Here is a 72,089-nt window from a genome sequence, read left to right as displayed (position 1 = left end):
TCGTAACAAATGAATTTATAATAATAGTAAGACGAGGAATGTTTAGAATAATGAGAATTGTAAGTACTGGTAAAATAAGGTATTTTCTAAATAAAACTAAGCTTACACTGTTACTTCCCTGTGCTAAGGTTGACTAAGTATTAGGATTCGATGATTTTAGCATATAATTATAGTTAGAATTAGGAGCTTGAGTTGAATTAGAGTGTGAGTTGGAATAGTCGAAATCAGTTTGAATTAGAGTTTAGAATTGAGAGAGGTCCGCTCGATTGGAGCGGTTGACTCGAACTTGGTTTGAATTAAAATTGAGGGAGGTCCGCACGCTTGGAGTCGATGACACGAACTGCACTTTCAGCTCGCGGACCCGCGACCTCCTCGGATCGCGTGGCGCGCGGGGCGCCAGAGTGGGGGCGGATGCTCGGCCCGTGGAGTGGGATGGATGGTCGTGGAGGGGCGCGGGCGTCCGGCGTGAGCCACGAGCGTCGGGCGCTCGATTGTGCGCTTTGCTTCTTTCCTATTTCGCTTAAATACGCTCTTAAAATTAGGATTACATTTGAGATCCCTTATGCCAGCTTGTGTGTGCTGTGTTATGTATGTACATCGAGTGCAGTGTGCTTAACTTCGAGGATTTGCTTAATTTTAATTACAACAATATGTGAAATACGGATACGGGTGCGTAACGACGGGCGACTCTTCATAGTACGTCCAATGGTCCTCGTGCAGAGGCTATAACTCGCTCGTGCTCCAGCTATCTGTCAAGTACGCGTCGTGATGCGATCGAGTGGTCCAACTCCACTTGAGCGATGGTGGCTGGTTTAGCTCGGCGATCGGCCTATGTCACCGTGTGTCGGTATGCTCGTCTCTGCAATGGCGGCCGGCGGTGTGTGCCCCTTTGCCGAGGGATGTAAGAGGTACCGTAAGTTTCGGCGGACGTCACAGCAATATCAATGCAACGCGATATGTATATCTTGTCAACACGGGTTCCAGAACCTGGGAGTCCAGGAAGTACCCATCCCCACCTCCTCGTGGTGGAACCTGGGCGCCGGGCTTGCCCGGTGGCTAACGGGGCTCTGGGGCTACCATACCCAAATCGAATTCGTTTAAGACTCGGAGGTTTGGTGCATCAACGATTGCCCAAAATAGTCCGAATCCTTTTCGTAGAGCAAACATGAATTGACTGAGCAGGCAGTCTGGAGCATCTATAAATTTGGCCAAACTGATGCTTAATATTCAAAAAGGATCGGAGTGAGCGTGCACGCGTACACGTAGTGAGTTCGCCTCCCCAAGGTTCCCCGTGGGTACTCCGGCGGTTGGGATTCGTCCCCTCCGACGGTGAAGCTGAAGGACTCACCAACGGGAAGCTGCCGCGGCACATCTGGATTTTTCCATCACCCGTTTCAGTGAGGTGGGTGTAACTGGGAGGTAGTTGGTAGATTCCGTTTGCGTATACCCGTCCGGGTGGGGAAGTAAGCCTGATCACCGTCCTGGTGTAGGGCAGACAATATCTTGTCAATACTTGAAAAGAATGTAAAGCCTACACTTCGTTGCTACGGAATAGCGTCTTAGAAGTGCACATGTCGAAGCAATAGAATTCTAATGCATCATAAAATGCGATATCGCATCTCATTTCTAAGTCTCATGATCAGAAGTAATATTCAATGCAACGCGTTATGTATATTTCGTCATAACTTCAAAATAATGTAAATCCGACACTTCCTTGGGACGGAGTAGCGTTTCCAGATCTCTATGTATCGAAGTTATAGAGTTCTCATGCTACATAAAACGCGATATCGCATCTCATTTCTATGTTTCATGATAAAATGTAATTCAATGCAACACGTTATATATATCTCGTCTACACTTCAATAGAGTGTAAATGCCACACTTGCTTACTACGGAACAACGTTTCTAGATGTCTACATATCGAAGCAATAGAGTTCTATAGCTGCATAAAACGCGATATTGCACCTCATTTAAATGTTTCAAGATAACATGTTATTCATTTCAACGCGTTAATTATATCTCGACTACACATCAAAAGAATGTAAATCCCACACGTACTTGCTGCGTAATAATCTTTCTACTTTTCTACATATCGATGCAATAGCGTTCCAACGCTTTATAAAATGCGATATCGCAACTCATTTCTATGCTACATGATAAGATGTAATACAATGCAACGCGTAAATCTTATATCGTCAACAGTTCAATGGAATGTAAATCCCACACTTCCTTGCGGCGGAATCACATTTCTAGATGTCTACAGATCGATGCACTAGAGATCTAATTCTTGATAAAACGCGATATCGCATCTCATTCCAATGTTTCATGATAAGATGTAATTCACTGCAACGCGTAAATTATATCACGTCATCACTTCAAAACAATGTAAATTCCACACTTCCTTGCAACGGAATAGCGTGTCTAGATGTCTACATATCGAAGCAATAATGTTCTAATGCATCCTGAATCGCGATATCGCATCTAATTTCTATGACTCATGATAAGATGTAATATTCATTGCAACGCGATATGTATACCTCGTATGAACTTCAAAGGAATGTAAATGCCACACTTCTTTGCTACGGAATAGCGCCTCTGGATAACTAGGTATCGAAGCAATAGTGCTCTATTGCTTCATAAAATGCGATATCGGATCTTATTTCTATGTTTCATGATTAAATGTAATAATCAATGCAACGCGTCATGTATACCACGTCAACACTTCTAAATAAGATAAGTCCCACACATCCTTGCTGGAGAATAGCGTCTCTAGATGTCTACGTATCGAAGCAATACAGTCTTTCAAACACATCTTATCACTAAACATAGAAATGAGATGCGATATCGCGTATTATGAACCATTTGAACTCTGTTGCTAGGATATGAAGATATCCAGAAACGTTATTCCGTAGCATGGAAGTGTGGGCTTTACATTCTGTTGTTGTGTAGACGAGATATACATAACGCGTTGCATTGGATATTACGCCTTATCGTGAGACATAGAAATAAGATGCGATACCGCGCTTTAAGATATTTTAGAACTCTATTGCTTCGATACATAGACATCTTGAAACGCTGTTCCGTCGCAAAGAATTGTAGCATATACATTCTTTTGAAGTGTAGCCGCGATATTCATAATGCATTAAATTGAATGTTACATCTTATCATGAGACATAGAAATGAGATGCGATATCGCGCTTTAAGAAGCATTAGAACTATATTGCAACGATACGTAGGCATCTCGAAACGCATTTCCTAGCAAGAAAGTGTGGCATTTACATTCTTTTGATGTGCAGACGAGGTATCCATAACACTTCGCAATGAATATTATATCTTATCATGAAGCATAGAACTGCGATGCGATATCGCGTTATAAGAAGCATTAGAACTCTACTGCTTCGATGCGTAGACATCTCGAAACGCATTTCCTACCAAACAAGTGTGGGATTTACATTCTTTTGAAGTGTAGACGACGCATACGAAACACTTTGCAATGAATATTATATCTTATCGTGAAACATAGAACTGAGATGCGATATCGCGTTTTAAGAAGCATTAGAATTCTATTGCTACGAAACGTAGACATCTGCGAAAGCTATTTCCTAGCAAGGAAGTATCGCATTTGCATTCATTTGAAGTGAATACGGTGTACACATGACACTTCGCATTGAATGTTTAATCTTAACACGGAGCACAGAAAAGAGATGCGATATCCCGTTTTAAGGAGCATTAGAACTCTATTACTACGATACGTAGATATCTGGAGTCGCCATTTCCTAGCAAGGAAGTGTCGCATTTACATGCTTTTGAAGTGAATACGAGGTATACATGACACTTCGCAATGAATATTATACCTTATCATGAAACATAGATACGAGATGCGACATCTCGTTTTAAGAAGCATTAGAACTCTATTGTTTCGATACGGAGACATCTGCAAACGCTATTTCCTAGCAAGGAAGTGTCGCATTTGCATTCTTTTGAAGTGAATTGGAGGTATACATGGCACTTCGCAATGAATATTATACCTTGTCATGAAACATAGAAGCGAGAAGCGATATCGCGTATTAAGAGGCATTAGAACTCTATTGCTACGATACGTAGACATCTGCAAACGCTATTTCCTAGCAACGAAGTGTCGCATTCGCATTGTTTTGAAGTGAATACTAGGTATACATATCACACCACAATGAATATTAAATCTTATCATGAAACATAGAATTGTGATGCGTTATCTCTTTTTAAGAAGCATTAGAACTCTGTTGCTTCGATATTTAGACATCCGCAAACGCTATTTCCTAGGAGGGAAGTGTCGCATTTACACTCTTTTGTAGTGAATACGAGGTGTACATGACACTTCGCAATGAATATTATATTTTATCATGAAGCAGAGAAATGAGATGCCTTATCCCGATTTAAGAAGCATTAGAACTCTATTGTTTCGATACGTAGACATCTGGAAACGCTATTTCCTAGGAAGGAAGTGTCGCATTTACATTCATTTGAAGTGTAGACGAGGAATACATAACACTTCGCAATGAAGTTTATATCTTACCATGTAACATAGAAGTGAGATTCGATATCTCGTTCTAAGAAGCATTAGAACCCTATTACTTCGATTCGTAGACATCTGCAAACGCTATTTCCTAGCAAGGAATTGTCACATTTACAATCTTTTGAAGTGAATACGAGGTATACATAGCACTTCACAATGAATATTATAACTTATCATGAAACATAGGAATGAGATGCGATGTGGCGATTTATGAAGCATTAGAACCCTATTGCTTCGATACGTAGACATCTGCCAACGCTATTTCCTAGCAAGGAAGTGTCGCATTTACATTCATTTGAAGTGTATGCGAGGTATACAAGACATTTCGCAATGAATATAACATCTTACCATGAAACATAGAAATGAGATGCAATATCCCGCTTTGAGAAGCATTAGAACTCTAATGCTACGATACGTAGAGATCTGCGAACGCTATTTCCCAGCAAGGAAGTGTCGCATTTACATTCTTTTGAAGTGAATACGAGGTATGCATGTCACTTCGCAATGAATATTATATCTTATCATGAAACATATAAATGAGATGCGATATCTTGGTTTAAGATGCATTAGAACTCTATTGCTTCGACACGTAAACATCTGCAAACGCTTTATCCTAGCAAGGAAGTGTCGCATTTACATTCATTTGAAGTGTATGCGAGATATAAGTGACACTTCGCAATGAGTATAATATCTTATCATGAAACATAGAAATGAGATGCTATATCGCGTAGTGAGGCATTAGAACTCTATTGCTTCGATACAGAGACATCTGCAAACGCCATTTCCTAGTTAAGATGTGTCGCATTTACATTCTTTTGAAGTGAATACGAGGTATACATGACACTTCGCAATGAATATTATATCTTATCATGAAGCATAGAAATGAGGTGCAATATCTCGATTTAAGGAGCATTAGAAATCTATTGCTACAATACGTAGACATCTGCAAACGCTACATCCTAGTAAGGATGTGCAGCATTTACAATCTTTTGAAGTGACTACGATGTATACATGACACTTCGCAATGAATATTATATCTTATGATGAAACATAGAAATGAAATGCGACATCTCATTTTAAGAAGCAATAGTACTCTATTGCTTCGATACGTAGACATCTGGAAACGCTATTTCCTAGGAAAGAAGTGTGGCATTTACATTCATTTGAAGTGTATGCGTGGTATAAGTGACACTTCGCAATGAATATTATATCTTATCATGTAACATAGAAATAAGATTCGATATCGCGTTTCAAGAACTATTAGAATTCTATTGCTACGATTCGTAGACATCTGCAAACGCTATTTCCTAGGCCGGTAGTGTCGCATTTACATTCATTTGAAGTATATGCAAGGTATAAGTGACTCTCCGCAATGAAAATTACATCTCATCATGACTCATAGAAATGAGATGCGGTATCCCGTTTTAAGAAGCATTAGAACTCTATTGCTACGATACATAGACATCTGTAATCGCTATTTCCTAGCAAGGAAGTGTCGCATTTACATTCTTTTGAAGTGAATACGAGGTATACATGACACTTAGCAATGAATATTATATCTTATCATGAAACATAGAAATGAGATGCGACGTCTCGTTTCAAGAAGTGTTATAACTCTATTGCTTCGATACGTAGACATCTGCAGACGCTATTTCCTAGCAAGGAAGTGTCGCATTTACATTCTTTTGTAGTGTAGACGAGATATACATATCACTGCACAATGAATATTATATCTTATCATGCAACATAGAAATGAGATGCGATATCGCGTTTTAAGAAGAATTAGAACTCTATTGCTACGATACATAGACATCTGCAAACGCTATTTCCTAGCAAGGAAGTGACGCTTTATCATTCTTTTGAAGTGAATACGAGGTATACATAACACTGTACAATGAATATTATATCTTATCATGAAACATAGAAATGAGATGCGATATCGCGATTTAAGCAGCATTAGAACTCTATTGCTTCGATACCTAGACATCTCCAAACGCTATTTCCTAACAGGGAAGTGCCGCATTTACATTCGCTTGAAGTGTAGACGAGATAAACATGACACTGCACAATGAATATTATATGTTATCATGAAATATAGAAATGAGATGCGATATCGCGACATAAGGGACAATAGAACTCTACTTCTTCGATACGTAGACATGTGCAAACGCTACTTCCTAGCAAGGAAGTGTCGCATTTACATTCACTTGAAGTGTATGCGAGGCATAAGTGGCACTTCGCAATGAATATTACATCCTAACATGAAACATAGAAATGTGATGCGATATCGCGTTTTAAGATGCACTTGAACTCTATTGCTTCGATACGTAGATATCTGCAAACGCTATTTCCTAGCAAGGAAGTGTCGCATATTACATTCATTTGACGTGTATGCGAGGAATACATAACAATTCGCAATGAATATTATATCTTATCATGAAAGATAGGAATGAGATACGATATAGCGATTTAAAAAGCATTAGAACTCTATTGCTTCGATACGTAGACATCTGCAAACGCTACTTCCTAGCAAGGAAGTGTCGCATTTACATTCTTTTGAGGTGAATACGAGGTATTCATATTGCTTCCCAATGAATATTATATCTCATCATGAAACATAGAAATGAGATGCGATATCGCGTTTTGAGAAGCATTGGAGCACTGATGCTAGGATACGTAGACATCTGCAAGCGCTATTTCCCAGCATGGAATTGTCGCATGTACATTCATCTGAAGTGTATGCGAGGTATACATAACACTGCACAATGAATATTATATCTTATCATGAAACGTGGAAGTGAGGTGCGATAGCGCGATTTAAGAAGCATTAGAAATCTATTGTTTCAATACGTAGACGTCTGCAAACGCTACTTGCTAGCAAGGAAGTGTCCCATTTATATTCATTTGAAGTGTAGACGAGATATACATAACACTGCACAATGAATATTATATCTTACCATGAAACGTAGAAGTGAAATGCGATATTGCGATTTAAGAAGCATTAAAACTCTACTTCTACGATACGTAGATATCCGCAGACGCTATTTCCTAGGAAGGAAGTGTCGTATTTACATTCCTTTGAAGTGAATACGAGGTATGCATGTCACTTCACAATGAATATTATATCTTATCATGAAACACAGAAAGGAGATGCGATATCGCGATTTAAGAAGCATTAGAACTCTATGGCTTCGATACGTAGAAATCTGCAAACGCTATTTCCTAGCAAGGAGGTGCCGCATTTACATTCATTTGAAGTGTAGACGTGAAATACATAACACTTCGTAATGAATATTATATCTTATCATGAAACATAGAAATGAGTGGCGATATCGCGTTTTATGAAGCATTAGAACTCTATTGCTTCGATACGTAGATATCTGGTAACGTAATTTTCTAGAAAGAAGTGTCGCATTTACATTCATTTGAAGTGTGTGCCAGGTATACATGACACTTCGCAATGAATATTATATCTTATCATGAAACATGGAAATGATATGCGATATCGCGATTTAAGAAGCTTTAGTACTCTATTGCTTCGATACGTAGACATCTGCAAACGCTACTTCCTAGCAGGGAAGTGTCGCATTTACGTTCCTTTGAAGTGAATACGAGTTACACATGACACTCCGCAATGAATATTATATCTTATCATAAATCATAGAAATGAGATGCCATATGGCGTTTTAAGAAGCATTAGAACTCCATTGCTTCGATACGTAGATATCTACAGACGCTATTTCCTAGCAAGGAAGTGTCGCATTTAGATTCCTTTGAAGTGAATACGAGGTATATATAACACTCCACAATGGATATTATATCTTATCTCGAAACATAGGAATGAGATGCGATATCGCGATTTAAGAAGCATTAGTACTCTATTGCTTCGATATGTAGACATCTGAAAACGTAATTTCCAAGAAAGGAAGTGTCGCATTTACATTCATTTGAAGTGTAGAAGAGGAATATATAACACTTCGTAATGGATATTATAACTTATCATGAGACATAGAAATGAGATGCGATATCGCGTTTTAAGAAGTTTTAGAACTCTATAGCTTCGATACGTAGACATCTGGAAACGTAATTTCCTAGGAAGGAAGTAACGCATTTACATTCATTTGACGTGTGGAAGAGGAATACATAACGCTTCGCAATGAATATTATATCTTATCATAAATCATAGAAATGAGATGCGATACGGCGCTTTAAGAAGCATTGGAACTCTATTGCTTCGATACGTAGACATCTGCAAACGCTACTACCTAGCAAGGAAGTATCGCATTTACGTTCCTTTGAATTGAATACGAGTTACACATGACACTCCGCGATGAATATTATATCTGATCATGAAACATAGAAATGAGATGCGATATCGCGTTTTGGGAAGCATTAGAACTCTTTTGCTTCGACTCGTAGACATCTGCCAACGCTATTTCCTAGCAAGGAAGTGTCGCATTACATTCATTTGAAGTGAATACGAGGTGTACATGTAATTTCGCAATGACTATTATCTCTTATCATGAAACATAGAAGTGAGATGCGATATCACGTTTTAAGAAGCATTAGAACTCTATTGCTTCGATACGGAGACATCTGCAAACGCTATTTCCTGGCAAGGAAGTGTCGCATTTACATTCTTTTGAGGTGAATACGAGGTATTCATATTGCTTCCCAATGAATATTATATCTTATCATGAAACATAGAAATGAGATGCGATATCGCGTATTGGGAAGCATTAGAACTCTGTTGCTTCGACACGTAGACATCTGCCAACGCTATTTCCTAGCATGGAGGTGTAGCATTACATTCTTTGAAAGTGAATACGAGGTATACATGACACTTCGCAATGAATATTATATCTTATCATGAAACATAGAAATGAGATGCGATATCGCGTTTTAAGAAGCATTAGAACTCTATTGCTTCGATACGGAGACATCTGCAAACGCTATTTCCTGGCAAGGAAGTGTCGCATTTACATTCTTTTGAGGTGAATACGAGGTACACATGTTACTTCGCAATGAATATTATATCTTATCATGAAACATTGAAATGAGATGCGATATCGCGTTTTGGGAAGCATTAGAACTCTATTGCTTCGACACGTAGACATCTGCCAACGCTATTTCCTAGCATGGAGGTGTAGCATTACATTTTTGGAAGTGAATACGAGGTATACATGACACTTCGCAATGAATATTATATCTTATCATGAAACATAGAAATGAGATGCGATATCATATTTTAAGAAGCATTAGAACTCTATTGCTACGAAACATAGACATCTGCAAACTCTATTTCCTAGCAAGGAAGTGTCGCATTTACATTCTTTTGAAGTGAATACGAGGTTAACATGACACTTCGCAATGAATATTATATCTTGTCATGAAACATACTAGTGAGATGCGATGTCGCATTTTTTGAAACATTAGAACTCTTTTGCTTCGATACGTAGACATCTGCAAACGCTATTTAATAGCAAGGAAGTGACGCATTTATATTCTTTTGAAGTGAATACGGGGTATACATAACACTCCACAATGAATATTATACCTTATCACGAAACATAGAAATGAGATGCGATATCTCGTTTTAAGAAGCATTACAACACGCTTGCTACGATATGTAGACACCATCAAACGCTATTTCCTAGCAAGGAAGTGCCGCATTTACATTCATTTGAAGTGAAGACGAGGAATACATGACACTTCGCAATGCATATTATATCTTATCATGAAACATAGAAATGTGATGCGATATCGCGTTTCGAGAAGCATTAGAACTCTATTGCTACGATACGTAGACATCTGCAAACGCTACTTCCTAGCAAGAAAGTGTCGCATTTACATTCATTTGAAGTGAATGCGAGGTATACATAGCATTGCAAAATGAATATTATATATTATCATGAAACATAGAAATGAGATGCGAAATCGCGGTATAAGATGCATTAGAACTTTATTGCTTCGATACGTAGACATGTGCAAACGCTACTTCCTAGCAAGGAAGTGTTGCATTTACATTCTTTTGAGGTGAATACGAGGTATACATAACACTCCACAATGAGTATTATATCTTATCACGAAACATAGGAATGAAATGCGATATCGAGTTTTAACAAGCATTAGATCTCCATTGCTTCAATACGTAGACAACTGGAATCGCTATTTCCTAGCAAGGCAGTGTCGCATTACATTCTTTTGAAGTGAATATGAGGTATTCATGACACTTCGCAATGAATATTATATCTTATCATGAAAAACAGAAATGAAATGCGATATCCCGTTTTGAGAAGCACTAGGACTCTAATTCTACGATACGTAGACATCTGCAAACGCTATTTCCTGGAAAGGAAGTGACGCATTTACATTCTTTTGAAGTGAATACGAGGAATACATAACACTGCACATTGAATATTATATCTTATCATGAAACATATAAATGAGATGCGATATCGCGATATATAATGCATTAGTACCCTATTGCTACTATACGTAGACATCTGCAAAAACTATTTCCTAACAAGGAAGTGACGCATTTACATACTTTTGAAGTGAATAAGAGGTATACATGACACTTCGCAATGAACATCATATCTTATCATGAAACATAGGAATAAGAAGCGATATCGCGTTTTAAGGTGCATTAGAACTCCATTGCTACGGTACGAAGACATCTAAAAACGCTATTTTCTAGCATGGAAGTGTCCCATTAACTTTCTTTTGTGGTGAATGCGAGGTATACATATCACTCCAAAATGAATAATATATCTTATCATGAAACATAGAAATGAGATGAGATTGCGCGATTTAAGAAGCATTAGAACTCTATTCCTTCAATACGTAGACGTTTGCAAACGCTATCTCCTAGCAAGGAAGTGTCGCATTTACATTCATTTGAAGTGACTACGAGATATACATAACACTGCACAATGAATATTATTTCTTATCATGAAACGTAGAAGTGAGATGCGATATCGCGATTTAAGAAGAACTAGAACACTATTGCTTCGATACGTAGACATCTGCCATCGCTATGTCCCACTAAGGAAGTGTCGCATTTACATTCATTTGAATTGTAAGCGAGGTATACATGACACGTCGCAATGAATATTATATCTTATCATGAAACATAGAAATGAGATGCGATATCGCGGTTTAAGAATCATTAGAACTTTAATGCTTCGATACGTAGACATCTGGAAACGTAATGTCCTAGAAAGGAAGTGTCTTACTTACATTCATTTGAAGTGTAGACGAGGTATACATAACACTCCACAATGAATATTATATCTTATCATGAAACATAGGATTGAGGATTGATTCGCGTTTTAAGAAGCATTAGAAATCTATTGCTACCATACGTAGACATCTGCAGACGCTATTTCCTACCAAGGAAGTGTCGCATTTACATTCTTTTGAAGTGAATACGAGGTATACACAACAATCCACAATGAATATTATATCTTATCATGAACCATAGAAATGAGATTCGAAATGGCGATTTAAGAAGCATTAGAACTCTGTTGCTTCGATACGTAGACATCTGCCATCGCTATTTCCTAGCAAGGAAGTGTCGCATTTACATTCAATTGAAGCGTAAGCGAGGAGTACATAACACTCCATAATGAATATTATATCTTATCACGAAACATAGAAATGAGATGCGATATCGCGTCTTAAGAAGCATTAGAACTCTATTGCTTCGATGCCTAGACATCTGGGAACGCTATTTCCTAGAACGGAAGTGTCGCAGTTACGTTCATTTGAAGTCAATACGAGGTATACATAACACTTCGCAATGAATCTTATATCTTATCATGAAACATAGAAATGAGAAGCGATATCGCGTTTTAAGAAGCATCCGAACTCTATTGCTACGATACGTAGACAACTGAAAACGGTATTTCCTAGATCGGAAGTGTCGCAATTACGTTCCTTTGAAGTGAATACGAGGTATACATAACACTCCCCAATGAATATTATATCTTATCATGATACATAGAATTGAGATGCGATATCGCGTTTTAAGAAGCAATAGAAATCAATTCCTTCTATACAGAGATATCTGGGAACGTAATTTCCTAGAAAGCAAGTCTCGCAATTACATTCATTTGAAGTGTAGACGAGTAACACATAGCACTTCGGAATGAATATTATATCTTATCGTGAGACATAGAAATGAGGTGGGATATCGGGATTTAAGAAGCATAAAACTCTATTTCCTCGATACGTAGACATCTGCAAACGCTATTTCCTAGCAAGGAAGTCTCGCATTTACGTTCCTTTGAAGTGAATACGAGTTACACACGGCACTCCGCAATGAATATTATATCTTATCATAAATCATAGAAATGAGATGCCATATGGCGTTTTAAGAAGCATTAGAACTCTATTGCTTCCATACGTAGATATCTACAGACGCTACTACCTAGCAAGGAAGTATCGCATTTACGTTCCTTTGAATTGAATACGAGTTACACATGACACTCCGCAATGAATATTATATCTGATCATGAAACATAGAAATGAGATGCGATATCGCGTTTTAAGAAGCATTAGAACTCTATTGCTTCGATACGGAGACATCTGCAAACGCCATTTCCTGGCAAGGAAGTGTCGCATTTACATTCTTTTGAGGTGAATACGAGGTATTCATATTGCTTCCCAATGAATATTATATCTTATCATGAAACATAGAAATGAGATGCGATATCGCGTATTGGGAAGCATTAGAACTCTGTCGCTTCGACACGTAGACATCTGCCAACGCTATTTCCTAGCATGGAGGTGTAGCATTACATTCTTTGAAAGTGAATACGAGGTATACATGACACTTCGCAATGAATATTATATCTTATCATGAAACATAGAAATGAGATGCGATATCGCGTTTTAAGAAGCATTAGAGCACTCTTTCTGCGATACGTAGACATCTGCAAACGCTATTTCCTAGCAAGGAAGTGTCGCATTTACATTCTATTGAAGTGAATACGAGGTATACCTATCACTCCACAATGAATATTGTATCTTATCATGAAACATAGAAACGAGATGCGCTATGGCGTTTTAAGAAGCATTTGAAATCTATTGCTACGATACGTAGATAACTGCAAACGCTATTTCCTAGCAAGGAAGTGTCGCATTTACATTACCTTGAATTGAATACGAGGTATACATAACACACCACAATGAATATTATATCTTATCATGAAACATAGAAATGAGATGCGATACCGCGATATAAAAAGCATTAGACCTCTCTTGCTACGATACGTAGACATCTGCAAACGATATTTCCTAGCGAGGAAGTGTCGCAGTTACGTTCTGTTGAAGTGTGGATGAGGAATATATAACACTTCGCAATGAATATTATATCTTTTCATGAAACGTTGAAATGAGATGCGATACATCGATTTAAGAAGCACTAGAAGTCTATTCCTTCGATACGGAGACATCTGCAAACGCTATTTCCTAGCAAGGAAGTGTAGCATTTACATTCCTTTGAAGTGAATACGGGGTATACATAACGCTCAACAGTGAATATTATACCTTATCATGAATCATAGAAATGAGATGCGATATCGCGTTTTAGAAAGCGTTAGAACTCTATTGCTACGATACGTAGACATCTGCAAACGCTATTTCTTAGCAAGGAAGTGTCGCATTTACATTTCTCTGAAGTGAATACGGGGTATACATAACACTCCACAGTGAATATTATAACTTATCACGAATCATAGAAATGAGATGCGATATCCCGTTTTAGGAAGCGTTAGAACTCTATTGCTACGATACGTAGACATCTGCAAACGCTATTTCCTAGCAAAGAAGTGTTGCATTTACATTCTTTTGAAGTGAATACGAGGTATACATAATACTCTACAATGAATATTATATCTTGTCATGAAACATAGAAATGAGATGCGATATCGCGATTTAAAGGGCATTAGAAAACTATTGGACCGATACGTAGACATCTGCAAACGCTGTTTAGTAGCAAGGAAGTGTCGCAATTACAGTCTTTTGAAGTGAATACGACGTAAACATGACACCTCGCAATGAATATTATATATTATCATGAAACAAAGAAATGCGATGCGATATCCCATTTCGAGAAGCATTAGAACTCGAATGCTACGATACGCAGACATGTGCAATCGCTATTTCCTAGCAAGGAACTGTCGCATTTACATTCATTTGAAGTCTATGCGAGGTATAAGTGACACTTCGCAATGATTATTTTATCTTACAATGAAACATAGAAATGAAATGCGATATTGCGTTTTACGAAACATTAGAACACTACTGCTACGATACGTAGGATTCTGTAAGCGCTATTTCCTAGCCAGGTTGGTGTCGCATTTACATTCTTTTGATGTGAAGACGAGGTATACATGACACTTCGCAATGAATATTATACCTTATCATGAAACAAAGAAATGAGATGCGATATCGCGATTTAAAGGTCATTAAAACTCTATTGCTTCGATACGTGGATATCTGCAAACACTAATTCCTAGCAAGGAAGTGTCGCATCTACATTCTTTTGAGGTAAATACGAGGTATACATGACACTTCGCAATGAATATTATATCTTGTCATGAGACATAGAAATGAGATGCGATATGGCGTTTTAAGATGCATTAGAACTCTATTGCTTCGATACGTAGACATCTGCAAACGCTATTTCCTAGCAAGCAAATGTCGCATTTACATTCATTTGAAGTGAATACGAGGTATACATGACACTTCGCAATGAATACCATATCTCATCATGAAACATAGAACTGAGATGCGAAGTCTCGTTTTAAGAAGCATTAGAACCCTATTGTTTCTATACGTAGACATCTGGAAACGCTATTTCCTAGCAAGGAACTGTTGCATTTACATTCTTTTGAAGTGAATACAAGTTATACATGACACTTCGCAACAAATATTATATCTCATCATGACACATAGAAATGAGATGCGATATCGCGTTTTAGGATGCGTTAGAACCCTATTGCTACGATAAGTAGACATCTGCAAACTCTATTTCCTAGCAAGGAAGTGTCGCATTTACATTATTTTGAAGCGAATACGAGGTATACATAACTCTGCACAATGAATATTATATCTTATCATGAAACATAGAAATGAGATGCGATATCGCGATTTAAGAAGCATCAGAACACTACATCTGCGATACGTAGACATCTGCAAACGCTATTTCCTAGCAAGGAAGTATCGCATTTACATTGGTCTGAAGTGTATGCGAGGTATACATGACACTCCACAATGAATATTATATATTATCATGAAACATAGAAATGTGATGCGATATCGCCTTTTAAGAAGCATTAGAACGCTATTGCTTCGATACGTAAACATCTGTCAACGCTATTTCCCAGCAAAGAAGTGCCGCATTTGCATTCACTTGAAGCGTATGCGAGGTATACATGACACTACACATTGAATATTATATCTTATCATGTAACATAGAAATGAGATGCAAGCATTCCGTTTTAAGAAGCATTAGAAATTTATTGTTTCGATACGTAGAAATCTGCCAACGCTATTTCCTAGCAAGGAATTGTCGCATTTACATTCTTTTGAAGTGAATACGAGGTATACATGACTCTTGGCATTGAATATTATATCATATCGTGAAACATAGAAATGAGATGCGATATCCCGTCTTAAGAAGCATCAGAACTCTGTTGCTTCGATACGTAGACATCAGCAAACGCTATTTCCCAGCAAGGAAGAGTGGCATTTACATGCTTTTGATGTGAATACGAGGTATACATGACACCTCGCAATGAATATTACATCTTATCATGAAACATAGGAATGAGATGCGATATCTCGTATTAAGAAGCATTAGAAACCTATTGCTACGATACGTAGACATCTGCAAACGCTATTTCCTAGCAAGGAAGTATCGCATTTACATTCTTTTGAGGTGAATACGGAGCATACATGACGCTCCGCAGTGAATATTATATCTTATCATAAAATATTGAAATGAGATGCGATATCGCGTTCTAAGAAGGATTAGAACTCTATTGCTACAATACGTAGATATCAGCAGACGCTATTTCCTCGCAAGGAAGTGTCGTATTTACATTCTTTTGAAGTGAATGCGAGGTGTACATAACACCGCACAATGAATATTATATCTTATAATGATACATAGAAATGACATACGATATCGCGATTTAAGAAGCATTAGAACTCTATTGCTACGATACGTAGATATTTGAAAACGCTATTACCTAGCAAGCAAGTCTCGCATTTACATTCTTTTGAAGTGAATACGAGGTGTATATGACACTTCGCAATGAATATTATATCTTATCACGAAACATCGAAATGGGATGCGATATCGCGTTTTGAGGAGCATTAGAACCCTATTGCTACGATACGTAGACATCTGCAAACGCTATTTCCTAGCAAGGAAGTTTCGCATTTACATTCTTTTGATGTCAATGCGAGGTATGCATGACACTTCGCAAAGCATATTAAATCTTATCACGAAACATAGAATTGATATGCAATATCGCGTTTAGAGAAGCATTAGATCTCCATTGCTACCATACGTAGACATCTGCAAATGCTGTTTAATAGCAGGGAAGTGTCCCATTTACATTCTTTTGAAGTGAATAGGAGGTATACATGACACTTTGCAGTGAATATTATATCTTATCATGAAACATAGAAATGAGGTGCGATATCGCGGTCTAAGTAGCATTAGAACTCTATAGCTTCAATACGTAGACATCTGCAAACGCCAATAACTAGCAAGGAAGTGTCGCATTTACATTCATTTGAAGTGTATGCGAGGTATACATAACACATCGCAATGAATATTATATCTTATCATGAAACATGGAAATGAGATGCGATATCCCGTTTTAAGAAGCATTAGAACCCTATTGCTTCGATACGTAGACATCTGCAGACGCTATTACCTAGCAAGGAAGTGTCGCATTCATATACTTTTGAAGTGAATACGAGGTATAAATAACGCTCCACAATGAATATAACATCTTATCATGAAACATAGAAATGAGATGCGATATTGCGTTTTGAGAAGCAATAGAAACCTATTGCTACGATACGTAGACTTCTGCAAACGCTATTTCCTAGCATGGATGTGTCGCATTTACATTCTTTTGATGTCAATACGAGGTATGCATGACACTTCGCAAAGCATATTAAATCTTATCATGAAACATAGAATTGATATGCAATATCGCGTTTAGAGAAGCATTAGATCTCCATTGCTACCATACGTAGACATATGGAGACCCTATTTCCTAGCAAGGAAGTGTCCCATTTACATTCTTCTGAACTGATTACGAGGTATACTTAACACTCCACAATGAATATTATATCTTATCATGAAGCCAAGAACTGAGGATCGATTCCGCGTTTTAAGAAGCATTAGAACTCCTTTGCTACGATACGTAGACATCTGCAAAAGCAATTTCCTAGCAAGGAAGTGTCGCATTTACAATCTTTTGAAGTGAATACGAGGTATACATAACACTCCACAATGAATACTATATCTTATCATGAAACACAGAAATGAGATGCGATATGGCGATTTAAGAAGCATTAGAACTCTATTGCTTCGATACGTAGACATCTGCAAAGGCTATTTCCTAGCAAGGAAGTGTCGCATATATATTCATCTGAAGTGAATACGAGGTATACATAACACTCCACAATGAATATTATATCTTATCATGAAACATAGGAATGAGATGCGATATGACAATATAAAAAGCATTAGAACTCCTTTGCTTCGACACGTAGACATCTGCAAACGCCTTTTCCAAGCAAGGAAGTGTCGCACTTACATTCTTAGGAAGTGCAGACGAGGTATACATAACACTCCACAATGAATATTGTATCTTACCATGAAACATATAATTGAGTATCGATTCGCGTTTTAAGAAGCATTAGAACTCTATTGCTACTATACGTAGACATCCGCAGACGCTATTTCCTAGCAAGGAAGTGTCGCATTTACATTCCTTTGCAGTGAATACGAGGTATACATAACACTCCATAATGAATATTATATCTTATCATGAACCATGGAAATGTGGAGCGATCTCGCATCTTAAGAAGCATTAGAAACCTATTGCTTCGATACGTAGACATCTGCAGACGCTATTACCTAGCAAGGAAGTGCCACATTTACTATCTTTTGAAGTGAATACGAGGTACACATAACAATCCACAATGAAAATTAAATCTTATCATGAAGCATATAAATGAGGAGCGATTTCGCGTTTTAAGAAGCATTAGAACTCTATTGCTACGATACGTAGAAATCTGCAGACGCTATTTCCTAGCGAGGAAGTGTCGTATTTACATTCCTTTTATGCGAATACGGGGTCTACATAACACTGCACAATGAATATTATATCTCATCATGAAACATAGGAATGAGATGCGATATGACGATTTAAGAAACATTAGAACTCTATTGCTTCGATACGTAGACATCTGCAAACGCTATTTCCTAGCAATGAAGTGTCGCCTTTTAATTCGTTTGAAGTGTATGCGTGGTATACAAGACACTTCGCAATGAATATTATATCTTACCATGAAACATAGAAAAGAATGCGGTATCGCGTTTTGAGATGATTTAGAGCTCTAATGCTACGATACGTATACATCTGCAAACGCTATTTCCTAGCAAGGAAGTATCGCATTTACATTCATTTGAAGTGTATGGCAGGTATACATGACAATTCGCAATGAATATCATATCTTATAATGAAACATAGAAATGAGATGCGATGTGACGATTTAAGAAGCATTATATATGTATATACTGCTTGCTAATAATACATTATATATGTATTATACTGCTTCGATACGTAGACATCTGCAGACGCTATTTCCTAGCAAGAATGTGTCGCATTTACATTCTTTTGATAGGAATACGAGGTATGCATGACACTTGGCAATGAATATTTTTCATATCATGAAGCATAGAAATGAGATGCTATATCGCGTTTTGATAAAGCATTAGATCTCTAATGGTATGATACGTAGACATCTGCAAACGCTACTTCCTAGCAAGGAAGTGTCGCATTTACATTCTTTTGAAGTGGTTACGAGGTATACATAACGCTTCGCAATGAATATTATATCTTATCATGAAACGTTGAAATGAGGTGCGATATCTCGATTTAAGAAGCATTAGAAATCTATTGCTTCGATAGGCAGACATCCACAAACGCTATCTCCTAGCAAGGAAGTGTCGCATTTACATTCATTTGAAGTGTTTGCAAGGTACACATGACACTTCGCAATGAATATTATATCTTATCATGAAACATAGAAATGAAATGCGTTATCGCGTTTTGAGAAGCATTCGAACTCTATTGCTACGATACGTAGACATCTGCAAACGCGACTTCCTAGCAAGGAAGTGTCGCATTTACATTCTTTTGATAGGAATACGAGGTATGCATGACACTTGGCAATGAATATTATATCATATCATGAAGCATAGAAATGAGATGCTATATCGCTTTTTGATAAAGCATTTGATCTCTAATGCTATGATACGTAGACATCTGCAAACGCTAATTCCTAGCAAGGAAGTGTCGCATCTACATTCTTTTGAGGTAAATTCAAGGTATACATGACACTTCGCAATGAATATTATATCTTGTCATGAGACATAGAAATGAGATGCGATATGGCGTTTTAAGATGCATTAGAACACTATTGCTACGATACGTAGACATCTGCAAACGCTGTTTCCTAGGAAGGAAGTGTCGGATTTACATTCTTTTGAAGTGAATACGAGGTATACATGACACTTTGCAATGAATATTATATCTTATCATGAAACAAAGAAATGAGATGCAATATCGCGATTTAAGGAGCATTAAAACTCTATTGCTTCGATACGTAGAAATCTGCAAACGCTATTTCCTAGCAAGCAAGCGTCGCATTTACATTCACTTGAAGTGAATACGAGGTATACATGACACTTCGCAATGAATATTATATCATCACGAAACATAGAAATGAGATGCGATATCGCGATTTAAGAAGCACTAGTACTCTATTGCTACGATACGTAGATATCTGCAAACGCTATTTCCTAGCAAGCAAGTGTCGCATTTAAATTCATTTGAAGTGAATTCGAGGTATACATGACACTTCGCAACGAATATTATATCTCATCATGAAACATAGGAATGAGATGCTATATCGCATTTTAAGAAGCGTTAGAACTCTATTGCTACGATACTTTGACATCTGCAAACTCTATTTCCTATCAAGGAAGTGTCGCATTTACATTCTTTTGAAGCGAATAGGGGGTATACATGACACATCGCAATGAATATTATATCATCATGAAACATAGAAGGGAGGTGCGGTATTGCGTTTTAAGATGCATTAGAACTCTATTGCTACGATAAGTAGATATCTGCAAACGCTATTTCCTTGCAAGGACGTGTCGCATTTACATTATTTTGAAGTGAATATGATGTATACATGACACTTCGCAATGAATATTATATCTTATCACGAAACATCGAAATGGGATGCGATATCGCGTTTTGAGGAGCATTAGAACCCTATTGCTACGATACGTAGACATCTGCAGACGCTATTACCTAGCAAGGAAGTGCCACATTTACTATCTTTTGAAGTGAATACGAGGTACACATAACAATCCACAATGAAAATTAAATCTTATCATGAAGCATATAAATGAGGAGCGATTTCGCGTTTTAAGAAGCATTAGAACTCTATTGCTACGATACGTAGAAATCTGCAGACGCTATTTCCTAGCGAGGAAGTGTCGTATTTACATTCCTTTTATGCGAATACGGGGTCTACATAACACTGCACAATGAATATTATATCTCATCATGAAACATAGGAATGAGATGCGATATGACGATTTAAGAAACATTAGAACTCTATTGCTTCGATACGTAGACATCTGCAAACGCTATTTCCTAGCAATGAAGTGTCGCCTTTTAATTTGTTTGAAGTGTATGCGTGGTATACAAGACACTTCGCAATGAATATTATATCTTACCATGAAACATAGAAAAGAATGCGGTATCGCGTTTTGAGATGATTTAGAGCTCTAATGCTACGATACGTATACATCTGCAAACGCTATTTCCTAGCAAGGAAGTATCGCATTTACATTCATTTGAAGTGTATGGCAGGTATACATGACAATTCGCAATGAATATCATATCTTATAATGAAACATAGAAATGAGATGCGATGTGACGATTTAAGAAGCATTATATATGTATATACTGCTTGCTAATAATACATTATATATGTATTATACTGCTTCGATACGTAGACATCTGCAGACGCTATTTCCTAGCAAGAATGTGTCGCATTTACATTCTTTTGATAGGAATACGAGGTATGCATGACACTTGGCAATGAATATTTTTCATATCATGAAGCATAGAAATGAGATGCTATATCGCGTTTTGATAAAGCATTAGATCTATAATGGTATGATACGTAGACATCTGCAAACGCTACTTCCTAGCAAGGAAGTGTCGCATTTACATTCTTTTGAAGTGGTTACGAGGTATACATAACGCTTCGCAATGAATATTATATCTTATCATGAAACGTTGAAATGAGGTGCGATATCTCGATTTAAGAAGCATTAGAAATCTATTGCTTCGATAGGCAGACATCCACAAACGCTATCTCCTAGCAAGGAAGTGTCGCATTTACATTCATTTGAAGTGTTTGCAAGGTACACATGACACTTCGCAATGAATATTATATCTTATCATGAAACATAGAAATGAAATGCGTTATCGCGTTTTGAGAAGCATTCGAACTCTATTGCTACGATACGTAGACATCTGCAAACGCGACTTCCTAGCAAGGAAGTGTCGCATTTACATTCTTTTGATAGGAATACGAGGTATGCATGACACTTGGCAATGAATATTATATCATATCATGAAGCATAGAAATGAGATGCTATATCGCTTTTTGATAAAGCATTTGATCTCTAATGCTATGATACGTAGACATCTGCAAACGCTAATTCCTAGCAAGGAAGTGTCGCATCTACATTCTTTTGAGGTAAATTCAAGGTATACATGACACTTCGCAATGAATATTATATCTTGTCATGAGACATAGAAATGAGATGCGATATGGCGTTTTAAGATGCATTAGAACACTATTGCTACGATACGTAGACATCTGCAAACGCTGTTTCCTAGGAAGGAAGTGTCGGATTTACATTCTTTTGAAGTGAATACGAGGTATACATGACACTTTGCAATGAATATTATATCTTATCATGAAACAAAGAAATGAGATGCAATATCGCGATTTAAGGAGCATTAAAACTCTATTGCTTCGATACGTAGAAATCTGCAAACGCTATTTCCTAGCAAGCAAGCGTCGCATTTACATTCACTTGAAGTGAATACGAGGTATACATGACACTTCGCAATGAATATTATATCATCACGAAACATAGAAATGAGATGCGATATCGCGATTTAAGAAGCACTAGTACTCTATTGCTACGATACGTAGATATCTGCAAACGCTATTTCCTAGCAAGCAAGTGTCGCATTTAAATTCATTTGAAGTGAATTCGAGGTATACATGACACTTCGCAACGAATATTATATCTCATCATGAAACATAGGAATGAGATGCTATATCGCATTTTAAGAAGCGTTAGAACTCTATTGCTACGATACTTTGACATCTGCAAACTCTATTTCCTATCAAGGAAGTGTCGCATTTACATTCTTTTGAAGCGAATAGGGGGTATACATGACACATCGCAATGAATATTATATCATCATGAAACATAGAAGGGAGGTGCGGTATTGCGTTTTAAGATGCATTAGAACTCTATTGCTACGATAAGTAGATATCTGCAAACGCTATTTCCTTGCAAGGACGTGTCGCATTTACATTATTTTGAAGTGAATATGATGTATACATGACACTTCGCAATGAATATTATATATTATCATGAAACAAAGAAATGAGATGCGATATCGCGATTTAAGGAGCATTAAAACTCTATTGCTTCGATTCGTGGACATCTGCAAACACTAATTCCTAGCAAGGAAGTGTCGCATTTACATTCCTTTAACGGAATAAGAGGTATACATGACACTTCGCAATGAATATTATATCTCATCATGACACATAGAAATGAGATGCGATATCGCGCTTTAAGAAGCATTAGAACTCTATTGCTACGACAAGTAGACATCTGCAAACTCTATTTCCTAGCAAGGAATTGTCGCATTTACATTCATTTGAAGTGCAGACGAGGGATACATAACACTTCGCAATGAATTTTATATCTTATCATGAAACATAGAAATGCGGTACAATATCGCGATTTAAGAAGCATTAGAACCCTATTGGTTCGATACGTAGACAACAGCAAACACTACTTCCTAGCAAGGAAGTCTCGCACTTTCATTCATTTGAAGTTTATACGAGGTATGCGTAACACTTCGCAATGAGTATTATATCTTATCAAGAGACGTAGAAATGAGGTGCAATACCGCGTTATAAGAAGCATTAGACCTCAATTGCTACGGTACGTAGACATCTGCAAACGCTATTTCCTAGGAAGGAAGTGTCGCATTTACATTCATATGAAGTGTATGCGAGGTATACATAACACTGCACAATGAATATTATATCTTATCATGAAACATAGAAATGAGATGCGATATCGCGATATAAGAAGCATTAGAACACTATTGCTTCGATACGTAGACATCTGCAAACGCTACTTCCTAGCAAGGAAGTGTCGCATTTACATTCATTTGATGTGCAGACGAGGGATACATAACACTTCGCAATGAATTTTATATCTTATCATGAAACATAGAAATGAAATGCGATATCGCGTTTTAAGAAGCATTAGAAATCTATTGCTACGATACGTAGACATATGGAGACCCTATTTCCTAGCAAGGAAGTGTCGCATTTACATTCTTCTGAACTGAATACGAGGTATACTTAACACTCCACAATGAATATTATATCTTATCATGAAACCAAGAACTGAGGATCGATTCCGCGTTTTAAGAAGCATTAGAACTCCTTTGCTACGATACGTAGACATCTGCAAAAGCAATTTCCTAGCAAGGAAGTGTCGCATTTACAATCTTTTGAAGTGAATACGAGGTATACATAACACTCCACAATGAACATTATATCTTATCATGAAACACAGAAATGAGATGCGATATGGCGATTTAAGAAGCATTAGAACTCTATTGCTTCGATACGTAGACATCTGCAAAGGCTATTTCCTAGCAAGGAAGTGTCGCATATACATTCATCTGAAGTGAATACGAGGTATACATAACACTCCACAATGAATATTATATCTTATCATGAAACATAGAAATGAGATGCTATATGGCGATTTAAGAAGCATTAGAACTCTATTGCTTCGATATGTAGGCATCTGCAAACGCTACTTCCTAGCAAGGAAGTGTCGCATTTACATTCAATTGTAGTGAATACGAGGAATACGTAACGGTTCGTAATGAATACTATTTCTTATCATGAAACATAGAAATGAGATGCTATATCGCGTTCTAAGAAGCATTAGATCCCTATTGCTTCGATACGTAGACATCTGCAAACGGTACTTCCTAGCAAGCAAGTGTCGCATTTACTTTCTTTTGAAGTGAATACAAAGTATACGTGACACACCGCAGTGAATATTATATCTTATCATAAAACATAGAAATGAGATGCGATATCTCGTTTTAAGAAGCATTAGAACTCTATTGCTACGACACGTAGACATCTGCAAACGCTATTTCCCAGGAAGGAAGTGTCGTATTTTCATTCTTTTGAAGTGAATACGGGGTATATATAACACTGCACATTGAATATTATATCTTATCATGAAACATAGGAATGAGATGCGATATGACAATATAAGAAGCATTAGAAATCTATTGCTTCCATAGGCAGACATCCGCAAACGCTATTTCCTAGCAAGGAAGTGTCGCATTTACATTCATTTGAAGTGTTTGCAAGGTACACATGACACTTCGCAATGAATATTATATCTTATCATGAAACATAGAAATGAAATGCGATATCGCGTTTTGAGAAGCATTAGAACTCTATTGCTACGATACGTGGACATCTGCAAACGCTACTTCCTAGCAAGGAAGTGTCGCATTTACATTCTTTTGATTGGAATACGAGGAATGCATGACACTTGGCAATGAATATTATATCATATCATGAAGCATAGAAGTGAGATGCTATATCGCGTTTTGATAAAGCATTAGATCTCTAATGCTATGATACGTAGACATCTGCAATCGCTACTTCCTAGCAAGGAAGAGTCGCATTTACATTCTCTTGAAAGGAATACGAGGTATACATGACACTTGGCAATGAATATTGTATCTTATCATGAAACATAGAAATGAGATGCGATATCGCGTTTTGGGAAGCACTAGAATTCTACTGCTTCGATACGTAGACATCTGCAAACGCTATTTCCTAGCTAGGAAATGTCGCATTTACATTCATTTGAAGTGAATACGAGGTATACATGACACTTCGCAATGAATATTATATCTTATCATGAAACATAGAAATGTGATGCGAAGTCTCGTTTTAAGAAGCATTAGAACCCTAATGTTTCTATACGTAGACATCTGGAAACGCTATTTCCTAGCAAGGAAGTGTCGCATTTACATTCTTTTGTAGTGAATGCGAGGTGTACATGACACTTCGCAATGAATATTATAACTCATCATGACACATAGAAATGAGATGCGATATCTCGGTTTAAGAAGCATTAGAAGTCTATTCCTTCGATACGGAGACATCAGCAAACGCTATTTCCATGCAAGGAAGTGTCGCATCTACATTCCTTTGAGGTAAATACAAGGTATACATGACACTTCGCAATGAAAATTATATCTTATCATGAAACAAAGAAATGAGATGCGATATCGCTATTTAAGGAGCATTGAAACTCTATTGCTTCGATACGTGGACATCTGCAAACACTAATTCCTAGCAAGGAATTGTCGCATCTACATTCTTTTGAAGTGAATACGAGGTATACATGACACTTCGCAATGAATATTATATCATCACGAAACATAGAAATGAGTTGCGATATCGCGTTTTAAGAAGCATTAGAACACTATTGCTTCGAAACGTAGGCATCTGGAAACGTAGTTTCCTAGAAAGGAAGTATCGCATTTACATTCTTTTGAAGTGAATACGAGGTATTCATACCACTTCGCAATGCATATTATATCTTATCATGAAACATAGAAATGGGGGGTGATATCGCGTTTTAGGAAGCACTAGAACTCTATTGCTACGATACGTAGATATCTTCAAACGCTATTTCCTAGCAAGCAAGTGTCGCATTTAAATTCATTTGAAGTGAATTCGAGGTATACATGACACTTCGCCATGAATAATATATCTTATCATGAAACACAGAAATGGGATGCGATATGGCGATTTAAGAAGCATTAGAACTCTATTGCTTCGATACGTAGACATCTGCCAATGCTACTTCCTAGCAATGAAGTGTCGCATTTAAATTCATTTGAGGTGTATGCGAGGTATACAAGACACTTCGCAATGAATATTATATCTTATCATGAAACACAGAAATGGGATGCGATATGGCGATTTAAGAAGCATTAGAACTCTGTTGCTTCGATACGTAGACATCTGCCAATGCTACTTCCTAGCAATGAAGTGTCGCATTTAAATTCATTTGAGGTGTATGCGAGGTATACAGGACACTTCGCAATGAATATTATATCTTATCATGAAACATAGAAATGATATGCGATATCGCGATTTAAGAAGCATTAGAACTCTATTTCTACGATACGTAGACATCTGCAAACGCTATTTCCTAGGAGGGAAGTGTCGCATTTACATTCATTTGAGGTGTATGAGAGGTATACATGGCACTTCGCAATGAATATTATATCTTATCATGAAATATAGAAATGAGATACGATATCGCGTTTTAAGCAGCATTAAAACTCTATTGCTACAATACGTAGACATCTGCAAACGCTATTTCCTAGCAAGGATGTGCCGCATTTACATTCTTTTGGGGTGAATACGAGGTATACATAACACTCCATAATTAATATTATATCTTATCACGAAACATAGAAATGAGGAGCGATTTCGCGTCTTAAGAAGCATTAGAACTCTATTGCATCGGTACGTAGACATCTGCAAACGCTACTTCCTAGGAAGGAAGTATCGCATTTACATTCATTTGAAGTGTAGACGAGATATACATAACACTGCACAATGAATATTATATCTTATCATGAAACATAGAAATGAGATGCGATATCGCGTTTTAAGAAACATTAGAACTCTGTTGCTTCGATACGTGGACATCTGCAATCGTAATTTCCTAGAAAGGAAGTGTCGCATTTACATTCTCTTGAGAGGAATACGATGTATACATGGCACTTCGCAATGAATATTATATCTTATGATGAAACATAGAAATGAGGTGCGATATGGCGATTCAAGAAGCATTAGATCTCTATTTCTTCGATACGTAGATATCTGCAAACGTTATTTCCTAGGAAGGAAGTGTCGCATTTACATTCTTTTGAAGTGAATACGAGGTGTCACGTCCGGCGAAACTATTTTCCGTTGCTCCGGAGGCTTTACGACACGAGCCTATTTTTCGGTAATTCGGTCCGTGGGAACGCGTTAAGACCGGGTCCGACAATTTCGGCTGACGCGACACTAGCGAAAACACTCGCGATAATAAGGGAATGACCCTACCTTTCGATGACTTCTCTCTCCATTTGTACGTAGAAACGGCGTGGAGGATCGTTCGCTGCGATCGTAGCGGATTTCGTTCTGTTGGCTGCTACGGAAATCTCGATCAGTCGCCAGCGAAGAGGAGGACGGCGGTCGGAATTCAGCGATGATGCTGAATGTGGTAGAATCTGCGTGATGCGTCGTGGTGTCTGGATCGGAAGCGTCGACTGTCGCTTCGGAAAGCGGCGTCTGGGCTGGTGCGAAGGCAGGCCGCTGGTGTACGAGGACTCTCGGAACGCCCTCCAAATATTCACGCACAAGTGATCGTATGAAATTCTTCCTACTCGCACGTCGCGTTCTTCGCAAACCGGAAGCACGATTCATTCACCAGGTTTTTCTGTACTTTCGACTAAGATCTGAAGGATAGGCGGCGGTCTCAACGTCACAAAGCCGATTTCTATACTCCTTCAATTTGTTGAAGAGCAATCCCAGTTGTATGGAAGGACCCGTGGAAGAATTCGCAGTTAAATGTAATGTTAAAAGTAGAACTAGTATTGTAAACACTTGATAAAATTAATGGATGTGGAAATAGTAGACTTGGTAAAAGAACTTGTACTTGGATATAGTAAAAGTAAAAATAAAATATATTCTGGGTTTAAAATATACAAGAACTGGAATTATTCTAAGACTAAGACTAAGTTAAAATGGAAATAGAAATACGATGCCTGAACCCCGCATTGAGGTGGCTAACGATCTAGAACTAGAGGTTTCGACTCCTCGGTAGGAGATCTCGGTCAGAGTGTGTGCTCTGGAGACGCGTCTCTGACCTCCTCGGTTCGCGGGGCGCTACGGTCGCGGAGGCTCGTGGTAGGGAGATCGCGGTCCCGCGAGTGGGAGACTCACGTCTCGAGGCGGAGAGCGCGCGGCCCAGCGAGTGAGGACTCGCGGCTCGTGGTGGGGCTAGCGGCGCATGCCGCTGGCCGGGCGCATCTTACTTAGTGTAACTTAGATCTAGGAATTCTTATATATGCGTCATGATATGGTATGTATGTCCTAGCTTAGGAGTAATATATAGGTTCTAGCAGATCCTGTTCCCGGAATTGGAAAAGACCACATTCAGGTGATGGGCTGCGGCTACGTCTTCCTGCAGGACGGAATCCTCGGTGCGAGGGAGATAGGACTGCCCGTCCTTGGTGCGGGCGAGACAGGTATACTCGGTGGTGCGAGTAAGGCACTGGTGCCCGGTACGAGCGAGACAGGTATACTCGGCGGTGCAAGTGAGGCAGCGGAACTCCGTGTGAGTGAGCGCGTGCAGGTAAGCGCGCGCGAACACTTCCAGTTGCTGGTCTTGCAGGCAAGTTTGGCTGGTTGCATGCGCCCAGGGCTTGATGCTGGTGCGTGCGAGGAGGTTCCTTTCTAGGAAATTACGTTCCCAGATATCTCTGTATCGAAGCTATAGAGTACTAATGCCCCTTAAAACGCCATATCGCATCTCATTTCTATGTTTCGTGATAAGATATAATATTCATTGTTGAGTGTTATCTATACCTCGCATTCACTTCAAATGAATGTAAATGCGACACTTCCTTGCTAGGAAATAGCCTCTGTAGATGTATCGTCTATGTATCGCAGAAATAGAGTTCTAAAGCTTCTTAAAACGCGATATCGCATCACATTTCTATGATTCATGATAAGATATAATATTCATTGCGAAGTGTTATGTATTCCTCGCCTACACTTGAAATGTATGTAAATGCCACACTTCCTTTCTAGGAAATAGCGTTTACAGATGTCTACGTATCGAAGCAAAAGAGTACTAATGCTTCTTAAAACGAGATGTCGCATTTCACTTCTATGTTTGGTGATAAGATATAATATTCATTGCGAAGTGTCATGTATACCTCGTATTCACTTCAAAAGAATGTAAATGCGACAATTCCATTCCAGGATAGAGCGTTGGAAGATGTCGCATCTCATTTCTATGTTTCATGATAACGTACAATGTTCATTGCGGAGTGATATGTGTTCCTCGTCTACACTTCAAATGAATGTAAATGCGCTACATCCCTTCTAGGAAATAGCGCTTCCAGATGTGTACGTATCGAAGCAATAGAGTTCTAATGCTTCTTAAAACGCAATATCGCATCTCATTTCTATGTTTCGTGATAAGATATAATATTCATTGCGAAGTGTCATGTATACCTCGAATTCACTTCAAAACAATGTAAATGCGAATCTTCCTTGCTAGGAAATAGTGTTTGCAGATATCTCCGCATCGAGGCAATAGGGTTCTTATGCTTCTTAAAACGCGATATCGCATCTCACTTCAATGTTACATGATAAGATATAATGTTCATTGCGAAGCGTCATGTATATCTCGCAATCACTTCAAAAGAATGTAAATGCGAATCTTCCTTGCTAGGAAATAGCGTTTGCAGGTGTCTACGTATAGTAGCAATAGAGTTCTAATGCTTCTTAGATCGCGATATAGCATCTCATTTCTATGTTTCGTGATAAGATATAACGTTCATAGCGAAGTGTCATGTATACCTCGTATTCAATTCAAAAGAATGTAAATGCGACTATTGCCTGCTAGGAAATAGCATTTGCAGATGTCTACGTATCGTAGCAATAGAGTTCTAATGCTACTTAAATCGCGATATCGCATCTCATTTCTATGTTTCGTGATAAGATGTAATATTCATTGCGAAATATCACGTATACCTCGTATTCACTACCAAACGAATTTAAATGCGGCACTTCCTTGCTAGGAAATAGCGTATTCAGACGTCTACGTATCGTAGCAATAGAGTTCTAATGCTACTTAAGTCACGATATCGCATCTCATTTATATGTTTCGTGATAAGATATAATATTTATTGCGAAGTCTCATGTATACCTCGTATTCACTTCAAAAGAATGTAAGTGCGACACTTTCATGCTAGGAAATAGCGTTTGCAGAGATCTACGTATCGTAGCAATAGAGTTCTAGTGCTTCTTCAAACGCGATATCGCATCTCTCTTCTATGTTTCATGATAAGGTATAATATTCATTGCGAAGTGTTATGGTTACCACGTATTCACTTCAAAAGAATGTAAATGCGACACATCCTTGCTAGGAAATAGCGTTTGCAGATGTCTACGTATCGTAGCAATAGAGATCTGATGCATCTTAAAACGAGATGTCGCATCTCGTTTCTATGTTTCACAATAAGATATAATATTCTTTGCCAAGTGTTATGGTTACCTCGTATTCACTTCAAAAGAATGTAAATGCGACACTTCCTTGCTAGGAAATAGCGTTTGCAGATGTCTACGTATCGTAGCAATAGAGATCTGATGCATCTTAAAACGAGATGTCGTTTCTCTGTTTCATGAAAAGATATAATATTCATTGCCAAGTGTCATTTATACCTCGTATTCACTTCAAAAGTATGTAAATGCGACAATTCTTTGCTAGCAATTAGCATTTCCAGACGTCTACGTATCGAAACAATAGAGTTCTAATGCTTCTTAAAACGAGATGTCGCATCTCGGTTCTATGTTTCATGATAAGACATAATATTCATTGCGAAGTGTCATGTATACCTCATATTCACTTCAAATAAATGTAAATGCGACACTTCCTTACTAGGAAATAGCGACTGCAGATGTCTCCGTATCGAAGCAATAGAGTTCTAATGCTTCTTAAATCGCGATATCGCATTTCATTCCTATGTTTCGTTATAAGGTATAATATTCATTGCGAAGTGTCATGTATGCCTCTTATTCACTTCAAAAGAATGTAAACGTGACACTTCCTTGCTAGGAAATAGCGTTTGCAGATATCTACATACCGTAGCAATAGATTTCTTATGCTTCTTAAGACGGGATATCGCATCTCATTTCTATGTTTCATGACATGATATAATATTCATTGCGAAGTGTCATTTATACTTCGTATTCACTTCAAAAATATGTAAATCCGACACTTCTTTGCTAGGAATTAGCATTTCCAGATGTCTACGTATCGAAACAATAGAGTTCTAATACTTCTTAAAACGAGATGTCGCATCTCGGTTCTATGTTTCATGATAAGATATAATATTCAATGCGAAGTGTCATGTATAGCTCGTATTCACTTCAAAAGAATGTATTTGCGACACTTCCATGCTAGGAAATAGCGTTTGCAGATGTCTCCGCATCGAGGCCATAGAGTTCTAATGCTTCTTACAACGCGATATTGCATCTCTCTTCTATGTTTCATGATAAGATATAATATTCATTGCCAAGTGTCATGTATACCTAGTATTCAATTCAAAAGAATGTAAATGCGACTATTGCCTGCTAGGAAATAGCGTTTGCAGATGTCTACGTATCGTAGCAATAGAGTTCTAATGCTACTTAAATCGCGACATCGCATCTCACTTCTACGTTTCGTGATAAGATATAATATTCATTGCGAAGTCTCATGTATACCTCGTATTCACTTCAAAAGAATGTTAGTGCGACACTTTCATGCTAGGAAATAGCGTTTGCAGATGTCTCTGCACCGAGGCCATAGAGTTCTAATGCTTCTTAAAACCCGATATCGCATCTCACTTCTATGTTTCATGATAAGATATAATATTCATTGCGAAGTGTCATGTATACCTCGTATTCACTTCAAAAGAATGTAAATGCGACTATTGCTTGCAAGGAAATAGCGTTTGCAGATGTCTACGTATCGTAGCAATAGATTTCTAATGCTTCTCAAAACGCGATATCGCATCTCATTTCTATGCTTCATGATAAGATATAATATTCATTGCGAAGTTTCACTTGTACCTGGTATACACTTCAAATGAATGTAAATGCGACACTTCCTTTCTAGGAAATAGCGTTTGCAGATGTCGTCGTATCCTAGCAACAGCGTTCAGACACTACTTAAAACGCGATATCGCATCTCATTTCTATGTTTCGTGATAAGATATAATATTCATTGCGAAGTATCATGTATTCCTCGTATTCACTTCAGAAGAATGTAAGTGCGACACTTCCATGCTAGGAAATAGCGTTTACAGATGTCTCCACATCGAGACCATAGAGTTTTATTACTTCTTAAAACGCGATATCGCATCCCTCTTCTATGTTCCATGATAAGATATGATATTCATTGTGAAGTGTCATGTATACCTCGTATTCTCTCCAAACGAATGTAAATGCGACTATTGCTTGCTAGGAAATTGCGTTTGCAGATGTCTACGTATCGTAGCAATGGAGTTCTAATGCTTCTTAGATCGCGATATCGCATCTCATTTCTATGTTTCGTGATAAGATATAATATTCATTGCGAAGTGTCATGTATACCTCGTATTCTCTCCAAACGAATGTAAATGCGACTATTGCTTGCTAGGAAATAGCGTTTGCAGATGTCTCCGCATCGAGGCCATAGAGTTCTAATGCTTCCTAAAACGCGATACCGCATCTCACTTCTATGTTTGGTGATAAGTTATATTATTCATACCGAAGTGTCATGTATACCTCGTATTCACTTCAAAAGGATGTAAATCCCACTGTTCCTTGCTAGGAAATAGCGCTTGCAGATATCTCCGCATCGAGGCAATAGTGTTTTTATGCATCTTAAAACGCGATATCGCATCTCACTTCTATGTTACATGATAAGATATAATGTTCAATGCGAAGTGTCATGTATACCTCGTATTCACTTCAAAAGAATGTAAGTGCGACACTTCCATGCTAGGAAATAGCGTTTACAGATGTCTCCACATCGAGACCATAGAGTTTTATTACTTCTTAAAACGCGATATCGCATCCCTCTTCTATGTTCCATGATAAGATATGATATTCATTGTGAAGTGTCATGTATACCTCGTATTCTCTCCAAACGAATGTAAATGCGACTATTGCTTGCTAGGAAATAGCGTTTGCAGATGTCTACGTATCGTAGCAATGGAGTTCTAATGCTTCTTAGATCGCGATATCGCATCTCATTTCTATGTTTCGTGATAAGTTATAATATTCATTGCGAAGTGTCATGTATACCTCGTATTCTCTCCAAACGAATGTAAATGCGACTATTGCTTGCTAGGAAATAGCGTTTGCAGATGTCTCCGCATCGAGGCCATAGAGTTCTAATGCTTCCTAAAACGCGATACCGCATCTCACTTCTATGTTTGGTGATAAGTTATATTATTCATACCGAAGTGTCATGTATACCTCGTATTCACTTCAAAAGGATGTAAATCCCACTGTTCCTTGCTAGGAAATAGCGCTTGCAGATATCTCCGCATCGAGGCAATAGTGTTTTTATGCATCTTAAAACGCGATATCGCATCTCACTTCTATGTTACATGATAAGATATAATGTTCAATGCGAAGTGTCATGTATACCTCGTATTCACTTCAAAAGAATGTAAGTGCGACACTTCCATGCTAGGAAATAGCGTTTACAGATGTCTCCACATCGAGACCATAGAGTTTTATTACTTCTTAAAACGCGATATCGCATCCCTCTTCTATGTTCCATGATAAGATATGATATTCATTGTGAAGTGTCATGTATACCTCGTATTCTCTCCAAACGAATGTAAATGCGACTATTGCTTGCTAGGAAATTGCGTTTGCAGATATCTCCGCATCGAGGCAATAGATTTCTAATGCTTCCTAAAACGCGATATCGCATCTCATTTCTATGCTGCATGATAAGATATAATATTCATTGCGAAGTGTCATGTATACCTCGAATTCACTACAAACGAATGTAAATGCGACACTTCCTTGCTAGGAAATATCGTATTCAGATGTCTACGTATCGTAGCAATAGAATTCTAATGCTTCTCAAAACGCGATATCGCATCTATCTTCTATGTTTCATGATAAGATATAATATTCATTGCGAAATGTCATGTATATCTCGTATTCACTTCAAAAGAATGTAAATGCGACATTTCCATGCTAGAAAATACCGTCTGCAGATGTCTACGCGTCGAGGCAATAGAGTTCTAATGCTTCTTAAAACGCGATATCGCATCTATCTTCTATGTTTCATGATAAGATATAATATTCATTGCGAAATGTCATGTATACCTCGTATTCACTCCAAACGAATGTAAATGCGACACTTCCTTGCTAGGAAATAGCGTATTCAGATGTCTACGTATCGTAGCAATAGGGTTCTAAAGCTACTTAACCCTTTTAGCACCGAACGACGATATATCGTCTTTCGGTGGACTTGCCAGAAATACCAACGACGATATATCGTTGCGCCTCCGTTGGAGCCTTATTATACTCATCATAAGAGGTCTCTGTCTCAAAATAACTTTATAAAATGTTAACATGGTTCAACTACGATGCAATGCAAGTGAATAAATGTTTATTAGATTTAACTTTTGTTATATTTTTTACTGATTAGTGCCGAGCGCTTTGTATATGTCAGCGTGGTGATGTAGAGACGGGACACGGGATCCCTTGCATATCCGTTGTCACGGGATAGTTTCTCTAGACCGTAATCACAATCTTTACGATTTTTATAACAATTATCAGAGAACTCAAGTGGCATCCGTGCATCGACTCGGCGAATCTAAAATCTTTTTCAGCCTTTCTTGATCCTTCTAAAGTGCAGTCAGTATTGATAAACCGTCAACGTTTTCATAGAGGTACAATTAGCAGCAGGAAATTTTGTTAGTTTTATTGCCTTATCTTTTTGAAAAAAATTTACCCTGTTATGAATGTAGCGGCTAGAAGTAAGGTACAATGGAAGACCTTTCGCTACAAACGACTAGCACGGTTTATGGTATGCGCTGCAATCAAGTAATTTTTGAGGAACCGTTTTATGCTTTTCCGGATATGCGACAATTATCTTTTTCTAACGGCCTCGATGACACATGCGGAAGCCATAAACAGGGGATTTCCGAAAGGTCCACTGCCGTTGGCCAAGCTACCTTTGGTCACCCGGCGCAGGTATTAGGCCCAGCTAGCAACATGACCAAATATGGTAACAACAAAGTCACCCCCACCAGAAGCACCACAGTCCTTCTGTAAGAAGGCGGTGGCCTAAAGTAGGAAATATTCGGTGATTGGCAAAAGCAGCCAAAACTGAATATCTAATCAAAAGGCGCGAGAAATGTAACGCGCCTTCAAGGAAAATAGAAAAACAGAAAAACGACAGTCTCCGCTGAGAATTCCTCAGCAAAACACCTTGTTTAGAAAATCCTGAAGACGCATTATTAGACAATCCCTTCACGAACATGGATGACGCAGAGTTAGTCCAAATTATTGACGAGTGGGATACTGAAGAACAAAGTGACAGTGATGAGCAATTATTTGCGCCAAACTATCGGTGTGATCGTAGAATATATAGCGACAGTGAGTCTAGTAAAGAAGAATCGCAACATGACGGTAACGAGAGTGACAGTGAAGAATCTCTGACGAATTTCAGGGAAGTAAATGTGGAAAACGATAGCCAATATAGCCCGCGCCCACTATTTTTGGAAACGACTGGCCCTAGACTTATGCCGCCAAACATCACGAAACCAATAGAGTATTTCAATTTATTTTTTACACTGGAATTTCTAGACATGTTGAAAACTGAAACAAATAAGTACGCACAACAGTTTTTCGAGAATACTAGATCAGAAAATACACCCACAACACCGACCTGGAAGAAAACAACAATCAAAGAGTTGAGAACATTTATAGCCGTTTTACTTGAAATGGGAATAACACGTAGGCCAACATTTTTTAGTTACTGGTCACGAAATCATCGGTACATCCCATGGTTTGGCCAAATGTTTAGCCGGAATAAATTCCAATTAGTTTATAAATTTTTTCATACCGTGGACAATAGTACATTACCAGCACGCGATAACAATGAATACGACCCAACAGCAAAGTTCGAACCTGTCGTTGCTCATGCAAATCGAAAATTCAAATTTTATTATTCGCCACACCAGCACTTGAGCGTGGACGAATCATTAGTAGGGACAAAAAGCAGATCAGCACTCACTCAGTATTTACCAAATAAAAAGCACCACAAATGGGGCATAAAATTTTGGATGCTAGCCGATACGGTCTCTCATTATTGTTTGTCATTCTTCTGTTATCGGGGAGCCAAGGACCAACGCGACAAGAGGGAAGTACAAGAAAAAGGCCTCGCTCAAGTAGTGATAGATAGATTACTCAGTATGAGTGACTACTTTATGAAAGGTTACCATATAACTGTTGACAATTTTTTTACCAGTATTCCGTTAGCAAGATATCTGTTTGAGAAGAATACATATTTATCCGGAACATTACGCAATAACAGGAAACATATTCCATCGCAGCTCAAAACAAAATTGAAAGTGGGCGAATATAAGTACCAAAGAAATGGGGAAATACTTTTATTAGCGTACAGAGAAAAGAAGTCACAGAGAAAAAATCTATTACTACTATCAACACATGGAACAGCCGCAAATAAAACGACTGTCATTCGAAGACGGAATCAGGAAAGGGAAATTCAAAAACCAGCACTCGTCCACGACTACAACAAATATATGGGAGGCATTGATATCTCAGATATGATGATCTACTCATATTTGGATGAGAGGAGAACAGTAAAATACTGGAAGAAAGTGGTGTTTTCCATTTTTGCTCGCATGGTTTTGAATGCATATATATTATACCAATGCAACACCGAAGGAAAGGCTATGACTCGACTTGAATTTATAACAAGTATCATTCAGTCGATAACAACAGAATGGATGGCGGAAAAAAATATGACTCCAGAAACTTCATTGGGTCACACATCGAGGGATTCTACTGCACCAGGTATCCGAAAACCTCCTGGAAGGAGGGAAAAGGTTTGCGTAGTTTGCAGTAGGGTGGATGGTGGGCCTGTGCGAAGATCGCGCACTATTTGTAATAAGTGCAATAAAGGGTTGCATGGTGTATGCATTAGTCAGCATCAATGCTTATAAATTGCTTGTGTAAGTAAAAATAAGGAAATATTACATATTTTAAGTGATTACAAAACTAACTATAAATATTTATAATAACACTTTTTTTTTAGTGACGTATTACCAGCAGCACGATCCATTTGTGTAGAAGACCCGTCTGCCGCTTGCCGTGCATCATAGCGCTATCCTTCCGTTTTATTATCCGACTTCGGCTTTTTTTTGCAAGTTATTGCAAAATGCAGTGTCTATACACCATACTATCTGATATATATAAAGCGATGACCAAACGATGATTTTTTATATGTGCAATCATGTTTTGAAAACGTGAAATAACTTTGTACGATTTTTATAATGTTTTATATTTATGTTACTGTTATGATTTTCAACAAATATCGAAACACAATTGGTATCAGTTTATTCTCCATTCATTTCGCAGTAAGCAGATTTTTGAATTTTGTAAATATCACGCCTACTTTGGTTTTTACGAGCATTTTCGCAAACCTCTACAAATTCGTCGATTTGGCCCGGTATTCTTCGCCTAGGCACGCTCCAGGCGCTCGGTGCTAAAAGGGTTAAGTAGCGATATCGCAACCCATTTCTATGTTTCGTGATAAGATGTAATCTTCATAGCGAAGTGTCATGTACACCTCGTATTCACTTCAAAAGATTGTAAGTGCGACATTTCCATGCTAGGAAATAGCGCCTGCAGACGTCTACACATCGAGGCAATAGAGTTCTAATGCTTCTTAAAACGCGATGTCGCATCCTATTTCTATGTTTCGTGATAAGATATAATGTTCATTGCGAAGTGTCATGTATACCTCGTATTCACTTCAAAAGAATGTAAACGCGACTATTCCTTGCTAGGAAATAGCGTTTGCAGATACCTACGTATCGTAGCAATAGAGTTCTAATGCTACTTAAGTCGCGATATCGCATTCCATTTCTATGTTTCGTGATAAGATGTAATATTCAAAGCGAAGTGTCATGTACACCTCGTATTCACTTCAAAAGAATGTAAGTGCGACATTTCCATGCTAGGAAATAGCGTCTGCAGATGTCCACTTATCGTAGCAAAAAGATCCAAATGCTTCTTAAAACGAGATGTCGCATTTCATTTCTATGTTTCGTGATAAGATATAATGTTCATTGCGAAGTGTCATGTATACCTCGTATTCACTTCTAAAGAATGTAAATGCGACTATTCCTTGCTAGGAAATAGCGTTTGCAGATACCTACGTATCGTAGCAATAGAGTTCTAATGCTTCTTAGATCGCGATATCGCATCTCATTTCTATGTTTCGTGATAAGTTATAATATTCATTCCGAAGTGTCAAGTATACCTCGAATTCACTTCAAAAGAATGTAAATGCGACACTTCCAGGCTAGGAAATAGCGTTTGCAGATATGTCCGCATCGAGGCAATAGGGTTCTAATGCTACTAAAAACGCGATATCGCATCTCACTTCTATGTTACATGATGAGTTATAATATTCATCCCGAAGTGTCATGTAAACCTCGAATTCACTTCAAAAGAATGTAAATGCGACTATTGCTTCCTAGGTAATAGCGTTTGCAGATGTCTACGTATCGTAGCAATAGCGTTCTAATGCTACTTAAATCGCGATATCGCATCTCACTTATATGTATCGTGATAAGATATAATATTCATTGCGAAGTGTCATGTATACCTCGTATTCACTTCAAAAGAATGTAAATCCTACTGTTCCTTGCCAGGAAATAGCCTTTGCAGATGCCAACGTATCGTAGCAATAGAGTTCTAATGCTCCTTAGATCGCGATATCGCATCCCATTTCTATGATTCGTGATAAGTTAGAATATTCATTCCGAAGTGTCATGTATACCACGAATTCACATCAAAAGAATGTAAATGCGACACTTCCACGCTAGGGAATAGCGTTTGCAGATGTCTACGCGTCGAGGCAATAGAGTTCTAATGCTTCTTAAAACGCGATATCGCATCTCACTTCTATGTTACATGATAAGATATAATGTTCAATGCGAAGTGTCATGTATACCTCGAATTCACTTCAAAAGAATGTAAATGCGACACTTCCACGCTAGGAAATAGCGTTTGCAGATATCTCCGCATCGAGGCAATAGGGTTCTAATGCTTCTAAAAACGCGATATCGCATCTCACTTCTATGTTACATGACAAGATATAATGTTCATTGCGAAGTGTCACCTCGTATTCACTTCAAAAGAATGTAAATGCGAATCTTCCTTGCTAGGAAATAGCGTTCGCAGATGTCTACGTATGGTAGCAATAGGGTTCTAATGCTTCTCAAAACGCGATATCGCATCTCATTTCTATGCTTCATGATAAGATATAATATTCATCGCGAAGTGTCATGTATACCTCGTATTCACTTCAGATGAATGTAAATGCGACAATTGCTTGCTAGGAAATAGCGTTTGCAAATGTCTACCTATCGTAGCAATAGAGTTCTAATGCTACTTAAATCGCGATATCGCATCTCATTTATATGTTCCGTGATAAGATATAATATTCATTGCCAAGTGTCATGTATACCTCGTATTCACATCAAAAGAATGTAAGTGCGACACCTCCATGCTAGGAAATAGCGTTTGCAGATGTCTCCGCATGGAGGCCATAGAGTTCTAATGCTTCTTAAAACGCGATATCGCATCTCTCGTCTATGTTTCATGATAAGATATAATATTCATGACGAAGTGTCATGTACACCTCGTATTCACTTCAAAAGAATGTAAATGCGACTATTGCTTGCTAGGAAATAGCGTTTGCAGATGTCTACGTATCGTAGCAATAGAGTTCTAATGCTACTTAAATCGCGATATCGCTTCTCATTTATATGTTTCGTGATAAGATATAATATTCATTGCGAAGTGTCATGTATACCTCGTATTCACTTCAAAAGAATGTAAATGCGACGTTTCCATCCTTGGGAATATCGTTTGCAGATGTCTACTTATCCTAGCAAAAGAGTCCTAATGCTTCTTAAAACGAGATGTCGCATTTCATTTCTATGTTTCGTGATAAGATATAATATTCATTGCGAAATGTCATGTATACCTCGTATTCACCACAAACGAATGTAAATGCGACACTTCCTTGCTAGTAAATAGCGTACTCAGATGTCTACGTATCGTAGCAATAGATTTCTAATGCTACTTAAATCGCGATATCGCATCTCATTTCTATGATTCGTGATCAGATGTAATATTCATTGCGAAGTGTCATATACACCTCGTATTCATTTCAAAAGAATGTAAGTGCGACACCTCCATGCTAGGAAATAGCGTTTCCAGATGTCTACGTATCGTAGCAATAGAGTTCTAATGCTTCTTAGTAAGCGATATCGCATCTCACTTCTATGTTTCATGATAAGATATAATACTCATTGCGAAGTGTCATGTATACCTCGTATTCACTTCAATGGAATGTAAATGCGACATTTCCTTGCTAGGAAATAGAGTTTGCAGATGTCTACGTATATTAGCAGTAGAGTTCTAATGCTTCTCAAAACGCGATACAGCACCTCATTCCTATGTTTCATGATAAAATATAATATTCATTGCGAAGTGTCATGTATACCTCGTATTGACTTCAAAAGAATGTAAATGCGGCATTTCCATGCTAGGAAATAGCGTTTGCAGATGTCTACGCATCGTAGCAATAGAGCTCTAGTGGTTTTTAAATCGCGATATCACATCTCACTTCTATGCTTCGAGATAAGATATAATATTCATTGCGAAGTGTCATGTATACCTCGTATTAACTTCAAAAGAATGTAAATGCGGCATTTCCATGCTAGGAAATAGCGTTTGCAGATGTCTAAGTATCGTAGCAATAGAGTTCTAATGCTACTTAAAACGCGATATCGCATCTCACTTCTATATTTCATGATAAGATATAATATCCATTGCGAAGTGTCATGCATACCTCGTATTCACTTCAATGGAATGTAAATGCGACACTTCCATGCTAGGAAATAGCGTTCGCAGATATCTACGTATCGTAGCAATACAGTTCTAATGCTTCTTAGAACGCGATTTCGCATCTCACTTCTATGTTTCATGATAAGATATAATATTCATTGCGAAGTGTCATGTGTACCTCGTATTAACTTCAAAAGAATGTAAATGCGGCATTTCCATGCTAGGAAATAGCGTTTGCAGATGTCTAAGTATCGTAGCATTAGAGTTCTAATGCTTCTTAAAACGCGATATCGCATCTCACTGCTATGTTTCTTGATAAGATATAATATTCATTATGGAGTGTCATGTATACCTCGTATTCACTTCAAAAGAATGTAAATACGACACTTCTATGCTTGGAAATAGCCTTTGCAGATGTCTACGTATCGTAGCAATAGAGTTCTAATGCTTCTTAGAACGCGATATCGCATCTCACTTCTATGTTTCATGATAAGATATAATATTCATTGCGAAGTGTCATGTATACCTCGTATTCACTTCAACAGAATGTAAATGCGACACTTCCTTGCTAGGAAATAGCGCTTCCAGATGACCACGTATCGAATGAATAGAGTTCTAATACTTCTTAAAACGAGATGTCGCATCTCATTTCTATGTTTCATGATAAGATATAATATCCATTGCGAAGTGTCATGTATACCTCGTATTCACTTCAATGGAATGTAAATGCGACATTTCCTTGTTAGGAAATAGAGGTTGCAGATGTCTGCGTACATTAGCAAGAGTGTTCTAATGCTTCTTAAAAAGCGATATCGCATCTCACTCCTATATTTCATGATAAGATATAATATTCATTGCGAAGTGTCATGTATACCTCGTGTTCACTTCAAAAGAATGTAAATGCGACACTTCCATGCTAGGAAATAGCGTTTCCAGATGTCTACGTATCGTAGCAATAGAGTTCTAATTCTTCTTAAAACGCGATATCGCATCTCACTTCTATGTTTCATGATAAGATATAATATTCATTGCGAAGTGTCATGTATACCTCGTGTTCACTTCAAAAGAATGTAAATGCGACACTTCCATGCTAGGAAATAGCGTTTCCAGATGTCTACGTATCGTAGCAATAGAGTTCTAATTCTTCTTAAAACGCGATATCGCATCTCACTTCTATGTTTCATGATAAGATATAATTTTCATTGCGAAGTGTCATGTATACCTCGTGTACACTTCAAAAGAATGTATATGCGACACTTCCATGCTAGGAAATAGCGTTTCCAGATGTCTACGTATCGTAGCAATAGAGTTCTAATTCTTCTTAAAACGCGATATCGCATCTCACTTCTATGTTTCATGATAAGATATAATATTAATTGCGAAGTGTCATGTATACCTCGTGTTCACTTCAAAAGAATGTAAATGCGACATTTCCTTACTAGGAAATAGAGTTTGCAGATGTCTACGTACATTAGCAGGAGTGTTCTAATGCTTCTTGAAACGCGATATCGCATCTCACTTCTATGTTTCATGATAAGATATAATATTCATTGCGAAGTGTCATGTATACCTCGTGTTCACTTCAAAAGAATGTAAATGCGACACTTCCATGCTAGGAAATAGCGTTTCCAGATGTCTACGTATCGTAGCAATAGAGTTCTAATGCTTCTTAAAACGCGATATCGCATCTCACTTCTATGTTTCACGATAAGATATAATATTCATTATGGAGTGTTATGTATACCTCGTATTCACTTCAAAAGAATGTAAATGCGACACTTGCATCCTAGGAAATAGCGTTTGCAGATGTCTACGTATCGTAGCAATAGAGTTCTAATGCTTCTTAGAACGCGATACCGCATCTCACTTCTGTGTTTCATGATAAGATATAATATTCATTGCGAAGTGTCATGTATACCTCGTATTCACTTCAAAATAATGTAAATGCGACACTTCCTTCCTAGGAAATAGCGTTTCCAGATGACCACGTATCGTAAGAATAGAGTTCTAATACTTCTTAAAACGAGATGTCGCATCTCATTTCTACGTTTCATGATAAGATATAATATCCATTGCGATGTGTCATGCATACCTCGTATTCACTTCAATGGAATGTAAATGCGACACTTCCATGCTAGGAAATAGCGTTCGCAGATGTCTACGTATCGTAACAATTGGGTTCTAATGCTTCTCAAAACGCGATATCGCATCTCATTTCTATGCTTCATGATAAGATATAATATTCATCGCGAAGTGTCATGTATACCTCGTATTCACTTCAGATGAATGTAAATGCGACAATTGCTTGCTAGGAAATAGCGTTTGCAAATGTCTACCTATCGTAGCAATAGAGTTCTAATGCTACTTGAATCGCGATATCGCATCTCATTTATATGTTTCGTGATAAGATATAATATTCATTGCCAAGTGTCATGTATACCTCGTATTCACATCAAAAGAATGTAAGTGCGACACCTCCATGCTAGGAAATAGCGTTTGCAGATGTCTCCGCATCGAGGCCATAGAGCTCTAATGCTTCTTAAAACGCGATATCGCATCTCTCTTCTATGTTTCATGATAAGATATAATATTCATGACGAAGTGTCATGTACACCTCGTATTCACTTCAAAAGAATGTAAATGCGACTATTGCTTGCTAGGAAATAGCGTTTGCAGATGTCTACGTATCGTAGCAATAGAGTTCTAATGCTACTTAAATCGCGATATCGCTTCTCATTTATATGTTTCGTGATAAGATATAATATTCATTGCGAAGTGTCATGTATACCTCGTATTCACTTCAAAAGAATGTAAATGCGGCATTTCCATGCTAGGAAATAGCGTTTGCAGATGTCTACTTATCCTAGCAAAAGAGTCCTAATGCTTCTTAAAACGAGATGTCGCATTTCATTTCTATGTTTCGTGATAAGATATAATATTCATTGCGAAATGTCATGTATACCTCGTATTCACCACAAACGAATGTAAATGCGACACTTCCTTGCTAGTAAATAGCGTATTCAGATGTCTACGTATCGTAGCAATAGATTTCTAATGCTACTTAAATCGCGATATCGCATCTCATTTCTATGATTCGTGATCAGATGTAATATTCATTGCGAAGTGTCATATACACCTCGTATTCATTTCAAAGAATGTAAGTGCGACACCTCCATGCTAGGAAATAGCGTTCGCAGATGTCTACGTATCGTAGCAATAGTGTTCTAATGCTTCTTAGAACGCGATATCGCATCTCACTTCTATGTTTCATAATAAGACATAATATTCATTGCGAAGTGTCATGTATACCTCGTATTGACTTCAAAAGAATGTAAATGCGGCATTTCCATGCTAGGAAGTAGCGTTTGCAGATGTCTACGTATCGTAGCTGTAGAGTTCTAATTCTTCTTATAACGCGATATTTCATCTCACTGCTATGTTTCATGATAAGATATAATATTCATTATGGAGTGTTATGTATACCTCGTACTCACTTCATAAGAATGTAAATGCGACCCTTCCATGCTAGGAAATAGCCTTTGCAGATGTCTACGTATCGTAGCAATAGAGTTCTAATGCTTCTTAGAACGCGATATCGCATCTCACTTCTATGTTTCATAATAAGACATAATATTCATTGCGAAGTGTCATGTATACCTCGATTTCACTGCACAAGAATGTAAATGCGACACTTCCATGCTAGGAAGTAGCGTTTGCAGATGTCTACGCATCGTAGCAATAGAGCTCTAGTGGTTTTTAAATCGCGATATCACATCTCACTTCTATGCTTCGAGATAAGATATAATATTCATTGCGAAGTGTCATGTATACCTCGTATTAACTTCAAAAGAATGTAAATGCGGCATATCCATGTTAGGAAATAGCGTTTGCAGATGTCTAAGTATCGTAGCAATAGAGTTCTAATGCTACTTAAAACGCGATATCGCATCTCACTTCTATATTTCATGATAAGATATAATATCCATTGCGAAGTGTCATGCATACCTCGTATTCACTTCAATGGAATGTAAATGCGACACTTCCATGCTAGGAAATAGCGTTCGCAGATGTCTACGTATCGTAGCAATAGAGTTCTAATGCTTCTTAGAACGCGATTTCGCATCTCACTTCTATGTTTCATGATAAGATATAATATTCATTGCGAAGTGTCATGTATACCTCGTATTAACTTCAAAAGAATGTAAATGCGGCATTTCCATGCTAGGAAATAGCGTTTGCAGATGTCTAAGTATCGTAGCATTAGAGTTCTAATGCTTCTTAAAACGCGATATCGCATCTCACTGCTATGTTTCTTGATAAGATATAATATTCATTATGGAGTGTTATGTATACCTCGTATTCACTTCAAAAGAATGTAAATACGACACTTCCATGCTTGGAAATAGCCTTTGCAGATGTCTACGTATCGTAGCAATAGAGTTCTAATGCTTCTTAGAAAGCGATATCGCATCTCACTTCTATGTTTCATGATAAGATATAATATTCATTGCGAAGTGTCATGTATACCTCGTATTCACTTCAAAAGAATGTAAATGCGACACTTCCTTGCTAGGAAATAGCGCTTCCAGATGACCACGTATCGAATGAATAGAGTTCTAATACTTCTTAAAACGAGATGTCGCATCTCATTTCTATGTTTCATGATAAGATATAATATCCATTGCGAAGTGTCATGTATACCTCGTATTCACTTCAATGGAATGTAAATGCGACATTTCCTTGCTAGGAAATAGAGTTTGCAGATGTCTACGTACATTAGCAAGAGTGTTCTAATGCTTCTTAAAACGCGATATCGCATCTCACTCCTATATTTCATGATAAGATATAATATTCATTGCGAAGTGTCATGTATACCTCGTGTTCACTTCAAAAGAATGTAAATGCGACACTTCCATGCTAGGAAATAGCGTTTCCAGATGTCTACGTATCGTAGCAATAGAGTTCTAATGCTTCTTAATACGCGATATCGCATCTCACTTCTATGTTTCATGATAAGATATAATATTCATTGCGAAGTGTCATGTATACCTCGTATTCACTTCAATGGAATGTAAATGCGACATTTCCTTGCTAGGAAATAGAGTTTGCAGATGTCTACGTATATTAGCAATAGAGTTCTAATGCTTCTCAAAACGCGATATAGCACCTCATTCCTATGTTTAATGATAAGATATAATATTCATTGCGAAATGTCATGTATATCTCGTATTCACTTCAAAAGATGGTTGTGGCGTAGGCTGACATTTACTAATGGGGAAGCTGTTTCCATAAAAATCATAAGCAAATATGAAAAATGACTAAACTGTGCAATTTATTTATTTTGATTCCAAAATAGATACACCGGCACAAAACAAAGATATAAGAACTCGATTTTATTATTTTCTATAAATTAGCTCGATAGGGCGATTTTTTCCATAAAGTCGATAATTACTTTGTCATAAAAATATATACACTTATTTTATATATATTTTCTTCAATTTATTGTTACAAATTCATGCAATTGAGGGTTACATTAAATACGATGACAGCATGTTATTTCAAAAATTACACAAGGCGAAGTTAGGGACGCAACAGCATGAATTTTTATTTTATAAGTAATATTTTTTTTATAAATAATATTTTTAGTCTATGATGGATTGAAAGAAATATATACGACTCGCTCAATAACTATAATTATAGGAAAACGACCATCAAAATGTCTATCAATACTCATATGCTGAACATCTACTGACATCTAACGGTTCTAATTTGTATGAAAGCACAGGTTCCCCATTGCCAAATGTGATCCTGCGTCATTGCTGAGGAGATTCATGAATGGAGCGATGATACGCGTGTCACCATGGTGCTGGTGCTGCGCGATTCGCTTGTCTAGAACGTGCTGGTAACACGTTTTGGCATTTTAGTCAACGAATCCGGTCACAGATGACTACGAATCAGTTGACACTCCTCGGAAGTGGCAATATAGTGCCGGCATGGTGTCGCTACCATCTTGCCGTTTGTTATCTGGGATGCTTTTCAGTGCATTATTCGGAATTGAATTTGAACACATAGATACTTAATCGCAAATTTGTATGTACTGTGACGTGGAGAAGTCACAAGGCTCGCTCACCCCCCACCCCTTGCTTCGGTTAGACTAACTCGCAGATCACCACCCATGCGAGAAGCGCGACACGGACTATCGCGATAGCTGTATTTGCGAGGAGCGTGAAATACACGATGGCAGAACCTTCCCCCCCCCCCCCCCCCCCCCGTTCGTTTCTCTCTCTCCGTTCTACGGATTAGACTGGAGAGCTGATGGAAGAAGCGACCCATGAGACGCCTCTTCGGCGGATAATAAGACCGCAGGTTCGCGGAAGGGCTGTGCGCCGAGGTAGCGTGACGGGCTCGACGGTGGACGAGTCGGGAAGTGAGCAAGAAGAGACCCTGAAGCCCGAAGGATAGGATCCAGAGCTCTGCAACGATAAGACCGCTGCCATAGTCCATGCAGACGAACAGGATGGTTCTCGGGTGTGAGAAGGACCTCTACCCCTCCCCATTAGAACTCTATTGCTACGATACGGAGAAATCTGCAAACGCTATTTCCTAGCATGAAAGTGTCGCATTTACATTCTTTTGAAGTGAATACGATGAATACATAACACTCCACAACGAATATTATATCTTATCATGAAACATAAAATTGAGATGCGGTATTCCGTTTTAAGAAGCATTAGAAATCTATTGCTTCGATACGTAGACATCTGTAAACGCCATTTCCTAGCAAGGAAGTGTCGCATTTACATTCATTTGAAGTTTATGGGAGGTACAGGTGACAATTCGCAATGAATATTATATCTTATCACGAAACATAGAAATGAGATGCGATATCGCGATTTAAGAAGCGTTAGAACTCTATTGCTACGATACGTAGACATTTGCAAACGCTATTACCTAGCAAGGAAGTGTCGCATTTACATTCTTTACATGTGAATACGAGGAATACATGACACTTCGCAATGAATATTATATCTTGTCATGAAACATAGAAATGAGATGCGATATCGCGTTTTAAGAAGCATTAGAACTCTATTGCCTCGACGCGTAGACATCTACAGACGCTATTTCCTAGCATGGCAGTGTCGCATTTGCATTCTTTTGAAGTGAATACGAGGTGTACATGACACTTCGCAATGTATATTATATCTTATCACGAAACATATAAATGGGATGCGATATCGCAATTTAAGTAGCATTAGAACTCTATTGCTACGGTACGTAGACATCTGCAAACGCTATTTCCTAGCTAGCAACAGTCGCATTTACATTCTTTTGAAGTGAATATGAGGTATACATGACACTTCGCATTGAATATTATATCTTATCATGAAGCATAGAAATAATATGCGATATCGCGTTTTGAGAAGCATTAGAACTCTATTGCTACGATGCGTAGACGTCTGCAAACGCTATTTCCTAGCAAGCAATAGTCGCGCTTACATTCGTTTGAAGTGAATTCGAGGTTTACATGACACTCCGGAATGAATATTATAACTTATCACGAAACATAGAAATGAGATGCGATATCGCGTTCTAAGAAGCATTAGAACACTATTGCTACGATACGTAGAAATCTGCAAACGCTATTTCCTAGCAAGCAATAGTCGCATTTACATTCCTTTGAATTGAATACGAGGTATACATGACACTTCGCAATGAATATTATATCTTATCATGAAACATAGAAATGAGATGCGATATCGTGTTTTAAGAAGTTTTAGAACACTATTGCTTCGATACGTAGACATTTGCAAACGCTATTACCTAGCAAGGAAGTGTCGCATTTACATTCTTTAGATGTGTTTACGAGGAATACATGAGAATTCGCAATGAATATTATATCTTGACATGAAACATAGAAATGAGATGCGATATCGCGTTTTAAGAAGCATTAGAGCACTATTGCCTCGATACGTAGACAACTGCAAACGCTATTTCCTAGCAAGGAAGTGTCGCATTTACATTCATTTGAAGTGAATGCGAGGCATAAGTGACACTTCGCAATGAATAATAGATCTTATCATGAAACATAGAAATGAGATGCGATATCGTGTTTTAAGAAGCTTTAGAACTCTATTGCTTCTATACGTAGACATTTGCAAACGCTAATACCTAGCAAGGAAGTGTCGCATTTACATTCTGTAAATGTGTTTACGAGGAATACATGAGACTTCGCAATGAATATTATATCTTGACATGAAACATAGAAATGAGATGCGATATCCCGTTTTAAGAAGCATTAGAACTATTGCTACGATACGTAGAATTCTGCAAACGCTATTTCCTAGCAAGGAAGTGTCGCATTTACATTCTTTACATGTGAATACGAGGAGTACATGACACTTCGCAATGAATATTATATCTTGTCATGAAACATAGAAATGAGATGCGATATCGCGTCTTAAGAAGCATTAGAACTCTATTGCCTCGACGCGTAGACATCTACAGACGCTATTTCCTAGCATGGAAGTGTCGCATTTACATTCTTTTGAAGTGAATACGAGGTGTACATGACAACTTCGCAATGTATATTATATCTTATCACGAAACATAGAAATGAGATGCGATATCGCGTTTTAAGAAGCATTAGAACTCTATGGCCTCGATGCGGAGACATCTGCAAACGCTATTTCCTGGCATGGAAATGTCGCACTTACATTCTTTTGAAGTGAATACGAGGTATACATGACACTTCGCAATGAATATTAAATCTTATCACGAAACATATAAATGGGATGCGATATCGCAATTTAAGTAGCATTAGAACTCTATTGCTACGGTACGTAGACATCTGCAAACGCTATTTCCTAGCTAGCGACAGTCGCATTTACATTCTTTTGAAGTGAATATGAGGTATACATGACACTTCGCATTGAATATTATATCTTATCATGAAGCATAGAAATAATATGCGATATCGCGTTTTGAGAAGCATTAGAACTCTATTGCTACGATGCGTAGACGTCTGCAAACGCTATTTCCTAGCAAGCAATAGTCGCGCTTACATTCTTTTGAAGTGAATTCGAGGTTTACATGACACTCCGGAATGAATATTCTAACTTATCACGAAACATAGAAATGAGATGCGATATCGCGTTCTAAGAAGCATTAGAACTCTATTGCTACGATACGTAGACATCTGCAAACGCTATTTCCTAGCAAGCAATAGTCGCATTTACATTCCTTTGAATTGAATACGAGGTATACATGACACTTCGCAATGAATATTATATCTTATCATGAAACATAGAAGAGAGATGCGATATCGCGTTTCAAGAAGCATTAGAACCCTATTGCCTCGATGCGGAGATATATGCAAACGCTATTTCCTTGCATGGAAGTGTCGCATTTACATTCGTTTGGAGTGAATACGAGGTGTACATGACACTTCGCAATGAATATTATATCTTCTCGTGAAACATAAAAGTGAGATGCGATATCGCGTTTTAAGAAGCATTAGAACTCTATTGCTACGATACGTAGACATCTGCAAACGCTATTTCCTAGTAATGAAGTGTCGAATTTACATTCTTTTGATGTGAATACGAGGTATAAATGACACTTCGCAATTAATATTATATCCTATCATTAAACATAGGAATGAGATACGGTATCCCGTTTTAAGAAGCATTAGAACTCTATTGCTACGATACGTAGACATCTGCAAACGCTACTTCCTAGCAAGGAAGTGTCGCATTTACATTCATTTGACGAGTATGCGATGTATAAGTGACACATCGCAATGAATATTGTATCTTATCATGAAACGTAGAAATGAGATGCGATATCGCGTTTTAAGAAGCATTAGAACTCTAATGATACGATACGTAGATACCTGCAGACGCTATTCCCTAGCAAGGAAGTGTCGCATTTACATTCATTTGAAGTGTAGGCGAGATATGCGTAACACTGCATAATTAATATTATATCTTATCATGCAACGTAGAAGTGAGATGCGATATCGCGATTTTAGTCGCATTCGAAATCTATTGCTACGATACGTAGATATCAGCAGACGCCATTTCCTAGCAAGGAAGTGTCGCATTTACATTCTTGTGAAGTGAATACGAAGTATACATGACATTGCGCAATGAATATTATATCTTATCATGAAACATAGAATTGAGATGCGATATCGCGATTTAAGAAGCATTAGAACTCTATTGCCTCGATATGTAGACGTCTGCAAACGCTTTTTCCTAGCAAGGAAGTGTCGCATTTACATTCATTTGAAGTGTAGACGAGATATACATAACACTGCACAATGAATATTATATCTTATCATGAAACGTAGAAGTGAGATGCGATATCGTGTTTTAAGAAGCATTAGAACTGTATTGCTACGATACGTAGACACCTGCAAACGCTATTTCCTAGGAAGGAACTGCCGCATTTACATTCATTTGAAGTGTATGCGATGTATAAGTGTCACTTCGCAATGAATATTGTATCTTATCATGAAACGTATAAATGAGATGCGATATCGCATTTTAAGAAGCATTAGAACTCTATTGCTATGATACGTAGACATCTGCAAACGCTACTTCCTAGCAAGAAAGTGTCGCTCATATATTCTTTTGATGTGAATAGGAGGTATACATGACACTTCACAATGAATATTACATCCTATCATGAAACATAGAAGTGAGATGCGATATCGAGTATTAAGTAGCATTAGAAATCTATTGCTACGATACATAGACATCTGCAAACGCTATTTCCAAGGAAGGTGTCGCATTACATTCTTTTGAAGTGAATACGAGGTATACATGACACTTCGCAATGAATATTATATCTTATAATTAAACATAGAAATGAGTCGCGAAAACTTGTTTTAGGAAGCGTTAGAACTCAATTGCTACGATACGTAGTCATCTGCAAACGCTGCTTCCTAGCAAGGAAGTGTCGTATTTTCCTACATTTGTAGTGAATACGAGGTATACATAACACTGCACAATGAGTATTATACCTTATCATGAAACATAAAAATGAGATGCGATATCGCAATTTAAGAAGGATTAGATCTCTAATGCTTCGATACGTAGATATCTGCAAACGCTATTTCCTAGCAAGGACGTTTGGCATTAACATTCGTTTGAGGTGAATACGAGGTCTACGTAGCACTCCACAAAGAGTATTATATCTTATCACGAAATATAGAAATGAGATGTGACGTCGCGTCTTAAGAAGCATTAAAACACTATAGCTTCGATACGTACACATCTGGAAACGCAATCTCCTAGCACATAAGTGTCGCAATTACATTCCTTTGAAAGGAATACGAGGTATACATGACACTTCGCAATGAATATTATATCTTATCTTGAAATATAGAAATGTGATGCGATATGACGTCATAAGAAGCATTAGAACTCTATTGCCTCGATATGTAGACGTCTGCAAACGCTTTCTCCTAGCAAGGAAGTGTCGCATTTACATTCATTTGAAGTGTAGACGAGATATACATAACACTGCACAATGAATATTATATCTTATCATGAAACGTAGAAGTGAGATGCGATATCGTGTTTTAAGAAGCATTAGAACTGTATTGCTACGATACGTAGACACCTGCAAACGCTATTTCCTAGGAAGGAACTGCCGCATTTACATTCATTTGAAGTGTATGCGATGTATAAGTGTCACTTCGCAATGAATATTGTATCTTATCATGAAACGTATAAATGAGATGCGATATCGCATTTTAAGAAGCATTAGAACTCTATTGCTATGATACGTAGACATCTGCAAACGCTACTTCCTAGCAAGAAAGTGTCGCTCATATATTCTTTTGATGTGAATAGGAGGTATACATGACACTTCACAATGAATATTACATCCTATCATGAAACATAGAAGTGAGATGCGATATCGAGTATTAAGTAGCATTAGAAATCTATTGCTACGATACATAGACATCTGCAAACGCTATTTCCAAGGAAGGTGTCGCATTACATTCTTTTGAAGTGAATACGAGGTATACATGACACTTCGCAATGAATATTATATCTTATAATTAAACATAGAAATGAGTCGCGAAAACTTGTTTTAGGAAGCGTTAGAACTCAATTGCTACGATACGTAGTCATCTGCAAACGCTGCTTCCTAGCAAGGAAGTGTCGTATTTTCCTACATTTGTAGTGAATACGAGGTATACATAACACTGCACAATGAGTATTATACCTTATCATGAAACATAAAAATGAGATGCGATATCGCAATTTAAGAAGGATTAGATCTCTAATGCTTCGATACGTAGATATCTGCAAACGCTATTTCCTAGCAAGGACGTTTGGCATTAACATTCGTTTGAGGTGAATACGAGGTCTACGTAGCACTCCACAAAGAGTATTATATCTTATCACGAAATATAGAAATGAGATGTGACGTCGCGTCTTAAGAAGCATTAAAACACTATAGCTTCGATACGTACACATCTGGAAACGCAATCTCCTAGCACATAAGTGTCGCAATTACATTCCTTTGAAAGGAATACGAGGTATACATGACACTTCGCAATGAATATTATATCTTATCTTGAAATATAGAAATGTGATGCGATATGACGTCATAAGAAGCATTAGAACTCTATTGCTTCGATATGTAGACATCTGCAAACGCTATTTCCTAGCAAGGAAGTGTCGCATTTACATTCCTTTTAAGTGAATACGAAGTGTACATATCACTGCACAATGAATATTATATCTTATCATGAAACATAGAAATGAGATGCGATTTCGCGTTTTAAGAAGCATTGGAACTCTATTGCTTCGATACGCAGACATCTGCAAACGCTACTTCCTGGCAAGGAAGTGTCGCATTTACATTCTTCTAAAGTGAATCCGAGGTATACATGACACTTCGCAATGAATATTATATCTTATCATGAAACATAGAAATGCGATGCGATATCGCGCTTTGATAAGCACTAGAACTGTATTGCATCTTACATAGACATCTGCAAACGCTATTTCCTAGCAAGGAAGTGTCGCATTTACATTCTTTTGAGGTGAATACGAGGTATACATAACACTCCACAATGATTATTGTATCTTCTCATGAAACACAGAAATGAGATGCGATATCGCGATTTAAGAAGCATTAGAACTCTATTGCTACGATACGTAGACAACTGCAAACGCTATTTCCTAGCAAGGAAGTGCGCATTTACATTCATTTGAAAGTGTAGACGAGGAATACATAACATTTCGTAATGAATATCATATCTTACCATGAAACATAGAAATGAGTTGCGATGTCTCGTTTTAAGAAGAATTAGAACTCTACTGCTTCGATACGTAGACATCTGTCAACGCTACTTCCTAGCAAGGAAGTGTCGCACTTACATTCATTTGAAGTGTATGCGAGGTATATATGACATTTCGAAATGAATATTATATCTTTTCATGAAACATAGAAATGAGATGCGATATTGCGTTTTGAGAAGCCTTTGAACACTATCGCTTCGATACGTACACATCTGGAAAAGTAATTTCCTAGAAAGCAAGTGACGCATTTACATTCATTTGAAGTGTAGACGAGGAATGCATAACACTTCGCAATAAATAATATATCTCATCATGAGACATAGAACTGAGATGCGATATCGCTTTTTAAGATGGGTTAGAACTCTATTGCTACGATACTCAGACATCTAGGAACGCGATTTCCATGAAAGGAAGTGTCGCATTTACATTCAATTGATGTGCAGGCGAGGAGTACATAACACTCCACAATGAGTATTATATCTTGTCACGAAACATAGGAATGAGTTGCGATATCGCGATTTAAGAAGCATTAGAACGCTACGGCTTCGACACGTAGACATCTGCGAGCGCTATTTCCTAGTAAGGAAGTGTCGCTTTTACATTCTTTTGAAGTTAATACGAAATATACATGACACTTCGCAATGAATATTATATCTTATCATGAAACATAGATATGAGATGCGATATCGCGTTTTAAGAAGCATTAGTACACTATTGTTACGATACGTAGATTTCTGCAAACGCTATTTCATAGCAAGGAAGTGTCGCATTTACATCCTTTTGAAGTGAATACGAAGTATACTTGTAACTTCGCAATGATTATTATATCTTATCATGATACATAGAAATGAGATGCGGTATCCCGTTCTAAGAAGCATTAGAACACTATTGCTACGATACGTAGGCTTCTGCAAACGCTATTTCCTAGCAAGGAAGTGTCGCATTTACATTCTTTTGAATTGAATACGGGGTATACATAGCAACCCACAATGAATAATATACCTTATCACGAAACATAGAGATGAAATGCGATATCGCGATTTAAGAAGCATTAGAACCCTATTGCTTCGATACGGAGACATCTGCAAACTCTATTTCCTAGCAATGAAGTGTTGCATTTACATTCATTTGAAGTGCATGCGAGGTATAAGTGGCACTTCGCATTGAATATTATATCTTATCATGAAACATAGAAATGAGATGCGATATGGCGTTTTAAGAAGCATTAGGGCCCCATTGCTGCGATACGTAGACATCTGAAAACGCTATTTCCTAGCATGGAAGTGTCGAATTTACATTCTTTTGAAGCGAATACAAGGTATGCATGACACTTCGCAATGAACATTATATCTTATCGTTATACATAGAAATGAGATGCGACATCTTGTTTTAAGAAGCTTTAGAACTCTATTGCTACGATACGTAGACATCTACAGATGCTATTTATTAGCAGGGAAGTTTCGCATTTACATTCTTTTGAAGTGTATGCGTGATATAAGTGGCAATTCGCAATGAATATTATACGTTATCATGAAGCATAGAAATGAGATGCGATATCCCGTTTTAAGAAGAATTAGAACTCTATTGCTTCGATACGTAGACATCTGCAAACGCTATATCCTAGCAATGAAGTGTCGCATTTACATTCTTTTGAAGTGAATACGAGGAATGCGTGACACTTCGCAATTAATATTATATCATATCATGAAACACAGAAGTGAGAAGCGATATCGTGTTTAGAGTAGCATTAGATCTCCATTGCTACGATACGTAGACTTCTGCAAACGCTATTTCCTATCAAGGAAATGTCGCATTTACATTCATTTGAAGTGTAGACGGGGAATACATAACACTTCGAAATGAATATTATATCTGATCGTGAAACATAGAAATGAGATGCAACATCTCGTGCTAAGAAGCATTAGAACTCTATTGCTTCGATACGGAGACATCTGCAAACGCTATTTCCTGGCAAGGAAGTGTCGTATTTACATCCTTTTGAAGGTAATACGAAGTATACATGTAACTTCGCAATGAATATTATATCTGATCATGAAACATGGAAATGAGATGCGATATCGCGTTTTGTGAAGCATTAGAACCCTATAGCCACGATACGTAGACATCTGCAAACGCTATTTCCTAGCAAGGAAGAGTCGCAATTACATTCATTTGAAGCGTATGCGAGGTATACGTGATACTTCGCAATGAATAATATATCGTACCATGAAACATAGGAATGAGATGCGGTATCTCGTTTTAAGAAGCATTAGAACTCTTTTGCTTCGATACGTAGACATCTGCAAACGCTATTTCCTAGCAAGGAAGTGTCGCATTTACTTTCATTTGAAGTGTAAGCGATGTATACGTGACACTTCGCAATAAATATTATATCTTATCATGAAACAAAGAAATGAGATGCGATATCGCGTTTTGAGATGCAACAGAAATCTAATGCTACGATACGCAGAAATCTGCAAACGCTATTTCCTAGCAAGGAAGTGTCGCATTTACATTCTTTTGAGGTGAGTACGAGGTATACATAACACTCCACAATGAATATTATATCTCATCGTGAAGCATAGAAATGCGGGGCGATATCGCGTTTTAAGGAGCATTAGAACACTATTGCTACGATACGTAGACATCTGCGAACGCTATTTCCTAGCAAGGAAGTGTCGCATTTACATTCTTTTTAAGTGTAGACGAGACATACATAACACTCCACAATGAATTTTATATCTTATCATGAAACATAGAAATGAGATGCGATATCAAGATTTAAGCATTAGAACTCTATTGCTTCGATACGTAGACATCTGCAAACGCTATTTCCAAGCAAGGAAGTGTCGCATTTACATTCATTTGATGTGTAGACGAGATATACATAACACTGCACAATGAATATTATATCTTTTCGTGAAACGTACAATTGAGTTGCGATATTGCGATTTAAGTAGCATTGGAACAATATTGCTTCGATACGTAGACATCTGCAGACGCTATTTCCTAGCAAGGAAGTGTTGCATTTACATTCTTTTGAAGTGAATACGAGATATACATAACACTCCACAATGAATATTATATCTAATCTTGAAACATAGAAATGAGGAGAGATTTCGCGTTTTAAGAGGCATTAGAACCTCGTTGCTTCGATACGTAGACATCTGCCATCGCTATATCCTAGCAAGGAAGTGTCGCATTTACATTCTTTTGAAGTGAATACGAGGTATACATAACAATCCACAATGAAAATTATATCTTATCATGAAGCATATAAATGAGGATCGATTTCGCGTTTTAAGAAGCATTAGAACTCTATTGCAACGATGCGTAGACATCTGCAAACCCTAATTCCTAGCAAGCAAGAGTCGCATTTTCAATCTTTTGAAGTGAGTACGAGGTATACATAACAATCCACAATGAATATTATATCTTATCATGTAACGTAGAATTGAGGTGCAATATCGCGATTTAAGAAGCATTGGAATACTATTGCTTCGATACGTAGACATCTGCAAACGCTACTTCCTTGCAAGGATGTGTCGCATTTACATTCTTTTGAAGTGAATACGAAGTATACATAACACTCCACAATGAATATTATATCTTATCATGAAACATAGAAATGAGGAGCGATTTCGCGTTTTAAGAAGCATTAGTACTCTATTGCTTCGATACGTAAACATCTGCAGACGCTATTACCTAGGAAGGAAGTGTCGCATTTTCAATCTGTTGAAGTGAATACGAGGTATACATAACACTCCAGAATGAATATTATATCTTATACGTAGACATCTGCAATCTATTGAAGTGAATACGAGGTATACATGACACTTCGCAATGAATATTATATCTTATCATGAAACATTGAAATGAGATGCGATATCGGGTATTAAGAAGCATTAGGACTCTATTGCTACGACACGTATACATCTGCAAACGCTTTTTCCTAGCACGGAAGTGTCGCAATTGTATTCTTTTGAAGTGAATACGAGGTATAAATGACACTTCGCAATGAATATTTTATCTTATCATGAAACATAGAAATGAGATGCGATATAGTGTTTTAAGAAGCATCAGAACACTATTTCTACGATACGTAGATATCTGCAGACGCAACTTCCTAGCAAGGAAGTGTCGCATTTACATTCTTTTGAGGTGAATACGAGGTATACATAACACTTCACAATGAATATCATATTTTATCGTGAAACATAGAAAAGAGATGCGATATCGCGTTTTGTGAAGCATCAGAACACTAATGCAACGAAACGTAGATATCTGCAAACGCTATTTCCTAGCAAGGAAGTGTCGCATTTACATTTTTTGAAGTGAATACGAGGTATACATAACACTGCAGAATGAATATTATATCTGATCGTGAAACATAGAAATGAGATGCAACATCTGGTGCTAAGAAGCATTAGAACTCTATTGCTACGATACGTAGACATCTGCAAACGTTATTTCCTAGCAATGAAGTGTCGCATTTTCATTCTTTTGAAGTGAATGCGAGGTATACATGACACTTCGCAATGAATATTATATCTTATCATGATACATAGAAATGAGACGCGGTATCCCGTTCCAAGAAGCATTAGAACACTATTGCTACGATACGTAGGCTTCTGCAAACGCTATTTCCTAGCAAGGAAGTGTCGCATTTACATACTTTTGAATTGAATACGGGGTATACATAGCAACCCACAATGAATAATATACCTTATCACGAAACATAGAGATGAAATGCGATATCCCGTTTTAAGAAGAATTAGAACTCTATTGCTTCGATACGTAGACATCTGCAAACGCTATATCCTAGCAATGAAGTGTCGCATTTACACTCTTTTGAAGTGAATACGAGGTATGCGTGACACTTCGCAATTAATATTATATCATATCATGAAACATAGAAGTGAGATGCGATATCGTGTTTAGAGTAGCATTAGATCTCCATTGCTACGATACGTAGACTTCTGCAAACGCTATTTCCTATCAAGGAAATGTTGCATTTACATTCATTTGAAGTGTAGACGGGGAATACATAACACTTCGAAATGAATATTATATCTGATCGTGAAACATAGAAATGAGATGCAACATCTCGTGTTAAGAAGCATTAGAACTCTATTGCTTCGATACGGAGACATCTGCAAACGCTATTTCCTGGCAAGGAAGTGTCGTATTTACATCCTTTTGAAGGTAATACGAAGTATACATGTAACTTCGCAATGAATATTATATCTGATCATGAAACATGGAAATGAGATGCGATATCGCGTTTCGTGAAGCATTAGAACTCTATAGCCACGATACGTAGACATCTGCAAACGCTTTTTCCTAGCAAGGAAGAGTCGCAATTACATTCATTTGAAGTGTATGCGAGGTATACGTGATACTTCGCAATGAATAATATATCGTACCATGAAACATAGGAATGAGATGCGGTATCTCGTTTTAAGAAGCATTAGAACTCTTTTGCTTCGATACGTAGACATCTGCAAACGCTATTTCCTAGCAAGGAAGTGTCGCATTTACTTTCATTTGAAGTGTAAGCGATGTATACGTGACACTTCGCAATAAATATTATATCTTATCATGAAACAAAGAAATGAGATGCGATATCGCGTTTTGAGATGCAACAGAAATCTAATGCTACGATACGCAGAAATCTGCAAACGCTATTTCCTAGCAAGGAAGTGTCGCATTTACATTCTTTTGAGGTGAGTACGAGGTATACATAACACTCCACAATGAATATTATATCTCATCGTGAAGCATAGAAATGCGGGGCGATATCGCGTTTTAAGGAGCATTAGAACACTATTGCTACGATACGTAGACATCTGCGAACGCTATTTCCTAGCAAGGAAGTGTCGCATTTACATTCTTTTTAAGTGTAGACGAGACATACATAACACTCCACAATGAATTTTATATCTTATCATGAAACATAGAAATGAGATGCGATATCTCGTTTTAAGAAGCATCAGAGATCTATTGTTTCTATACGTAGATATCTGGAAACGCTATTTCCTAGGAACGAAGTATCGCATTTACATTCTTTTGAAGTGTATGCGCGGTATACATAACAATTCGCAATGAATATTATATCTTATCATGAAACATCGAAATGAGATGCGATATCGCGTTTTAAGAAGCAGTAGAACTCTATTGCTTCGATACGTAGACACCTGCAAACGCTATTTCCTAGCAAGGAAATGTCGCATTTATATTCATTTGAAGTGTAGACGAGGAATACATAACACTTCGCAATGAATATTATATCTTATCATGAAACATAGAAATGCGTTGCGATATCCCGATTTAAGGAGCATTAAAACCCTATTGCTTCGATACGTAGACATATGCAAACGCTATTTCCTAGCAAGGAAGTGTCGCGTTTACATTCTTTTGAAGTGAATACGAGGTATACATAACACTTCACAATGAATATTATATCTTATCATGAAACATAGAAATGAGATGCGATATCAAGATTTAAGCATTAGAACTCTATTGCTTCGATACGTAGACATCTGCAAACGCTATTTCCAAGCAAGGAAGTGTCGCATTTACATTCATTTGATGTGTAGACGAGATATACATAACACTGCACAATGAATATTATATCTTTTCGTGAAACGTACAATTGATTTGCGATATTGCGATTTAAGTAGCATTGGAACAATATTGCTTCGATACGTAGACATCTGCAGACGCTATTTCCTAGCAAGGAAGTGTTGCATTTACATTCTTTTGAAGTGAATACGAGATATACATAACACTCCACAATGAATATTATATCTAATCTTGAAACATAGAAATGAGGAGAGATTTCGCGTTTTAAGAGGCATTAGAACCCCGTTGCTTCGATACGTAGACATCTGCCATCGCTATATCCTAGCAAGGAAGTGTCGCATTTACATTCTTTTGAAGTGAATACGAGGTATACATAACAATCCACAATGAAAATTATATCTTATCATGAAGCATATAAATGAGGATCGATTTCGCGTTTTAAGAAGCATTAGAACTCTATTGCAACGATACGTAGACATCTGCAAACGCTAATTCCTAGCAAGCAAGAGTCGCATTTTCAATCTTTTGAAGTGAGTACGAGGTATACATAACAATCCACAATGAATATTATATCTTATCATGTAACGTAGAATTGAGGTGCAATATCGCGATTTAAGAAGCATTGGAATACTATTGCTTCGATACGTAGACATCTGCAAACGCTACTTCCTTGCAAGGATGTGTCGCATTTACATTCTTTTGAAGTGAATACGAAGTATACATAACACTCCACAATGAATATTATATCTTATCATGAAACATAGAAATGAGGAGCGATTTCGCGTTTTAAGAAGCATTAGAACTCTATTGCTTCGATACGTAAACATCTGCAGACGCTATTACCTAGGAAGGAAGTGTCGCATTTTCAATCTGTTGAAGTGAATACGAGGTATACATAACACTCCAGAATGAATATTATATCTTATACGTAGACATCTGCAATCTATTGAAGTGAATACGAGGTATACATGACACTTCGCAATGAATATTTTATCTTATCATGAAACATAGAAATGAGATGCGATATAGTGTTTTAAGAAGCATCAGAACACTATTTCTACGATACGTAGATATCTGCAGACGCAACTTCCTAGCAAGGAAGTGTCGCATTTACATTCTTTTGAGGTGAATACGAGGTATACATAACACTTCACAATGAATATCATATTTTATCGTGAAACATAGAAAAGAGATGCGATATCGCGTTTTGTGAAGCATCAGAACACTAATGCAACGAAACGTAGATATCTGCAAACGCTATTTCCTAGCAAGGAAGTGTCGCATTTACATTTTTTGAAGTGAATACGAGGTATACATAACACTGCAGAATGAATATTATATCTGATCGTGAAACATAGAAATGAGATGCAACATCTCGTGCTAAGAAGCATTAGAACTCTATTGCTACGATACGTAGACATCTGCAAACGTTATTTCCTAGCAATGAAGTGTCGCATTTTCATTCTTTTGAAGTGAATGCGAGGTATACATGACACTTCGCAATGAATATTATATCTTATCATGATACATAGAAATGAGACGCGGTATCCCGTTCCAAGAAGCATTAGAACACTATTGCTACGATACGTAGGCTTCTGCAAACGCTATTTCCTAGCAAGGAAGTGTCGCATTTACATACTTTTGAATTGAATACGGGGTATACATAGCAACCCACAATGAATAATATACCTTATCACGAAACATAGAGATGAAATGCGATATCCCGTTTTAAGAAGAATTAGAACTCTATTGCTTCGATACGTAGACATCTGCAAACGCTATATCCTAGCAATGAAGTGTCGCATTTACACTCTTTTGAAGTGAATACGAGGTATGCGTGACACTTCGCAATTAATATTATATCATATCATGAAACATAGAAGTGAGATGCGATATCGTGTTTAGAGTAGCATTAGATCTCCATTGCTACGATACGTAGACTTCTGCAAACGCTATTTCCTATCAAGGAAATGTTGCATTTACATTCATTTGAAGTGTAGACGGGGAATACATAACACTTCGAAATGAATATTATATCTGATCGTGAAACATAGAAATGAGATGCAACATCTCGTGTTAAGAAGCATTAGAACTCTATTGCTTCGATACGGAGACATCTGCAAACGCTATTTCCTGGCAAGGAAGTGTCGTATTTACATCCTTTTGAAGGTAATACGAAGTATACATGTAACTTCGCAATGAATATTATATCTGATCATGAAACATGGAAATGAGATGCGATATCGCGTTTCGTGAAGCATTAGAACTCTATAGCCACGATACGTAGACATCTGCAAACGCTATTTCCTAGCAAGGAAGAGTCGCAATTACATTCATTTGAAGTGTATGCGAGGTATACGTGATACTTCGCAATGAATAATATATTGTACCATGAAACATAGGAATGAGATGCGGTATCTCGTTTTAAGAAGCATTAGAACTCTTTTGCTTCGATACGTAGGCATCTGCAAACGCTATTTCCTAGCAAGGAAGTGTCGCATTTACTTTCATTTGAAGTGTAAGCGATGTATACGTGACACTTCGCAATAAATATTATATCTTATCATGAAACATAGAAATGAGATGCGATATCGCGTTTTGAGATGCAACAGAAATCTAATGCTACGATACGCAGAAATCTGCAAACGCTATTTCCTAGCAAGGAAGTGTCGCATTTACATTCTTTTGAGGTGAGTACGAGGTATACATAACACTCCACAATGAATATTATATCTTATCGTGAAACATAGATGTGAGATGCGATCTTGCGGTATAAGAAGCATTAGAACTCTATTGCTACGATACGTAGACATCTGCAAACGCTATTTCCTAGCAATGAAGTGTCGCATTTTCATTCTTTTGAAGTGAATGCGAGGTATACATGACACTTCGCAATGAATATTATATCTTATCATGAAACATAGAAATGTGATGCGATATCCCGTTTCAAGAAGCATTAGAACTCTATTGCTTCGATACGTAGACATCTGCAATCGCTATTTCCTAGCAAGGAAGTGTCGCTCTCACATTCTTTTGAAGTGAATGCGAGGTATACATAACTCTCCACAATGAATATTATATCCAATCATGAAACATAGAAATGAGATGCGATATTGCGTTTTAAGAAGCACTAGAACACTGTTTCTGCGATACGTAGACATCTGCAAACGCTATTTCCTAGCAATGAAGTGTCGCATTTACATTCATTTGAAGTGAATTCGAGGTTTACATGACACTTCGCAATGAATATTATATCTTATCATGAAACATAGAAGTGAGATGCGATATCTCGTTTTATGAAGCATTAGAACCCCATTCCTTCGATACGTAGACATCTGCGTAAGCTATTTCCTAGCAAGGAAGTGTCGCATTTACATTCTTTTTAAGTGTAGACGAGACATACATAACACTCCACAATGAATTTTATATCTTATCATGAAACATAGAAATGAGATGCGATATCTCGTTTTAAGAAGCATCAGAGATCTATTGTTTCTATACGTAGATATCTGGAAACGCTATTTCCTAGGAACGAAGTATCGCATTACATTCTTTTGAAGTGTATGCACGGTATACATAACAATTCGCAATGAATATTATATCTTATCATGAAACATCGAAATGAGATGCGATATCGCGTTTTAAGAAGCAGTAGAACTCTATTGCTTCGATACGTAGACATCTGCAAACTCTATTTCCTAGCAAGGAAATGTCGCATTTATATTCATTTGAAGTGTAGACGAGGAATACATAACACTCCGCAATGAATATTATATCTTATCATGAGACATAGAAATGAGATGCGATATTGCCTTTTATGAAGCGCTAGGAAAATATTGCTACGATACGGAGACATCTACAAACGCCATTTCCTAGCAAGGAAGAGTCGCGTTTACATTCTTTTGAAGTGAATACGAGGTATACATGACACTTCGCAATGAATATTATATCTTATCATGAAACATTGAAATGAATTGCGGTATCCCGTTTGAAGAAACATTAGAACTCTATTGCTACGACACGTAGACATCTGGAAACGCTATTTACTAGAAAGGAAGTGTCGCATTTATATTCACTTGAAGTGTAGACGAGGAATACATAACACTTCGCAATGAATATTATATCTTATCATGAAACATAGAAATGCGTTGCGATTAAAACCCTATTGCTTCGATACGTAGACATATGCAAACGCTATTTCCTAGCAAGGAAGTGTCGCGTTTACATTCTTTTGAAGTGAATACGAGGTATACATAACACTTCACAATGAATATTATATCTTATCATGAAACATAGAAATGAGATGCGATATCAAGATTTAAGCATTAGAACTCTATTGCTTCGATACGTAGACATCTGCAAACGCTATTTCCTAGCAAGGAAGTGTCGCATTTACATTCATTTGATGTGTAGACGAGATATACATAACACTGCACAATGAATATTATATCTTTTCGTGAAACGTACAATTGAGTTGCGATATTGCGATTTAAGTAGCATTGGAACAATATTGCTTCGATACGTAGACATCTGCAGACGCTACTTCCTAGCAAGGAAGTGTCGCATTTACATTCTTTTGAAGTGAATACGAGGTATACATAGCACTCCACAATGAATATTATATCTTATCATGAAACATAGAAATGTGGAGCGATTTCGCGTCTTAAGAAGCATTAGAAATCTATTGCTTTGATACGTAGACATCTGCAGAAGCTATTACCTAGCAAGGAAGTGTCGCATTTACTATCTTTTGAAGTGAATACGAGGTATACATAACAATCCACAATGAAAATTATATCTTATCATGAAGCATAAAGATGAGGATCGATTTCGCGTTTTAAGAAGCATTAGAACTCTATTGCTACGATACGTAGACATCTGCAAACGCTAATTCCTAGCAAGCAAGAGTCGCATTTTCAATCTTTTGATGTGAATACGAGGTATACATAACAATCCACAATGAATATTATATCTTATCATGTAACGTAGAATTGAGGTGCAATATCGCGATTTAAGAAGCATTGGAATACTATTGCTTCGATACGTAGACATCTGCAAACGCTACTTCCTTGCAAGGATGTGTCGCATTTACGTTCTTTTGAAGTGAATACGAAGTATACATGACACTACGCAATGAACAATATATCTTATAATGAATCATAGAAATGAGATGCGTTGTGGCGTTTTAAGAAGCATTAGAACACTATTGCTACGATACGTAGACATCTGCAGACGCTATTTCCTAGCAAGGAAGTGTCGCATTTACATTATTTTGAAGTGAATACGAGGTATACATAACACTTCACAATGAATATTATATCTTATCATGAAGCACATAAATGACAAGCGGTATCGCGTTTTAAGAAGCATTAGAACTCTATTGCTACGATACGTAGACATCTGCAAACGCTATTTCCAAGCAAGGAAATGTCGCATTTACATTCACTTGAAGTGTAGACGAGATATACATAACACTGCACAATGAATATTATATCTTATCATGAAACGTAGAAGTGAGATGCGATATCGCGATTTATAATGCATTGGAACTCTATTGCTTCGATACGTAGACATCTACAAACTCTATTTCCTAGCAAGGAAGTGTCGCATTTACATTCATTTGAATTGTAGACGAGATATACAGAACACTGCACAACGAATATTATATCTTATCATGAAACGTACAATTGAGGTGCGATATTGCGATTTAAATAGCATTGGAACACTATTTCTTCGATACGTAGACATCTGCAGACGCTATTTCCTAGCAAGTAAGTGTCGCACTTACATTCTTTTGAAGTGAATACGAGTTATATATAACACTACACAATGAATATTATATTTTATCGTGAAACATAGAAATGAGGATCGATTCGCGTTTTAAGAAGCATTAGAAGTCTATTGCTACGATACATTGACATCTGCAGTCGCTATTTCCTAGCAAGGAAGTGTCGCATTTACATTCTTCTGAAGTGAATATGAGGTATGCATAACACTGCACAATGAATATTATATCTTATCTTGAAACATAGAAATGAGGAGAGATTTCGCGTTTTAAAAGGCATTAGAACCCCGTTGCTTCGATACGTAGACATCTGCCATCGCTATATCCTAGCAAGGAAGTGTCGCATTTACATTCATTTGAAGTGTAGACGAGATATACATAGCACTGCGCAATGAATATTATATCTTATCATGCAACGTAGAACTGAGGTGGGATATCGCGATTTAAGAAGCATTGGAATACTATTGCTTCGATACGTAAACATCTGCAGACGCTATTACCTAGGAAGGAAGTGTCGCACTTTCAATCTGTTGAAGTGAATACGAGGTATACATAACACTCCAGAATGAATATTATATCTTATCATGAAACATAGAAATGAGATGCGATATGGTGTTTTCAGAAGCATTAGAACTCTATTACTACGATACATTGACATCTGCAGTCGCTATTTCCTAGCAAGGAAGTGTCGCATTTACATTCTTCTGAAGTGAATACGAGGTATGCATAACACTGCACAATGAATATTATATCTTATCATGAAACGTACAATTGATGTGCGATATTGCGATTTAAGTAGCATTGGAACTCTATTGCTTCGATACGTAGACATCTGCAGACGCTATTTCCAAGCAAGGAAGTGTTGCATTTACATTCTTTTGAAGTGAATACGAGATATACATAACACTCCACAATGAATATTATATCTAATCTTGAAACATAGAAATGAGGAGAGATTTCGCGTTTTAAGAGGCATTAGAACCCCGTTGCTTCGATACGTAGACATCTGCCATCGCTATATCCTAGCAAGGAAGTGTCGCATTTACATTCTTTTGAAGTGAATACGAGGTATACATAACAATCCACAATGAAAATTATATCTTATCATGAAGCATATAAATGAGGATCGATTTCGCGTTTTAAGAAGCATTAGAACTCTATTGCAACGATACGTAGACATCTGCAAACGCTAATTCCTAGCAAGCAAGAGTCGCATTTTCAATCTTTTGAAGTGAGTACGAGGTATACATAACAATCCACAATGAATATTACATCTTATCATGTAACGTAGAATTGAGGTGCAATATCGCGATTTAAGAAGCATTGGAATACTATTGCTTCGATACGTAGACATCTGCAAACGCTACTTCCTTGCAAGGATGTGTCGCATTTACATTCTTTTGAAGTGAATACGAAGTATACATGACACTACGCAATGAACAATATATCTTATAATGAATCATAGAAATGAGATGCGTTGTGGCGTTTTAAGAAGCATTAGAACACTATTGCTACGACACGTAGACATCTGCAGACGCTATTTCCTAGCAAGGAAGTGTCGCACTTACATTCTTTTGAAGTGAATACGAGTTATATATAACACTCCACAATGAATATTATATTTTATCGTGAAATATAGAAATGAGGATCGATTCGCGTTTTAAGAAGCATTAGAAGTCTATTGCTACGATACATTGACATCTGCAGACGCTATTTCCTAGCAAGGAAGTGTCGCATTTACATTCTTCTGAAGTGGATACGAGGTATGCATAACACTGCACAATGAATATTATATCTTATCATGAAACGTACAATTGAGGTGCGATATTGCGATTTAAGTAGCATTGGAACTCTAATGATTCGATACGTAGACATTTGCAGACGCTATTTCCTAGCAAGGAAGTGTTGCATTTACATTCTTTTGAAGTGAATACGAGGTATACATAACACTCCACAATGAATATTATATCTTATCTTGAAACATAGAAATGAGGAGAGATTTCGCGTTTTAAGAGGCATTAGAACCCCATTGCTTCGATACGTAGACATCTGCCATCGCTATATCCTAGCAAGGAAGTGTCGCATTTACATTCATTTGAAGTGTAGACGAGATATACATAGCACTGCGCAATGAATATTATAACTTATCATGTAACGTAGAACTGAGGTGCGATATCGCGATTTAAGAAGCATTGGAATACTATTGCTTCGATACGTAGAGATCTGCAAACGCTACTTCCTTGCAAGGATGTGTCGCATTTACATTCATTTGAAGTGTATGCGAGGTATACATGACACTTCGCAATGAATATTATATCTTATAATGAAACATAGAAATGACATGCGATATCGCGTTTTAAGAAGCATTAGAACACTATTGCTACGAAACGTAGACATCTGCAGACGCTATTTCCAAGCAAGGAACGGACGCATTTACATTCTTTTGAAGTGAATACGAGGTATACATAACACTCCACAATCAATATTATATCTTATCATGAAGCATATAATTGAGAAGCGGTTTCGCGTTTGAAGAAGCATTATAACTGTACAGCTACGGTACGTAGACATCTGCAAACGCTAATTCCTTGCAAGGAAGTGTCGTATTTACATTCCTTTGGTGTGAATACGGGGTATACTTAACACTGCACAATGAATACTATATCTTATCATGAAACATAGAAATGAGATGCGATATGGCGATTTAAGAAGCATTAGAAATCTATTGCTACGATACGAAGACATCTGCAAACGCTACCTCCTAACAAGGAAGTGTCGCATTTACATTCTTTTGAAGTGAGTACGAAGTATACATGACACTCAGCAATGAATATTAAATCTTATCATCAAACATAGAAATGAGATGCGATATCTCGTTTTAAGAAGCATATGTACTCTGTTGCTACGATACGTAGACATCTGCAAACGCTACCTCCTAACAAGGAAGTGTCGCATTTACATTCTTTTGAAGTGAGTACGAAGTATACATGACACTCAGCAATGAATATTATATCTTATCATCAAACATAGAAATGAGATGCGATATCTCGTTTTAAGAAGCATAAGTACTCTGTTGCTTCGATACGTAGACATCTGCCATCGCTATTTCCTAGCAAGCAAGTGTCGCATTTACATTCATTTGAAGTGTATGCGAGGTATAAGTGACACTTCGCAATGAATAATATATCTTATCATGAATCATAGAAATGAGATGCGATATCGCGTTTTAAGAAGCATTGGGAATCTATTGCTACGATACGTGGACATCTGCCACTGCTACTTCCTAGCAAGGAAGTGTCGCATTTACATTCATTTGAAGTGTATGCGAGGTATATATGACAATTCGCAATGAATATTATATCTTATTATGAAACATAGAAATGAGATGGTATATCGCGTTTTAAGAAGCATTAGAACACTATTGCTACGATACGTAGACATCTGCGGACGCTATTTCCTAGCAAGGAAGTGTCGCATTTACATTCATTTCAAGTGTATGCGGGGTATACATGACACTTCGCAATGAATACTGTATCTTATCATGAAACATAGAAAAGAGATGCGATATCCTGTTCAAGAAACGTTAGATCTCTATTGCTTCGATACGTAGACATCTACAAACGCTATTTCCTAGCAAGGAAGTGTCGCATTTACATTCTTTTGAAGTGAATACGAGGTATACATGACATTTCGCAATGAATATTATATCTTGTCATGAAACATAGAAATGAGATACGATATCGCTTTTTAAGAAGCATTAGAACTCCATTGCTACGTTACGTAGCCATCTGCAGACGCTATTTCCTAGCATGGAAGTGTCGCATTTACAATCTTTTGATGTAAACAAGATGTATACATAAAACTCCACAATGAATATTATATCTGATCATGAAACATAGAAATGAGATGCGATATGGCGACTTAAGAAGCATTAGAACTCTATTGCTTCGATACGTAGACTTCTGCAAACGCTATTTCCTAGCAAGGAAGTGTCGCATTTACATTCTTTTGAAGTGAATGCGAGGTATACATGACACTTCGCAATGAATATTATACCTTATCATGAAACATAGAAATGAGATGCGATATACCGTTTTAAGAAGCACTAGAACTATACTTCTTCGATACGTAGACATCTGCAAACGCTATTTCC

This window comes from Xylocopa sonorina, unplaced genomic scaffold (assembly GCF_050948175.1).
Source record: "Xylocopa sonorina isolate GNS202 unplaced genomic scaffold, iyXylSono1_principal scaffold0052, whole genome shotgun sequence".
In the NCBI taxonomy this organism is placed as follows: domain Eukaryota; kingdom Metazoa; phylum Arthropoda; class Insecta; order Hymenoptera; family Apidae; genus Xylocopa; species Xylocopa sonorina.
The sequence above is the reverse complement of the archived record's forward strand: the minus strand, read 5'-3'. Positions refer to the sequence as shown.